The 67,150-nt window shown below is 49.2% G+C and overlaps 1 protein-coding gene across 1 annotated transcript; it reads right to left on the bottom strand.

Annotated features, from left to right (window-relative positions):
* Window positions 1-16,811: 16,811 nt before the first annotated feature.
* Window positions 16,812-61,962, bottom strand: LOC147583825 (complement C3-like). The gene is made up of 41 exons (XM_086699300.1): window positions 61,847-61,962; window positions 61,263-61,455; window positions 60,665-60,827; window positions 60,496-60,566; window positions 58,640-58,734; window positions 58,477-58,559; window positions 58,304-58,394; window positions 57,925-58,027; window positions 57,707-57,833; window positions 55,185-55,300; window positions 54,933-55,079; window positions 54,330-54,539; window positions 54,008-54,214; window positions 53,520-53,675; window positions 53,103-53,232; window positions 52,757-52,828; window positions 52,411-52,593; window positions 40,468-40,576; window positions 40,097-40,182; window positions 34,939-35,081; window positions 34,622-34,834; window positions 32,474-32,540; window positions 32,279-32,365; window positions 31,318-31,521; window positions 30,807-30,882; window positions 30,360-30,519; window positions 29,346-29,444; window positions 26,230-26,386; window positions 24,393-24,565; window positions 22,464-22,622; window positions 22,261-22,320; window positions 22,054-22,144; window positions 21,885-21,936; window positions 20,492-20,579; window positions 20,334-20,411; window positions 18,456-18,561; window positions 18,173-18,256; window positions 17,959-18,042; window positions 17,318-17,401; window positions 17,091-17,226; window positions 16,812-16,994 (listed from the first exon to the last, which is right to left on the bottom strand). The coding sequence occupies exons 1-41, from the start codon at window positions 61,921-61,923 to the stop codon at window positions 16,853-16,855; spliced, it is 4,962 nt and encodes a 1,653-aa protein (XP_086555426.1). The 5' UTR covers window positions 61,924-61,962; the 3' UTR covers window positions 16,812-16,852.
* Window positions 61,963-67,150: the final 5,188 nt, after the last annotated feature.

Below are 67,150 nucleotides of genomic sequence, written 5' to 3'. Positions count from 1 at the left end.
AAATAAAGACATTAAAAAAATTGTCCAAAGGGCATATGATGAGGGAGCATAAAGCAAGCTGAGGGCAAAGGACAAGCTAACTCCACTCCCTCCCCCCAGGTGGGATATGTGTGATATTCCTCGGACACTCCTGGCTGCCCAAGAACAAAGGAAAGGAAAAAATCAAATGGTTGACTGGTAGACCTCATAGTCATGCGGGACAGGAGTCCCCTTCAGTTTATGGATGACTTAGTAAACTGCAAGGAAAAGGCAATCTTATCCATAGCCTCATCTCCAGAAGACTATAGACTCCGTTTTCCTAGAGCTCTAATATCACCCTCTTCAAGATGTAAAGGCATTTAGGTGCTTGTCATGGTGATGTGAGAAACAAAGGGAAATGAAAAATGAAATTTCCTTATTGCTTACATTGACAAGTCCTTGAAACAGGCAGAGTGACCTCCCTCTAGGAGCTCCATTATGACACTTTGCTAGGGGCAAAAGAGAATCTTGGCTTAACCTTATCTTGACCCCCCCACCTGCACCCCAGGATCCTGTGAATCTCCTTAAACACCTAAACATTACTTTGCAAACCTTCTTTATCTTTAACTCTGAAGTATATGCTGGAAATTATACTCCAAACATATGGCCCCTGACATACATCTGAAGGGTCTCATGACTGAGGTTTGACGAAACGGTAATATATGACGTTTCCTAACAGCAGCTAGCACTTCAAGGTCCTGGAAACCTTGCATCCAAAATTCCTTAGAGACTTACACTGTCCCTAACCCCTTTCCAACCTGAAGGTATATAATCAGTCACAATTCACAACCTCAGTGCAGCCCTTTCTACCCATGGCTTCTGACTCCATGCTTTAATATAATCATCTCTTTTGTACCAAAGACGTCTTCAAGAATACTTTCTTGGCCATCAGTTCCAAACCCCCACCACCAATCCACAACATCATCAAACTCAGTGGTAAAGTGCAGCTCTGAAACCAGACTCCTGGCATTTTGAGTCCTGAGTCTCCCATCAGCTGTGTAACATTGGGCAAGTTACTTAGCCTCTCTGTGTCTCACAGGCTTCTTAATAGGAGTCAGGGTCAATGGAAGCCTTCGAAGAGGGTGTGGCGTTCAGCGTTAGCCACAGTTAGACACTTCAGTGCCCACTACTTGTGGGCCTACCAACCAGCAAGTTTTCCTCACCTCCAGCCTCTGTACACGCTGTCCCTCCCCTGGGCCTGCCGTCCTTCCCCTGCTTCTCTGATCACCTTCCCCCAGCTTCCCAGGCTGGGTCAGGGCCCTGTGATGGAAGTGTCTTGTGACTCATCCTTGTCCCTGCCTGCCCTCCACACCCAACTGATCCCCTTGAGGGTTGAGCCTGGGTAGTTCTTGGTCACTGTTCTGTCCTCAGCACCGGGTTCAGGGCCTGACATGTAGCAGTTGCTCGAATGACATTTACTGAATGTGGGGGGCAATGGAGACTGAAACTTCCCCCACCCCCCATGAATACAGGTTTATCAACTGTAAGCACAACCTCTGTGTTAGATCTCAACACCCAGAAAGGCAAGAAACCAGGCTAGCAAAACAGATCGGTCATTATTGTGCAGCTGCAAGTGGGAAATGGCTCCAGGGTGGGGACAGGATTGCCCAATACTTGGGGGGAAGAGGGGGGCTCAAAGGCTCAGGGAGCTGGGTGTGGTACGCACCCCAGGCACCCTCCTCCTCCCCCTACTGGTGCTTTGGGAGCCTGCCAGAGTGAAGAATGTGTGTGTGGAGGGGGTGGGAGCAGGCGGGAATGGAGGACATCCCAGATGCTGGGATGATCACAATAGTTCCCACCCACTGGCTGTTTTGTTGATTTTGGACAGGCCTTTTGGGAACCCAGAATTGGTCATTCTAGAGGCAGATAACAAGGAGCTGACTCAGGAGTTGAGGGGGACTAGGCTCCGGCCCCCCTGGTGCCTATCAAATACATCCCTAGAACTGCCTGACCCCGCCCCAGAGCCCTGGTCCTGCCCACCCTACCTCCAGACCTCCCGCACTTAACACTAACAAAATATTTGCCATTTATCTGCAATTTAAATTGAACTGGGTGTCCGGTGTTTTGTCTGGTTACCCTGGCTGGAGGGAAAGATGAGAAGGGGAAGGAAGTGGGGATGATTTCTGGGTGGGGGGAACCGAGGCACCCCCTCTCCCACCACACACCCTCTTGAGTGTGAGAAGCAAGGGAGATGATTCATTTTCAAAAGTACCAAATAAAAGCTGTGCTGTGTCGTTAACAATAGCTTTACAACATATTGGAAATATGTTCGCACCCCTCCCCCCACCACACACACAATGGAGTCCCAAACCCTTAGACGCTTCACTTCCTGGTTCTTCTCTCCCTCTCCATTTTGTGGGCTTATTTTGGTGGGCGTTGCAATGAGCATGCACCAAAGAACTGATGTTTCTGTGGCACCTCAAAGAATGTTTATTTGTTCCAGTCAGACTACCTTTTGCCTTACATGGGCATAGGCGACATCTGGATAAGACTGTAACATCTGTAGTACTTAGCCAGTGAGGAACCAGGGGAGGGACTTGCATGCTAGGAGATAAATTGCCTGCTGTAACTGCCCCGAGTGTGCCTATCAGACACCTGCTCTTGCAAGAACGTTGATTAGAACCTCGCTTCACTGTGCTCCAAGTCTCTGTGTCCCTCCTCGATTGGATCAGTGAACTTATTGCTCACATTTGGGGGCTCGTCCGGGATTGATCTTGACCTGTGGGGTCCAGGTCCTATGAGATGGGAGACACATCCCACTCCAGTTTGTGTGGCCTTTCCATGGGAGGGCCCCTGCAGGATCTGTTGAGTTTCAGACTTTTTCCTTTGGAGACAGAAGAAGTGACGCTGGGGAAAGAGTAAAAGAGAGGCACCATGGAGACCTGATAACTTTGTGCAAGGACCAAGGTAGGAAAATTGGACTCTAAGTACTGCCTTGGGGATTGGGAAATCCTCAGAACCTGAGTATGTGTGACTAAGACGTATCCTAGACATGAAGCGAATGGGGAGACTTGATCCGTTGTCCTGTTCTCCTGCAAGGAAATAGCTAGAGACAGATGAAGTGGGTTCTGGAGAGTGCAAGAAACCTCCATTAAGGGAGGTTGAGCACCCCAGGGAAACTCAGGAGCAGAAAGTAGCCTGGTCAAGGATGGGAAACAAAAATTCTAGCCCTAGGGGTAAGGGAAGAGACACCTAGAAAGAGGTGGGGTCTCTACAGATTCCCCCAGATAGTCCGTTGGGGCAAATGTTAGGGTACTGGGAGGATGCTCCTTGTACAAGGAATAAGGACAAACATAAAATTATCAAATTCTGTTGTTTTGTTTGTACTAAAGACTCAATTAGAAGGCCATCTGTTTTCTGTCTAAGAGGAAGACTGGGTCTATCAGGCCCTAATTTTTTATGTGGATGACAAAAGTTCTAGTGCACTGGAGGAAAGGGATTATACTCTTTAAGACTGAGGAAACATGAGATCTTCTTCAGTCGCCAAGGACTCCCCCTTGGGATGCCTTTTAACCACTGGAATCAAGTCAGATTGCAAGATCTAAAAACAAAACAAAACCTGATCTGTTTTGTAATACTGGGCTCAATACTCCTTAGGAGATGAGGAAAATGGCTCATTAATGGGACACTAAAGTTTAATACAGAACTCTTCTGTAAGAAACAGGGCAAATGGACTGAGGTACCCTGTGTCCGGGCTTTTCCAGGCTTTCATGGGCCTAAACCAGGCTCTAGAACTGAAGGTCCCTTGCAGAATGTGTTTGCCCAACTGAATTTTGGCTAGTAACCTCCCTCTTGATATATTGGATACGTAAACAGGCCTCTTCAAGATAAACCCAGGTTTCTGGAAAAGCTGTATGTGGGGGCTTCTCCGTCATTCATTTCCTGGATTAATGACTATAATAATTGGCGCCAATTGTCTGTGGTTAGTCTACCTCAGGAGGGAGACTTTAAGGAATATTCCCAAGCAGCTGCCGAAATGTCTTTCTTTTGTTTCAGGGAAATTCCCTGTTTTCTCTGGCCTGACACAGACTTCATATTTCCACTTTGGTGGTGGTGGGAGGGAACAAAGATCAAAACCATGGCGTCTGCTCCTCTCTCTGAGCTGACAAAGTTTAGAACCATGAATCTTCTTTCTCTGCCTTCTGCGAGCACCTTACCTCTTCTGCCTTCTTCTCTCCCTCCTGTTTCTGCACCACGTAGGGCGTGGCCTGCATGACTGATTCCATACCCTCCTCAGTGCCTCCAGCACCATTGGCTCCTCCCCACCACCTTTGATGTCAAGAAGCAAAGAGCACCCACTTGGACGCCCACTTCAGATTCCCCCACTGGTGTCCCAGGTGAAAACTGACAACTGGGAACAAGTGATTCACTTTTAAGTGGACACAGGCGGAACACATTCAATGTTTAAACTTATTTAAGTTTATTGTTTTAATTAAGATAGATATGTATTTAGACTTATCAGCATTAAATATGAAACTTATTCTCCTGGCCAGGGTGTTCAGCCAATTGAACAAAATTTTCCCAATGTAGACCCTGATTAAGACAATAATGATCCTGGTAACAGGGTTAAGATGCAGGATTTAAGAGAGCTAATGATCAAAGCAATCAGGCAATCAGCTCCAAGATATCAGAATGCCAGGAAGGCTTTTGGGATGCAAGAAGAGAAGGAGGAAAACCCCAAGTGCTTTCTTAAGAGACTTAGGGATCAAATGAGGAAATACTCAGGCCTAGATCCAGAAGACCCAATGTGGCAGGGTCTCCTGAAGGTTAATTTTTCACTAGCAGTTGGCCTGGTATTGCCAGAAAGTTACAGAAGGTGGATGGAGGGAATGAGAAGTAGATAGAAGAACTGCACAGGGAGGCACAAAAGATATTTATCTGTAAAGAGGAATGAAGAGAGACAAAAACAGAAAGCAAAGATTATGGTAACTACTGTGGAGAAGATGTTTGAAAGGAAAGGGGGAAACAGAGGACCCCTGGGATGGAAATGATGAGGAATCAAAGGCAAGAGGAATATAGCTTAAATAAATCTCCTTACAGCTTTCAGCCCACTGACAGACACCTGAAACATGCAGGACATGACGTTCCTCCAACTCATGGCTGCCTTAATGCCTTAATGTTTTTGTTTTATTACGTAGGTTTACTGAAGGTCAAATAAGCTTGTGTTATCTCCGTTGCAATTGGTTAGCAAAAATAACACTTAAAATGATGGCTAATTCTGTCTCAAAAGTTTCGTGGGTAGATAATTGTTAAGATAGCTTTCAAAGTCTTTGATAGCCTGAAACCTTAAAGTTTTGCTTGCACAATAAATGGGATTAAATTCATTGGATATCTAATGAGATAAAATGCTAAAGCATTGATTACTAAACATAGGTTTGCTTTTAATTTCTTATTGTAGAGAAACGAAGGCTATTTGGGTTTGTTGGTAACATGCTTTGTACTTAATAAACTCATAAATTTGCCATCTAAAGAATTCTAATGTAACAGTTCACAACTGGTAACTACTTGGTTTTCACTGAAGACAAAGGTTTCTAAGAGATAAAATTCTTCTAAGAGTTAAAATTCTGCTGAATGTCATTAAGATTGATGGAAATAAGGAAAGCAACTCTGTATGTAAAAGTAGATGTGTAAAAAGTATTTAAAAAAAATGGAAATGGGAGTGCCTGGGTCGCTCAGTTGGTTGAGAGTTTGACTCTTGATTTGGGCTCAGGTAATGATCTCACGGTTCATGAGTTCGAGCCCCGCATTGGGCAATGCACTGACAGTGTGGAGCCTTCTTGAGATTCTCTCTCCCCACCCCCCTGCCTCCTCCCTCTTTCGTGTGTTCTCACTCTCTGAAAATAAATAATAAATAAACTTTTATAAATAAATTAAAATTAAAATTAAAAAATTCAAATACACTTTTTTTGGAGGTAAAAGAAAATAATTTGTCCTAAATGAGACTGGTAGTTTGGAGAGGAATGGCTTGGGACAAAGTCTAAATGCAAAGGAATGTTTTAGAACGTTTGTGAAGGGAAATCTTTGGAAAGGAATTTTATGTGTGGTCAGGACGGACTAAGGCTAAAATGAATGGATTTTAAAAGTACACTGGTGAGTCATTTTGCTACACTTAGCCCAGTGGGTGCTGACTTGTACCAATCTAGTGACCTTAAAATGGACACCCCACATGGCTGGAACATATTTGTGTTTGCATTGCTGGAAAAAAAAAAAGGCAGGGGAATAGACCTCAGCTTTGACCCTTTTACCCCCTTCAAGGCTGATTTTATCCTTGGTGGGGGTGGGAAATGGTTTTCACTGGCCTTTTAAGGTTTATTTGTAGGGGCACCTGGGTGGCTCAGTTCGTTCAGCCTCCGGCTCTTGGTGTTGGTTCAGGTCATGATCTCATGGTCTGTGAGCTCGAGCCCCACATTGGGCTTGGGATTCTCTCTCCCCCTCCTTTCTGCCTCTTCCCCTCTTTCTTTCCCTTTCTCCCTCTCTCAAAATAAATAAACTTTTAAAAAATGATAAAATATATTTGTAAAGAGGAACAGTTTTATTATATTCAATACATAAATTACTGTTGGGCCAACATAAAATTAATGCATCCCTTGACAAAAAAAAAAAAAAAAAAAAAAAAAAAAAAGCAGTCTTGGTTGGTGACAGTCAATAACTCCAAAGTCCAGCAGGCAGGAAACGGAGGGGTAGGAGAAACCGGGGAAGACGGCTCAGCTCTCAGCCTGGGTGAGAGCAACTACACCCAGCACCTCACAAGACTGACAGGGCTTTTGGCTGCTGGTCTCATAGCCAGCCAAAACACGGGGCCAAGAGATGTGGCTTCTGCTGGCCAACAATCAGCGTCCAGAGGTAAGGTTTCTCCTGGCCAGCTATAGGAAATTGAGAAGAAGGATGCCTTTCCCTCCTTTTTCCTATAGATGGGCAATTCCCCACACAAGGCTAATATTCCTTTGGGATGCATTCTGAAAAACTGGGATGATTCTGATCCACAAACCACAAAGAAAAAGCGACTCATTTTCTTTTGCACCAAGGCCTGGCCCCAATAGGAATTGGAGGAGGAAACCTGACCGCCAGAGGGAAATACCAATTATAATGCTATCCTACAGTTTGACTTGTTTTGTAAACGTGAGGGGAAACGGGGAGAAATCCCCTGTATTCACTGTTTTGGGGACTTAAGAGAAAATCGAGATATGTGTAAGGTTGATCCTGGCCTATTGGCAACCCTTTCCAAATGTTCACAATGATGAAGGGAGGGAACTAAGAGCCCCTTGCTGTACCCAAAGCAGACCTAGAGAAGGAGGAAGGGGCCTTTAACCTCAACAGCCTCCTCCTTGGGTCCTGGATCTAAATATCCAGACTTAAAAACGTGCAGTTCTGCTCCCCGCTGCCCACCTTATCCAGACCCTCCCCGTAATGCAGCAGATGTGTTTCCCCTACAAGAAGCTAGAGTTCTGGAAAGAGAAACGCAGGGAGGAACCACCATGATAAGACTTCAAGTACCCTTTTCATTGCAAGATTTAAGACAGGTAAAAGAATTAGGTAAATTTAAGACAGGTAAAAGCATAGGTAAATTATCTGGATCATCAGAAAATTTAGAGGCTTTTCAGAATTTTAGGTATGTTTTTGATACAATGCTTTTGTTGAATCAGACTCTTAATGAGACGGAAACCTGGTGTTCTGGCAGTGGCTGAAAGATAGGGGAATGAACAACTCCTTAATTATCATGGGACTGGAGGTCCTATAAGGATCTCCCAGTTCCCTACTGGGATTTGGGCAGTTCCTCCCCAAGATCCTAGTTGGGACTATGATAATCCCATTGGGGAATGGTGTCGCTGCCACTTTCAAGCTTGTGTTTTGGAGAAATGAAGGAGGTATAAGGTTAAGCCCTTAAATTATGCTAAATTAGTCACTATTTGACAGACACAGGATGAGAGCCTGGTGGCCTTCCTGGAAAGGTTAAGGTTAAATCCACGGCTATCTCCCCGGATACTCCCTGAACCTAAGGTGATTCTAAAGGACAAGCTTGTCACTCAATTGGCCCCAGATATTCAAAGGAAGCTGCAAAGATTGGCTGTCAGCCTGGAGGAACCTTGGAGGAGCTCTTATGAGCTGCCAGTTGGGTATATTATGACTGAGATCAAGAGGAAAGTAGGGAACAGGAAAGGAGTCTTTAAAAAAAAATCTAAGGCCTTAGTCACAGCCTTACAATGTCATAACAGACATTCTGCAGGTCCTGGCACCAAGTGCCATTTATGCGGCCGTTCAGGGCACAGAAGATGAGAATGTCCTCAGAGGGGACAACAGAAGTCAAAACCCCATAAGCCATGCCCCTTGTGTGGAGACAGTCACTGGAAAGTCTGAATGCTCTTGGGGACCTCAAAGACTAGTGTCCCTGAAAGGAATGGATGGGACCTGTGGCTCTTCATGTTGTCTCCCCTGAACCAACTGAAAATTGGAAACCCAGAGCCTCAGGTAACTGGAAACAGAAGGAAAATGAGTTGAGTTCCTTCTTGACGCTGGAGCCACCTTTTCTGCCCTCTTCCCACTCCCGGCCAACCATCCAAATGCAGCGTGACAATTACAGGCGTCTCCAGAAAACTTAGGATAAATTTTTCTCTGAGCCAATGGGGTGCATATGGGGAAATTTTTTTTCACGTTCTTTTCTGATGATGCCAGAGAGCCCCACTCCCTTGCTCCTTTAGAAGGAGACGTTATGACTGAATTAGGTATTATAGTGCTATGAGCTCCAGGACAGATTAACAATGACCTAAATTTATAGTAATCTGGATATCCAAGATCAGTTTTTCCTTGAGGTAAAATTAAGAACACCTCATGGAGTTGTTCCTAAGGAAACTGGATGGCCAAAGGAAGATTTGAGGATTGAGAACCACAAGCTAGTTCAAATGTTTAATTCTTCTAACTGACAATAACACAAGATCGAAATAAATTTGGAAGAAGGAGGAAAAACTATAAATTTTAAAAAAATGAGTAGACATGTCAGGGATTTTGGATGGCTACAATGCCTCTTTACTTCCCATGGTGTGACCTCCTTCCTAGGAAGCATTGCATTTGGAATGTGAATGCCTGTTGGTCTAATATTCTGTCTATAGGTCATTTGTAGAAGCTGTCACATATGCCAGAAAAAGAAGACATCCAAGAAAATTTTGCTAGCCCAGATGTTCCAAATACCCTCCCATTGTTTCAGACCTCTGGATCGACCTCTGAACTGCCCTGACTGCCATACCCCATCATTGCCCCCTTTCAACAGGAAGCAGTTAAGATCAGTCATTATTCCAATTCCAAATGGCAGGAGTCACGTGTTCAAAGAGGGGCATGTGATAGGAAAAGACAGGATTCAGTAGGCAGAGAGGGAAAGGTTAGGACCTGAGCTCCCTGGGTGGAAAAAAAAAATCCCACACGTAGTTTGGAACAATGCTGGGAGTGTCTGACCACAGCAAACCTCCTAGGGTGTAAGGTTCCTCTTAAGAAACAAATGTCTGTGTCTTGGGCCAAAAATAACTTATTATTTTTGAAAGATAAATCTGACTGTGAAGATGAGGGCCAACATTTGCTGAATATGTTTGCGAGACCTCAAAAATTAAGGACATATAAATGAAAATGGAATCAGCTTAGAAGAGAAGGGATTGTGAGAAGGGACATGATTCATGTTCAGAAATACTAATAAAAGCTGTGCTATCTAACTAACAGGTTTGCAACCTATTAGAAATAGGTACGCACCTCTCCCCCTCCCCAGTGGAGTCCCAAACCATTAAACACTTCACTTTCTGGATCTTCCCCTCCGTTTTGCGGGCTTATTTTCACAGTCTTTGCAAAGAGCATGTGCCAAAGAACAAAGGAGGGGACTGGAAGTTTCTGCGTCACCACAGGAAATGCACGTTTGTTCCAACAGACTACTTTTTGCCTTACGTGGACATAGGTGACTTCTAGGTAAGGCTGTGACCTCTGCGGTATTCAGCCAATGAGGAATCAGGGGAGGGACTAGCACGCTGGGAGATAAATTGTCTGCTGCACACCTGCTCTTGCAAGAACGTTGGTTAAAACCTCGCCTCACTGTGCTCTGAGTCTCTGTGTGCCTCCTTTGATTGGCTCAGTGGGCTTAGTTCTCACACTGACTGCAGTGATTTCCCTGCTGCACCCCCCACCCTCACCCTTCAGAGTCAGTGTCAGGCCTGGGAACAGCAGGGACTGCCCCTCCCCTCCTGGCCCCCCACTTCCAGGATGGGGTCCTTGCTACACTGCTTTCTGAGATTTTCCCCCCATGACCCACGGCCAGGGCACCTCCCCCACCATGCAGCCCAGGCTTCCCCTTCTCCCCCTACTCATTACTCATTAACTGGAAGGAAAACTTGGCCCTGTTGGGTCTGATCTGCCCCATGGCTCCTTCCCCCACTCCCCTGCACCCCTGACTCAAGCTCAGGAGAGACCTGAGCATCAGGGACTCCCACCCTGGAGGATGCAGGGGCAGACTGGACATTCACAGCCGTGAATGTCCCTCTGAGCATTGGGTGACCAGCCAGTGGCATGGGGCAGGCAGAAGGCTCAGGCTTGTGCCCTGCATGCGGTGAGGCCTCACTGCACATGGACTGTATGTTTATTGTTTCCAACACCTACTCCTTCTCCTCCTTACCTTGTTTTGGGGACTGTCCCACTAGGCCTCCAAGCCAGGGTCCCCCATTTTCTACCTCTCCTGTGCACTCACCATCCCAGTCTGTCTGTTGTCTGAACCCCTGTGGTCTGTGGCCTCCCTGCTGCAGAATCACTTCTTCCAGCCCATGTACACACACAATATCGTATTTCATTCCCTGTGAGGTAGGTACTTGTATTATCACACCCATTTTACAGATGAGGAAACTGAGGTTCAGAGAAGTGAATTGACTTGCAATGGGCTACACTTAATCTGTCTTCTGTCCTGCACACACGTGCACAGAGACATGCACAGTGACACAGGAGACCCACCTGCCACAAGCCATGAGCCCCTACTCACCAGCAGGGGTGTGACCATCTCCCCCAGCAGCCAGCAGCAGCAGCAGGAGGCCCAGGCCCAGCTGGCATGCACTGCAGGGCTGTCTTCACCTGTGGCTGTGCCCCAGCCTCGTGAATGGGATGTCTGTCCATCCTCCATGAACACAGAGGACCGCAAACCATCTCCTCCAGGCCTGAGCAGACAACGTCCTGAGACACTTCAGGGCTGGGTTGCACGCTTGGGTCCCTGAGGGTAGGGAGGAAATCACAATTGCTCAATAGTCCTGGGCTTCACATGCTGCAGACAGGCACCCATGGGTCCTGGGGTTCGCCCCTCTCCTTTCCCCACTGGCCCTCCTCTTCTTCCTGTCCTCTCACCCCCAGGCTGGCTCTATCTCAATCTAAGTCATACAGACTCTCACACATTCCAGGGGCATCTAAAGATGTGACTCAGGTAGGGATGGAGGAGAGAGGCCACAGTTTTTCCCTGTGGCTGCTTCATTCCCTCGTGACCAAATATTTATAGAGCATCTCCTGTGTGCCAGGCATTGTTCGAAGTTTGAGGGCACAACATGAAAAAGAGAGACAAAAGTCCCCGGTCTTAAGGAGCTCCCATTTTGGGGTGAGAGACAATGAGCCTAGTAAAGAAGAAAATACTAGAGTGTTTGAGATGGTGGTTAGGGAAGTGCAAACTACGAGAGTGCTTTTTGTGTGTGTGAGTGTGTCCAGGTGTGTATATTGGGTCCAGTGCATGTGTGCATGTGTATGCTGTGTGTATGTGTGCATGGAGATGAGTGCAGGGGCAGGCATGTGTGTATGTGCACCTATGCACACATGTGGGTGTGTGCAGGTGTGTGTATGCAGGTGTGTGTGTATGTGTGGGGTATATGAGTGTGCATGCATGTGGGTGCATGTAGGTGCATGTGCATGTGTGGTGTGCATGACTATGCATGCACGTGTGTGTGCATGTAGGTGTGTGTGCATTGTGGTGTGCATGAGTGTGCATGCAAGTGGGGGTGTGCATGTAGGTGCATGTGCAAATGTGTGTGCACGTGCATAAGTGTGTGGATGTGTGGTGTGCATGAGTGTGCATGCAAGCAGGGGTGTGCATGTAGGTGCATGTGCATGTGTGGTGTGCATGACTATGCATGCACGTGTGAGTGCATGTAGGTGCGTGTGCATGTGTGGTGTGCATGAGTGTGCATGCAAGTGGGGGTGTGCATGTAGGTGCGTGTGCATGTGGATGTGCATGCAAGCAGGGGTGTGCATGTAGGTGCGTGTGCATGTGAGGTGTGCATGAGTGTACGTGCATGCAAGTGTGTGCAGGTGCAGACACACATACGCCTGCATGTGTGGGTGTGTGTACATGTGCATGAGTGTGCCTGTGAGTGTGTGTGTGCATGCGTGCATGCATGGATGCAAGTTCAAATTGGAACTCACGGACAGGTGGTGTAACCACCAGCCGCTAGGTTAACTAGGCTGAATCCAAGGCCTGGGAGTCGTCCCGGGGGCACCTCGAACTGGCCTGAGTAGCCCTCTTTCTCTTCTCCCCCACATCCCACCTTTTCGCAAGCCCTGGCCCTTCAGTCTCAACGTCTGATGTGAACCCAGCCGCCTGTTTCCAGACCCACCGCTGCTGCCTTTGCTAAGTGCTGTGGGCTGAGTGTATGTGCCCCTCCCCCGTTCATTTGGTGATGTCCTGATCACCTACCTGATGGCCTCTGTAGGTGGGGCCCTGGGGAGGCGGTTAGGTCAGGAGGGTGGAGTCTTCCTGAATGGGATGAGTGCCCCTGACGGGAGACTCTCTCCCTCCCTCTCTGTCTCTGCCATTTGAAGACGTTTGAGGACCCAGTGAGAGGGCCACTGTCTACAAGCCGGGAACAGAGCCCTCACCAGAGCCCGACCAAGCTGGCACCTGTGTCTCAGACTTCCAGCCTCCGGAACCCTGAGAGATGCATGTCTGCCGTTTGAGGCGCCCGGTGTAGGGCATCTTGTTACAGCCGCCAGACTGCACTAACACACTAGGGCATCCGTCATTTCTGGCCTGACCCTTGCAGTGGTTTCCAGCTGGACGTTCTCTCTGCCTCTTGCCACCTCCTAATTCATTCTCTGCCCTCTACAAGTGTGAACTTGTGTATTTGTTTCCTTTAATTTATATGGTTTAATTTAATTTACTATTTTCTTTTATTTTAGAGGTGAAATTCACAAAACGTAAAGCAACCGTTTTAAAGTGAGCAGTTCAGCGGTATTTAGGGCATTTCCACAGTAGGACAACTCTGTCTGGTCCCCAGACGTTTTCAGCGCCTCGGAAGGTAAGCCCATACCCATAAAGCAGTCCCCATCCCCCAGGCCTCCCAGCCCCTGCCAACCACTAGCCAGCTTTCCTGCTCTATGGAGTTACCTGTCCTGAATAGTTCAGGTATTTCAGAAAAGTGGAAATACTCAACCTGTGGTCTTTTGTGTCTGGCTTCCTTCACTGAGTATAATGTTTTCAAGTCCCAGCCAGGTCCTTGCTTGTTAGGGCTGAGGAATGTTCTAGTGCATGGACACATCCCAATTTTCTTGCCCATTCACGCGCTGAGGGATGCTTCAGTCGTTCCACCTTTGGGCTACTGGGCGAAGTGCTGCTATGAGCATGCTCGCGCGTATATTTGTCTGGGTACCAGCTTCCAAGTCTTTGGGCACATAGCTAGGATTGGAATTGCTACCATCAGCTTTCCAAACACATAATTCAGCCTTCATGTCTTCCCTGCTTAAAATATTGCAGTGGCTTCCCACGGAGGCCTCAGGGGCTAGCACATTATGCCTCGTGGCCCAAATCCAGCCATCCCCCTCTGTGTGTACAGGAGTGGCTCACTGTAGTGAGCTGCAGATACCCACCAGGGGCTTCCCTCTCTGCCTGTTCCCCACTCTGCTCCCAGTGCCCACCTCCCTGACTCACAGCCAACATCTCACCATGTCCACGCCCTGTGCTGGTCATACTGACCGCCACCTACATGTTGGAGAATCCTGTGTTGGTAACTACAGGGCACTGAGTGAATGAATCTCATCTTGGGAGTTGGTGACTCAGCAAGTTGCCTTGCCTTTGACAAGCTCATCCAGAAGAGAAAGTAGACCTTGGGATGGAAAGGTTGGCTGGGATCTGGGTATCACTGGATCAGAGAGAAACGGACCTTGGGGTCACCTCCTACTGCTTCCACCTTTCTGGATCTCCAAACTGCTCCCCCTTGGGTGAATCCCTTATCATGGAGAGAACAGCTCTGGCTGCTGGGCATAGAGGATGCCCCCCACCCAGGATGGCCCATCCCAGGTGAAGAAGGCATGGCGGGACACAAGTTTCCTCTCTTGTTTTACAAGTACCTTCATGATCTCCTTGATTTTATCTTGGCCCTCAAACCTTAAGATATTTACTATCTGGCCCTTTATAGAAAAAGCTTGGCCTTCCCCTGAGCATAGAGTAGACACAAAGTGATCTTCACTATCTTGAAGTCCATACCCTGTGCTCACTTGGCCTCAGGCATCTTGAGGACTTTGTACATACTGTTTCCTTCATCTGGAATGTTCTTTTCCAGATTCTCCATGGCTGGCTCCTCCTTGTCATCTCTGTCTTGGCTCAAGAATTCTCTCCTCACAGGAGATATCCCTGTCTTCCCTGACCATCTGCATTAGTCACGGCTCTCCAGAGAAAAAACCAGTAATATCTCTATCTGTCCATCCATCCATCCACCCATCCATCCATCCATTCATCCATTTATCCATCCATCCATCCATCCATCCATCTGTCTGACCATCCATCCATAAATCCACCCATCCATCCATCCATTCATCTGTCCATCCGTCCATTTATCCATCCATCCATCCAACCACCAATTTTGCAATCCACCCACCCATCCATCCATCCATTCATCCATCCATCCATTTGTCTGATCATCCATGCATCCATCCATCTACCTGCCCAACCATAAATTCATCCATCTGTTCATCCTTCCATCCATCCATCCATCCATCCATTCATCCATTTATATATTCATTCATCCCTTCACCAACAAACCATACATCCATTCATCTATTGCCTACTATCTATCATCTATCTATCTCTATCATTTAACTATTTATATGTATTATCTATGTATGTATGTATGCATGTATCTATCTATCAATGATCTGTGTGCACACGCGCATACACACACACACACACACACAATTTATTTTGAGGAATTGGCTCATGTGACTATCAGGTTCAGCAAGTCCAATATTGATGGGACACATCAACTGCATGCTATCTTTAGCATGTGAGTTTCAAAGATCTTGTCTGTGTTGTCACAGTCTGGAACCACAGGTGCTCAAACAAAAAAATATCAATGTATTAAAAACAAAAGGAAGGAAATTAATCCCAGGGCAGAAGAAAGGGAGAAATTGGCATGAAAAACATGACAAGAAGGACATGAAGGCGGGTGGGCGGGCGTCTGGTCAGAGGTCACCTAGTGAGGCTGGGACACCTAGTGAGTGGTGAGAATTGTTGAGTCTCCCCTTGACAGGGGTGCCTGACATGCTGGAAGGAGCAGGGGTGCTGTGAATCTATTTCCCCTATATTCAGGGAATGGGGAGGTGGGGACCACAGGTCCTGGGGTCTTAGGGGAAATGGGCTGAGAAGGGGTGACTGGCAGGCTCAGGGATTTTCCTGTGATGACCTCATCTAGAGTCAGGAACTGGATCCCACCCTCTATAGACCAAGACTTACTAGTGGTGTTATTAATCAGAAGAGGCATCCAGGGGCCCAGTTCCGATCAGCAGACAGTGAAACCATTTGCCTGTGGCTGCTGCCCCCCATGCAGCTCAGGTGATGCTGCGACCACAATATCCCCTGAACCGCCCCCCCCCCCTTCAGCCCTTGATTGCTGACTCATGCCTTCCCCTCCCTGGCTCACTGATCGACAGTGGAAACTCGCCTGTTCTGCCTTGTATCATCACCTCCTGGGCAAAGCCATGTGGAATTCACACAAAGTAGTGAATGGAGTTGTAAGCGAGCTGCAGATGAGGGGCAAGTGGGGAGAAGGTGAGTACAGGTGGGGAGAAAGGTGAGGAGGCAGAGGATCCAGGTGGGAGGAAGGTGAGGAGGCTGAGAACCAGGTGGGGAGGCAGGTGAGGAGACAGGATCCAGGTGGGGATGAAGGTGAGGAGGTGGAGGACGAGGTGGGAAGAAGGTGAGGAGGGGGAAGATCCAGGTGGGAGGAAGGTGAGAGGGCAGAGGATCCATGTGGGAGGAAGGTGAGGAAGCGGAGGATCCAGGTGGGAGGAAGGTGAGGAGGCAGAAGGTCCAGGTGGGAGGAAGATGAGGAGGCGGAGAATCCAGGTGGGAGGAAAGTGAGGAAGGGAAGGATCCAGGTGGGGATGAAGATGAGGAGGGGGAGGATCCAGGTGGGGATGAAGGTGAGGAGGCAGAGGACTGTGGAGCCCTCGTGCATAAGATGCTCGTGAGGGCTGGGGTAAAGCAGGTGAGGATACTGGTACCCACACAGTGGATGAGAGAAGGATGTAGGTGAAGATACTGGTGAGGACCCAGAGGAGGAGGCAGAGGACACACAGGTCACGATGCAGGTGGAAAGAAAGCAAGTAGGTGAGCACTTGGCGCAAACGCAGGCTCACTTCAGACTACGTGCAGGTGCAGTGCAGGTGCATGTGGGCACGGGCTCCCCGGGGGAGGAAGCAAACGTGCAGGTGATCCACAGGGAGGAAGGAGTTGCAGGGGAGGAAGCAGGGGATCACAGCTGCCTCTTCCTCCCTCTCCGAGACCTTCCGACTTTGGGAGACACATGAACTCTCAGAGAAGCTTTATTGTGGGGACTGTGGGCAGGGGTCAGTTGGGACAGCCAAAGACAACCATGTTCTCAGCGAAGTTGGCCAGGTCTTGACACAGCTTCTCATTCTCCTCATCCTGGCATTCATCAGACTCTGGCCACAGCTCCACCCAGGTGTCCTTCCTGATGATGTAGCTGATGCTGCGGGGAGGACGACAGGTCAGGATCAGGGCAGGGAAAGCATGGGAAGGGGCGACTCACTGCGGGGTGTGGGGCATGCACAGGGCTGACACTCACTTGGGTTTCTCTCCCCACAGGTCGGCGGACATGCCCCACATGAGGTAGTGTTTCCCCTCCTGCAGCTTCAGGGCTTCTCTGCACTTGATGTGGCTGATGAACCTGCGCTCCTGTCCAACCCGCACCTTATCAGAGCCTGGAAGGGACAGAGAGGGACGCTGAGTGGGGGAGGGCAGGGAACCAGCAAGAAGGAAGTGGAAAGACAGAACACAGACTGCAGGGCTGACCTGATTTGATGATCTGCTCGATGACCATTACGTAATCATCAAAGTCTTCTGACAGCTCCTTCTTGAGAAGCCTGGTCTTGTACACTGATGGGGGAGGAGGGGAAGGACGGGGGGGTCATGGGCAAGGGGGGCTGCGGGGACCCTCAGCTGCAGGCGCACCTGGGCGTATGGCGTCCCCAAGGAGACACATGCAGGGTCACAGCCACACGTGCAACAGTCCCTGCCCCCCAGTAACACACCTGCCACATGTCTTCCCACAACCACCACGTCACACAGCCACACACGGCCATGTGCACAATTACACTCACCACAGTGGAGTCCTATGCATAACCTCCCATCCACTATCCCCCACAAGCACTGTCTCTCATCTCCATGGCTTGGCACGACTACAATGTCACACACACAACGGGCAGACGACCATATCCGCTCTCACACTGGCTGCACACCCGGCCGACTCATTAGCGTGGCTCCCCATGCACTCATGGCCCCTCATAACACATTTACACCCACACACACATCGGCTGCAACCACAGGCTGACGTATAGCCATATGCAGCCAGGGGCACTCACAGCCAGTCACACACACAGCCATGGCCACACAGTGTCGCGCACCCAGGCACCCACGTGCATGTGCCCACTCACCGTAGCCTACTCCTGGTTCACAGGCCTTGTCCAGACGCTCGTCCAGGGTGATCTTTTCATCCATTGGGTGCATGAAGCAGTTCTCTGTGTGGTGGATGAGTGGGGGACATGGTTGTATTACACGCGATGTCCAGGGCCCCCCGCCCCTGGGTCCGTGTGAGTGTCCACTGGGTGTGGGGCCAACACTTCCTGAAAATTTTGTGTCCACCCTCACCACATCGGCACACGTCTGTGTGACAGTGCTTGCTCCGCAATCCATCTTTTTTGTCTGGGTGGTAGAACCGGATGCAATTCTCATCTGTGGGCAGAGTGGCAGGGAGGTGTCAGAGGGCTAGGGCCTCCAGCCCAGAGACCCAGGGGCTTGGATTCCCAACTCCAGTCCCTCAGACCTGGAGAGGCCAGGTCCCCAACCCTGGGACCCTCAGGCCCCCGCCTCGCACGGATCCCTTGGACCCTCAGGCCCCCCAGGCCCCCCAGACCCTAGGTGGGCTGCTCACCCAGGTTGTAATAGGAGTACACCTTGACCGACCCGGGCTGGATAAGCCCCACGTTGAAGTACTGGTGCACCTTGAAGGTCAGACAGTCCTCCTGGTCATGTGAGATCTGGGGGGAAGGAGGAGGCTGGTCAGTGGGGCAAAGGTCGTGTGAGATCTGGGGGGAGGAAGAGGCTGGTCAGTGGGGCGACAGGTCGTGTGAGATCTGGGGGGAAGGAGGAGGCTGGTCAGTGGGGCCACACGGAACGGAGCCCAGCATAGGGTCCTGTGGGTTGAGACAGTGGTGGAGAAAGTGAGGGAGCAGGAGTCTCCACCAAAAGACTGATGAGCACTTCAACACAGCCATTTTCCACTTATCCAAGGCTTGAAGCTACATTATCCCTGTCAGCTTCCTTTCCTAGTCCAGTGTGGCCATGTGATTGAGTTCTGGCCACCAGACTGCTGTCTCTGCCCATAAAAACATCCACGGTTAATGGTACTGAATGCGATATTTAAAAGTAGTTGTTGGGGTGGCACCAGGAGGGCATAGTCGGTTAAATATCCGACTCTTTATCTCAGGTCAGGTCATGATCTCATGGGTTTGTGACTTTGAGCCCCACATTGGGCTCTGCTCTGACAGCACAGAGCCTTCTTGGGATTCTGTCTTTACTTCTCTCTGCCCCTCCCCTGCTTGTGTTCTCTGTCTCTCTCAAAATAAATAAACATTAGAAAATTGAAAAGAAAAACTTATTGAGAGGGTAGATCTTAAAAGTTCTCATCACACACACACACACACACACACACACACACGCGTGCGCGCGCATGCATTAAAACTATGTGAAGTAATAAATGTGTTAAGTAAACTTATGGTGGTGATCATTTCCCAATATACACATACATCAAATCATTATGTTATGCACCTTAAACTTACACAATTTTATATGTCAATGATACCCCATTCAAGCTGAAAAAATAAAGACAAAGAAAGGGAGAGAGAGAGAAACAGAAATAGATATGCATAGACAGGTGTACTTGGAGGAACAGGCTAGCACTTAATGAAGTTGGGTAGAGAGTATATGGAACTGTGTTTTACTGCTCTGCAATTTCCCTGTAAGGTTGGAATCCTATAAAAATTTAAGTGCACAAAAACTCCAGTACAAGAAAACGTCAACCACTAGCTCATGCACAATCCTCTTTTCTTCCAGGGAGGAGGGGTCCAGCAGAGGACTCTAAGATCCTAGGGATTGCAGAGCCCCAAGAAGGAATGTGAGCAGATCCCTGACTTAGTGTGTGGAGCAGAAAACCCTTCCCTTAGCCTCACAACTGGACTTTACCTGAGTGGGAGGCACAAGACTCTTGTGTTGGGACCCTCATATTCTTGAGAGGCTTATTACAGCAGCTAGTGTTACTTATGCTGACTAATATGGGGTGAGGGGACTTTGGGAATTTTGGAAGTTAGCAGGGGCATGTGAGGATAGGGAAACGGAAAGATGTAAGTAGGGGAGAGGAGGAAGCTCAAGTCAATGTTAGAGAGGAAGGCAGTGACAGAAAGTCAGATGGAAAGCAAACACGGAGAGAGAAAACCCAGGGGGTGCGGAGCAAGCAGGATGCTTTTCAGCACTGAGCACTTTATTTTTTAAACCCAAGTGGCTCCTTTCAAAAGTTGTTTAGGACTATGATGAGAAGAAGTTGGAGGAAGCAAGTGTAAAATGAGGTTGGAATGAGACTGGTCAGAAGGTAAGCTGCTTAGAAAAGATGAGAGGACCTGGGTTGTCCACCTTCTTTTTATGCCCCTTCCGTCCATCACCCAGCAGCACAGACCCCTCACTTTCTAGACTGGGCCTGGTGTGGCCCAGAAGGAGGCCTGCCTGGTAGATGTCAGATCCCCATTGGAAGCCTTACCTTGTCCAGGTAGATGGTGACGGTGTTCTTATTGTTCATGTCACACAAAGAGAGGTATCTTCCAATGATGTTGCTCAACTGGGGAAAGGTAAGATTTGTGAAATCGTCCTCAAACCCCTGCCCACTGATGCCAGCCCCCAAGCCCAAGCCCTTCACACCTGGTGGAGATCACCAGTGTCAGGAGAAAAGCCAGTCATCATGGATACATCCAGGATCGACATGGTAGCATCCTGGTCTCCCAGGTACCTGAATAGGGCAGGGAGAGGGCACTTGGGTCCCAGGGTAGGGTCAGCCCTGGGGCACAGTGTCTGCACAAGGGGGTCTGGTCAGAGACTGGGGTTACTGGTTCCCACACAGCAGCACAGAAGGATATTAGATTGTGGGAAACACTCCCCAAATGGAATAAAGGAAAGGCAGTGTCATGGTCAAGGTGACTAAAAGCTCAGGCTCTGGAGCCCCTTTGCACGGGTTCAAATCCCAGCTCCATATGACATTTGATGAGTCACTTGACCTCTCCATGCCTCAATTCGTCCAGAAAATGCAGACGAGAAAATGTTACCATGGCCTAGCTCAATAACGCCAGGCCCCCAGCACCAGGGTACAGTAGTCGTAATTGCATAAAGTACGAATACAAATCTTGTCTCTGGATCTCGAGTCCACCAATCATTGTGCAAATCACAGACACGCATCACGGTCAGTGACCAATCACGTCATTCCTTTCGAAGTCTGTCTGTGATGGGTCACTGAGTAGTTCATGCACAGACAGCAAGGCCTGTGGTTGTGGTACTTCCTTATCTCCCAGGGATAAACCGCATGACGTTTCACAAAACTGGTCAACTGGCAGAGGGATCTGCCAGCCAAGATGAAAGGCAGCAGAGAAATGAAGACACTGGAGGTAAAATTTGAAAGCACAGAAACGGAGTTAGAGAAGGAACAGCAGACTGTGGGAATGTCACCCTTGCTGCCATTGGAGGGACCGACCGGCTGTCTTGTGACATCGGCTGCTCAAAAGATTAGAGGTGGAAGGTGACCTAACTTAGAAGGGAGCGTGACAGTTCACTATGTCATAGGAAAGATGCCTGCTCAATCCCTACCCCAAGTGACACAACAGAAGGAAGACCCACAGCACTTTTGGTAAGTGTTTTACAAAGGAGAACAAGAATTGCTTGTTATCTCCATGTTCTAATGTTGTAGTTTACAGCATGCTAAACAAATTCTCATGTTACTGTAGTTTCCATTTCTCTGTACCTTCCTAACTGGCAGTTTGAGAGTTCTGAAGCTGTGATAAAATGCTTTAAAGGTCATGCAACAATGGCAACTTCCCCCACTGATTTGTTGACACTGCTTGAATAATTTCAGGTTATGGGGCCATCGCTCGTGTTGGACTGCCAATGCAAAGTGAGGACTGCCTGGGGTACCCACCTCCTGGCAGGTACTTCAGACAATACCAGATGCACAATATGCTCTTAGAAAGGATTAGGCCATGGAAAGGAGAAGTCTTGCTATAGACAGAGGAATGGCCAAGATAACCCCCAGTGACCCATCACTTACCTGGTACAGATGTCAAGGATCATGGTGTCCAGGGCTTCCTGAGGCCTCTTGACTAGAAACACAGACAGAAAAATGGGAGGGCGGTGTCCCTGGGTCCCAACTCAGGAAGGAGGCAGACATTAGAATGAGGGCGGGGGAAGGGTAACAGGTAGGGTCTTAACTCTTTTACCATCTTCAGGAGCTCGTCGTACATCAACCCTGAGGTCAAACTTCTTGCAGGTGTGGTTGCTTTTGAGCTTGGCATGGTACATTGTCACCACCTGGTGAGATCACAGGGCAATGCAGTGTCAGCCCACTTGAGTTGAGAAGAGGGTCCCTTGGGGCCAGAGGGGCTGAGAGAAGGCGGGCCAAGCTGGTGTGTGTTCCTGTTCCTTACCGACAAGGTGCCTTGTCCTTTCCCTTTAGCTGTTACTACGAAATCCTCATTTTTCTTGGTCTGCAGGGAGCAGGGAGAGAAGAGAGAGGATTTGGGAACCAAGCCTTCCCCTGGTTGCTACAGTCATATGCCCTATTTCTTGCCTGTGGCAAACACTGGTTGTTGTGGAGGGGGACGGCAAGGGTTTGGCTAGGCAGTTGTACCTCTGCTGACCGCTGGAGGCTAGCAGATTCCCACAAGATTCTGTACTTGATGACAGAGCTGTGGCTGGGCAGTTGGATGGACACATCCAGATTCAGATCCTTGTGGTCAGGGACATCCTTCTGGAATTGGGCCAAGGCTTGGAACACCATGTAGGTGGCCTAGAACCCATGAGAAAGAAAGAGGGTGAGCCAGGAGACTGAGAAAGTGGTTAGAACCCACTGGGGAAGAAAGAGACTCAGATCAGAGGGAGGGGGCTACTGGGACTATAGCTTAGGACCCCCTGCCCCAGAGAAGGTGAGGATAAGATTAGGGGTTGTTAGACACTGACGACATGTTCTTGATTCTCCAAGGGACAGGGGTTTAGACAAGATCCTGGAAACACTGAGAACAAGTCTAGAATCCACCATAAATTGCAGGCATAAGACTGAAATTGAAACTGAGAGTGTGCCCAGGCCCATCCAGAGGAGAGTCTAAGACAAGGGTTTGGAGTCACTGAGAATGTATATAGAATCTGTTTGTGTCAGAAGAATGAAGTTGGAGCTTGGGAACACTGAACATATGGTCTACAATCCAAAAGGGATACTGAGAATGTGACTGATAGCCCTCCAGAAAGAAAGGGGTTCAAACTGGAGCCGGAAGCCCATATCCTAGAACCCACCTTCCAGATGGAGAGATTGGATGATGTGCTAGAATAGCCAAGAACATGGGCTAGAATCCAGAGTAAGACGAATTAACACTAGGATCCTGGTGGAACTGAAAAAATGGTCTAGAGCCCAAGGAAGATATGAGCTAACACTGGGAGCCAGGTACAACTGAGATCCTTTTCTAGAAGCCACAGGAAGATATGGGCTAACTCTAGGAGTCTGTTGGAACTGAGAACCTGGTCTAGAACCCAGAGGAAGATATGGGCTAACACTGGGAGCATCCTGGATCTGACAACATGATCTTGAACACATAGGAAGATATGAGCTAACACTTGGAGCCAGTTGGAACTGAGAATATGGTCTAGAACCCATGAGCTAATACTGGGAGACTGGTAGACTGGAGAAGCTGGCCTATAACTCACAGGAAGATTGAGCTAACACTGGGAGCCAGATGCAACTGAGAACATGGTCTACAACCCACAGGAAGATGTGCACTAACACTGAGAGCCTGGTAGGACTGAGAAACTGGTCTAGAACACACTGGAATATATGAGCTAACACTTGGAGCCTTGTCGAACTGAGAACATAGTCTAGAACACACAGGAAGATATGAGCTAACACTGGGAGCCAGGTACAACTGAGATCCTTGTCTAGAAGCCACAGGAAGATACGGGCTAACACTGGGAGCATCCTGGATCTGACAACATGATATTGAACACATAGGAAGATATGAGCTAACACTGGGAGCCAGCTGGAACTGAGAATATGGTCTAGAACCCATGAGCTAACACTGGGAGACTGGTAGACTAGAGAAGCTGGTCTATAACTCACAGGAAGATTGAGCTAACACTAGGAGCCAGATGCAACTGAGAACATGGTCTACAACCCACAGGAAGATATGCACTAACACTGAGAGCCTGGTAGGACTGAGAAACTGGTCTAGAACACACAGGAAGATATGGCCTAACACTTGGAGCCTTGTCGAACTGAGAACATAGTCTAGAACACACAGGAAGTTAGGAGGTAACACTGGGAGCCTGGTGGAACTGAGAACATGGTCAGGATATGAGGAGCCTCAGATCACAGCTTGAGCATTCAGAGTGTAGTCTAGAATATGCCAGTGGGATCACAACAAAAAAAGCCTGATCTCTCAAATCCATTCCAGCCACTATGGTTGCGGGACAGAAGGACGGCCCCTCTTGGTCTTAACATCTTCTCTGAGAGGCCAGTGGGAAGCCAGAGGAAGTAGGCATTCAGGTGCATGGGGGATATGAGGTCACTTGCCTGGGTGGAGCCATATCTGTGGAGAATACCTCCGTATTCTCTCTGCTCTTTGAGCCAGTTTGCGACGGGAAGCACAGAGTCAAATTCTTTGAGCACCAGCAGGGCCAAGAGGGCATAGGATGTGGCCTCCATGCTGTAGAGCTTCTTGTCAGGCTCCTCCCACTGTGTCTTCTCTGCAGAGAAACCCCCCAGTCCCCCATGCTCACTGCGCTGTCCAGTCTTGGGATGGCTCAAAGAAAACTCAGAAAAAGACTCACAATAGACTTCTTGGTGTTCAGGTGTCCTGACTGACATCCAAGGCCCTCAATGTGCTGGCTCCTGCCTCACTCTCTTCTTTCATTAACCTTCACTCTTCCATTTCAATTCTCAACTGCAGCCCCACTGATCTACAGGAGATTCCCTAAACTTTCCATGGTCATTCTTACTTGCTGGGCCTTTTCATATTCTGTACCCTCTATGTATTCCTGGTTAATCCCATCCTGCACAATTCAGCTTCAATGGCACCCCAAGAGTTTGTGAGGCCCTCCCTCTGTCTCTTAAAACATCATGTGCTGTCCTGTCCTAGCACTGTGATGCTCTATAGCAATCTATTTACTCATTTGTTTCCTCAACTGGAGTGTGAACCATGTTGGCAGGGGCTGTGCTGTATTCACTGCGATGTCCCAAGTGCCCACGAAAGCACTTGTGGCAGAGATCATCATTAAAAAGCATTCCCTCCTCAGGGACACCTGGGTGGCTCAGTCGGTGGAGCTTCCAACTTTGGTTCAGGTCATGATCTCACGGTTCAGGAGTTCAAGACCCACATCAGGATGTCTGCTGTCAGCACAGAGCCAGCTTTGCACTCTCTGTCTCCCACTGTCTCTGCCTCTCCCCTGCTCATGCCCTCTCTTTCAAAATAAATGAACATTAAAAAAAAAAACAAAAACACTGCTCCCTCCTCCTGGGCACACAGTTGCAATGCATCTCCCATATGTCTTTGCAGGCAGGTGCAGCCACATGACTGAACTCTGGATGATGGAATGGACACTGGCAATGTTAGGGGCCCCTTCCATGCCTGGTCTACCTCCCTTAAACAATCCACCTGACCATTTCCCCTTATGCTTAGATGGAGTGGATCCCAAGCACCCCGTGGTGGCAAAGTCATGAAAAGATAGAGGCCCAGATCTCCACACGACTGTCTGGAAGAGAGCTGTCCACCAACAACAAGCTTCCATTGTGCTAAACCACCTCAGTATATGTACTGACATATGTTACATCAGTGAGTGCAAACCTGATGCAGTATATTACCTGAGCCAATGATTAAGTGCTCACTATGTGCTGGGCACTGTGCTAAATTCCCTATGGCATTATCTTATCTAATCCTAATTACCCTTGAGATAATGATGACAACAACATCGGAATAGAGCTCTCACTGTATGCTAGACCTTCTACCTGCCTTACTCCTTCAATCTTGTCAACCACCTATGATGTAAGTATCTTCTTCAGATGAGGTCCAGGGAGGGTCAGTGACTTTTACAGAGTCGCACAGTGAGAATGTGGCAGAGGGGGATTTGAATTTGGGTCTGTCTGACCTCAGAGCTCACATCTTTTCTCCTGTGTCATAGCAAGTGCTCAACACACACTTGTTGAATGAATGATGCCACGTTCTTGTGTAGCTTACAGTGAGGATTTCTCACACCTCAGACCCATTCAGCCAGCAGGGCTTAGCACCATCCACTCCAGCTCAACCAGAAGCTGCCCGTCGTAGCATAGCTTAGAGCCACACATGCCAGCTCAAGATGACCACCCCCAAACCCTGGCCATGCATGCCTCTTTACCTCACCAGGCTGCCACTCACCTTTGGCTGTGCTCAGAAATTTTTTGAGGAGGTCTTTCTCCAGTCTTCCTAATTGGGCCAAGGCATAGCCTGCAATGGCCACAGAATACGGTCTCCGCAGGTTCCTGTAGTGGGCTTCAAGATAATCTCCTGCTTTATCCATGCTTCGCTCCAGGCTCTATAAGAAACAGGATTGGTGGGGCGCCTGGGTGGCGCAGTCGGTTAAGCGGCCGACTTCAGCCAGGTCATGATCTCGCGGTCCGTGAGTTCGAGCCCCGCGTCGGGCTCTGGGCTGATGGCTCAGAGCCTGGAGCCTGTTTCCGATTCTGTGTCTCCCTCTCTCTCTGCCCCTCCCCCGTTCATGCTCTGTCTCTCTCTGTCCCAAAAATAAATAAACGTTGAAAAAAAAAATTAAAAAATAAAAAAAAAAAAAAGAAACAGGATTGGTTTCCCTGGTAAGGTGGATATTGCTGCCACAAAGAGCTGGTAAGGATCACACAAATGTCAATTTCTGGGTGCGAAGATGGTTTCTGTCCCTGGTACATATTTGTTTAGGATGTTTTTTTTTTTCTTTTTTGGGGGGGGGGCAGGTTTCCAGACATTTTAGTATGCATGAACTGCCTTGTTTCTGAGTAACTCTGATGTGCCTGGGACAGTTTATATATCCAGTGGTGTTTTGGTAACAGTTAAGCACCAGCTCTCCGGAGTGTGTATGGGGGCCAGGGGTCTGTTTTATCGCCTGCCAATTACTGTGGTGTAAATGCTCCCACTGTGGGCAATTTCAAGCTACGAACGTAATGGCCCTGAACATAAAGGGGAGAATATGTATGCAGATAGACACTCATGACCTAGCATGACCCAGCTTCAGCACCCCACTGGGAAACCTCTTCTCTAATCATCAGCTTCACAGCTAACACTTACTGTATGGCAGTCACACAGGCAATCGCTGAACTTCAGGATCCTATGGGGTTGGCATTATTTTCATCATCATCTCTACTGCACGAATGACAAGATTGAGACCCAGAGAGATGATGGAAGGAGGAAGACATGATGTGCAGCGTCCGTGAACTTTCTTGGTGTAAATATTACCGTGGCCAATTTCAAACTATGTGGAGTCAGTGAATGCAGAGTTGGGGGGAGGGGGGCAGTAGCACAGAAGTAGATAGCATTTCCACCTTATAGGTACATAACCTCGAGATGGATAGATTTGTCATAGATAATGAGGGAAAGTAATAAAACAATCAGGAAGTGATGAGTTTTGAGTGTTTCTTACCTTTGCTTTTAATGCTTAGTGTTTAGTCTAAAGTCAGTTTACATAATTTGCTTGAAAAGAATGATTGTGTTTAACAACTAGCTTGTGAAAGTCCTGGAAGTTTAACGGTTGGCTTTCACAGACTGATCCCAGCACACTTTTTTTTTTAATGTTTATTGGTATTTGAGAGAGAGAGAGAGGACAGCAGCAGATAGACAGAGACAGAATAGAAGCAGGCTCCAGGCTCCAAGCTGCAAGATGTCAGCGCAGAGCCCAATACCAGGCTGGAACTCCCTAACAGGGAGATCATGACCTGAGCTGACATCAGAGGCTCAACCGACCAAGCCACCCAAGGCACCCTAGTTCCAGCACACTCCTGATCTGCACCCCAGCAATCTGCTTCTATAGCCTATGCTATGCTCAGTTATACTGTTGTGGTAGGGCCCCTCCCTAAGGAAAATAAGCAAAACAAAAACAAAACCTCAGGCAACCTGGCTATAAAGAGTACTTGACATCCCTCATGACCCTGTAACATGAGATCCCTTGATCAGACTGCATGTTTGTGTGTTACCATATATGGGAGACAAAGGAGTAAAAGATATGTAAAACACTATGCCACCTGGAGTTAGGGGCTCAGCTCTTAGGGTATAAACCCAACTGAGCCTGCTGGCACGAATAAAGTTGCTTCCTGGAAAATAAGCCTCTATGTCACGACTCTCTCTGCAAGAATCCTGCTACAGTGTTGCCATTTTGTAGAAGAAAATGTTGGTGCCTTGCAGCAGAAACTAATCCTTTCCCAGCTGCCCAGCTTCCCTGCCCAGCTGCCTGTTCTCCATCTACTCTTGACTTTTGCAGAAACTTCGGTCTTTCATTCACTCGGCCACAGTGGAAGCAGCCATATTTGCTCAGTAAGACCTACTTCCTGCCCTCAGCTGATTGGACCAGGTATGACCACCTGACCCGGGGTGGGCCAATCAGAATTTCCCCTATGGGTATCTGAAAGCTCTAGGTTTGGTCTGGCTATTTCCCCAAGGAAGGCAGCCGAGTTCTGCCGGGCAGGCTGGATGGCAGGGAGAGAGGAATTATTGGGCCCAGAACGGCCTGGGTCCCTCTGAGCCCCTCAAGTCAACAGCCCTGTCCCCTCTATCTTGAGTCCGATGAAGGGAGGGGCAGCTGCCTGAGGTAAAATCCTGGGCTCTCCACCTTGTCAAGCTAAGGTCAAACAAACCACTCTCAAACCCCAGGACAAAGCAGAGGGAGTAATTGCAGAGACTCTCGGGAGTCCACCTTTCTAAGCTTCTATGCTTCAGAACCAAAACCAGAGGAAAAAGAGACAGCCGTGAGCCAATATTTGTAATCACTTCCTTTTTGGGGTCATGGGCCCCTTGGAAAATTTCCTAAAAGATCTCCTGAACTAAGAGAGTAGCCTTGATGTGTGCTTGGGTCTGGGTTGTGCCTTTTCTTCAGGGAAGCAGCAAGGTATGCTGCACTGATCATGTAGCAGGGATGGGGAAAGCAGGCTGAGGGGACTTTTGTTGAAATTGGCTGACACTCTCTGGACAGGGTAAAGCAGGCAGAAAGGACCCATTCTTTGATCTCTTTCTGTCTTAGTTTTCTCCTCTGTAACCTGGGGATAAGAAGAGTAGCCTACGTCTCGGACTCTTAGAAGGATTACAGGACTTAGCATGTGCAGCACTTAGATGAGCATCTTAGTTAGCTGCTCAAAAATGCTGGGAATTATTATGGTTTTATGGGCATTATGGCTGCTGTGGTGGCTGCTATTGCACTGGGAGGATCGGGAATCACCCTAATGCAACACCTCACCCTCCAAGGTGGATGTGCCATGGGTAGGGAGGCGAGAAGGAGAAGGTGGGTGGACACTTACATTGAACTGATCATTGCAAATATCTTTAGCCTCTTCCAATGCAATGAGAACAAAGGCTGTGAGGGACACATCCTTCTCCTTATTCTCCTGGTAGCCACCCTAGAATGGGAAGCAGGAAATAAGGATAGTATCACCACTATGTCCCCACATGCTGACCAAACCTCTTGTAGGGTCAGCAGGTCAAGGCAGGGGTGAGAATCTCCTCAGTGTCTCTCCCTAGGTGGGCCACACTCTTCAATATTCACTCATTCAGCAATTGTTGCTCATGCTGTGGAAAAGATGGTGGGTAAGAACCCAACACCAGTCCCACCCCCACAGTGCTCCCCATCTAGTAGGGGAGACAGACATGAACCAATTGGCTCACCAGTAGACATATCGTAACAAATTGGTGAGTGCAGTGCAGGAGGAGAAGTGGATGTGGCAGTGAGATTGGAAAGTGGGAGTGTGACTCAGTTGGGGAGATCAGGAAAGATTTCCTTACAGGATGACCAGGGTTGGCATGCCAGACAGTGAGAACAGCATGTGCAAAGGCCCCGTGGCTGGGTAGAGCAAGGCTCCTTTCAGTGCAGATGGCATGTGGATGGGGGTAGGGGGACGGTGTGAGACTGGAAGTCTGAAAAGTCAGGCTAAGGCAGTGATTCTCCACCTTATGCATGCATCAGCATCATATGGCGGGGGGTGGGGGGCTTGTAGCAACTGATTCCTAGGCCCTCCTCCTGAAGTGTCTGATTCCTGAATCTCGAGTCCAGCTTTGAGAAAATACATTTCTAACTAATTAGAAGGTGATGCTGATACTGCTGCCCTGGAGACCACATTTAGAGACCCACAGCTGTGAGTTGTTCTATATTTTCTGAATGAAGGGGGAGGGACTTCTGTTTTGCACTAGATTCTGAAGGCCTCTAGTCTTTCAGATGGAATAGTGACACTCTCATCCAAAGGGCTAGCCTTTCTCCTGTCTATCCTGTGACTACAGCCACCCCTCCCCCCAGCCTGCCCTAAACCCTTGCCTCTTACAGTCATTTCTTGGTCAATTACGGGCGAATCTTCCTGGAAGACCCCGTCGGGTTTCTGCCTCTGCAGGATCAGCCATCTGACAGCTCCGCAGATGACATCGGCCTGAATGACAATGAGATTGGCTGCCAGAGAGAAGACCTTGACCACGTAGGCTGTCAGCCTGTGGGCGGCACAAAGCGTCAGCCAATCGCCTCCGGGACCCAGAGACTGCCATTCCAGGAAACCAATGAGCAGAGAGGGGCGGGGCCTACAGGCTGGCCCAGCTTCCCCACCCAAGGCAGGGGCCAGCCTAGCCACAGGGGGCGCTTGATGTCCACAGGCCACGTGGCACCTCAAGGTGGGCGGCTCATTGGTGTGGGCTGAGGGTCCATAGCATAGGGCCCTTGGGGCGAGACCTGGTGGGACCACCCAAGGCCGCCTTGCTCAGTGGGGTGCCAGACCACTCACCAGGTGCTGGCTTTCCGGTTCTGGAAGGCCGCAAAAGCCGAGTTGTCTTGTCTGAAGGCCAGCTGCTGGGAGTACCCTGCAGGGAAGCCAGAAGTGTCTCCAGAGGAGCAGGGGCTGAGTGGAGGGGCTCAGGGGACAAGGATTCTCTGAGGGGTTAGACAGGGGTTCAGGGAGGAATGAGGGGGCTCAGGGCTGAGCAGGGAAGTCTGCTAGAAGAGCGGAAGGGGCTTCTAAAAGGGGAAGGAGTTCTCAGAGGAGAGGGGTTCAGAGAGGCGAAGGATCTCAAGGGGGTTCAGGGCAAGGGGGCCTCAGGGAGAGAGGGAGTTCTAGAGGGCTCAGAGGGGCCCAGGGTCTCAGAGAGGGCAAAGGTCAAGGGAGGTCTTTGAAAAGAAGGGATCCTGAAAGGGGAGGAGCTTAGGGGAAGGGCATGGCCTGGAAAGGGGCCTGGGTCTCAGGGAGGACCCTGCTCTGGAAGTAGCTGGAGCAGAGAGGGTCTCCCAGGCAGACCCACCCTTTTTGATGAGCTGTAAAGCTTCCTTTCGCTTTGTGGGTCCCAACTTGTCCCACTGCTCCGTTTGGTCCAGGTAATGGACGGCAATGACCGTGGGCGTCATGCTTTTCATGTTCTGCTCCCCGGAGCCCGTGGGGGTCACGATGAGGTTTTTCAGTCGCTCCGCGTCAATGGCATCCTCAGTCAACTGAGCCACCGGGGTCCCTGCAACCGGGCGGGAGGACAGGGCTCAAGCAACTCACCCACCATGGGGTGGGGTGAGAAGGGTCAGGGCTGTCCCCAGCGATCCCAGGCTCCAGGCAGCCAGTGCCAAAGAGGTCAGGGGCAGTTGGGGGCTGAGGGGACGTGATGGTAGGAGGTAGGAGGCGGGGGTAGGGGAGTGGGGAGGGTGTCTACATTTGTAGGGAAGGGGGTCTTATGCTTCACAGAAATCTGCTCCCTGAGCCTCTCGTTACAAGTGGCAAATTAATTCCAGAGCAATCGTCACCAATACTTAGATCATGCTTCATGCTGTTGCCAGGCGCTGTTCTAGAGAAACATCATACAGTATCTCATTTAATCCTCTCAACAAGCCTTTGATATAGGTACTATTATTCACCCCATCACAGATGAGAAAACCAAGGGTCTCTCCCCAAAACCTTACAGCTTACAGGTTACAAGGTGCTTTTCCAGGAACTTCTTTTCCCTTCTGGCTCCAGTCGTCCAACTCAGGCAATTAGTTCCAGAATTTCCTGCTCTTGAACTATACTGTTGCTCATTTAAGCTTCTCTATCATCAAAGGCTATTTGCTGAACTAAATACTGCCTGGAACCCTGTATAAAACAGATCAGGGAGGTGGCCTGCTGTTCTAGCTGTAGTGGAGGCAGGGGATGCACGGTAGCATATACACCCAGAATTCGGAGAAATTAGGCCCCCTTCTCCAGAGCTGTGCCTTCCTGGGCGAGGGTCAGTGGCAGCTCACCTTGCAGGAGGATCCTGGTCTCTGAATCTGTGTCTGGTACCTGGTCACGGAGGTTTGTGGCGTGGATCTCTGCTCGCTGCACTCCGTCTGCCAGTGGATTGGAAGGACCCGTGGCTTCACCCTCTCCCACAAGGCCCTGCCTCACCCCCTACCCCACACCCCCAGGTCTCAACCCTTCTGCTGTGGCTGACTCACTTCTGCCCCGGTTTTCTGGATCCAGTGTGTGAACGGCCACAATTTTTTTGACTTTGATTCCTTCAGGCTGAACAGTGTTGGGATGGGATGGGGGAGGGGGAAGTCAGGTGAATAAAAGAACAGACACAGCTGATCAGCAGGGCATGGGCACGATGGCATCACCCATCCTAGTTCTGTGACTGGGAGTCAGTTTACCCCACTGCCTCTCAAATGTCCTTAAAATAAAAGAATGTCATAAAGTGCTGAGTATAATGCCTGGCACTTAGTAGCGCTCAGTTAAACTAGGGGCTATCTTATTATCAATGTCCCAAGTGAAGCTCTCCTTCCATGCTGGACTGCTGCTGTTTGTGCCCTTCCATCACACATTCTCCTTGAAGCTGGTACTAATGCACACATTTTCCTTTGGAGACCCAGTCTCCTCCATGGCATGCTGGTAAACATTTGATAGCCACCTCTCCAGGAAGAAAAGATCCTGATTTGTGGCACTGGCAGTTTCCATCCTGCGAATATCCCTGCCACGGTAGATTTCAAGCTACCAGCATCAGAGGGTGCAGAGTTGGGAGTTGTGGACACACTGGCTCTGGGGAGCCTTGTGCAGGCTCCAGCGCCCTCTTGGGTTTCTTCCCATGTTGCCACACTGGGACCCCTGTTAAAGGGATAATTAAGATTGTGCTCCTGGGGGTGCCTGTGCGGCTCGGTGGAAAAGCATGGGACTCTTGATCTTGGGGTTGTAAGTTCAAGTCCCACATCGGGCGTGGAGATTACTTAAAAATAAAATCTTGGGTCGCCTGGGTGGCTTAGTTAAGCGTCTGATTTCAGCTGAGGTTATGATCTCACAGTTCATGAGTTTGAGCCTCATGTTGGGCTCTGTGATGACAGCTCAGAGCTTAGAGCCTGGAGCCTGCTTCAGATTCTCTGTCTCCTTCTCTCTTAGCCCCTTCCCTGCTTGCACTCTGTTGTCTCTTTCAAAATATGTAAATATTTTTTAAAATAGAAAAAAATAGGGGTGCCTGTGTGGCTCAGTCGGTTGAGCATCCGACTTTGGTTCAGGTCATGATCTTGCAGTTCGTGGGTTCAAGCCCCGCATCAGGTTCTGTGCTGACAGCTTGGAGCCTGGAGCCTGCTTCCGATTCTGTGTCCCTCTCTCTGCCCCTTCCCTGCTCATGCTCTGTGTCTCTCTCTGTCTCTCAAAGATGAATAATCGTTAAAAAAAAATTAAAAATAAATAAAATCTGTTTAAAAAATTCGAGTTTGGTTCTATTAAAGTCAGAAAAGAAATATTATGGTAAATTCTGGTATGAGTATAAATAAGACATTTCACTGTAAAATAACACTGTGAGTTTTAAAGCATTTGCTTTTCAATGTTTCAATATTTTTTCAATTACTTTAAGGTTTCGGGGGAAAATTAACCACCAAACAATTTCAACCATTAAAAAAAAGACACGTGGATGGGAGCCTTCATTTTTCCATTAGCTTCAGGCTCCGATTATGGTTTGACTTGGCACTGTCTGTATTTAAAATTTGATCTTTTGTTCATCACAGGTTTTTTGGCATTAATTTTGATTCCTTACAATATTGCGTTAAAAGATTGTTACCCTCATGACCTCACGTTTTGCTTGAAAATATTAATAAAGATGATAGGAGGCTTTTATTTTTTATTTTTTTAAAAAAATTTTTGATGTTTATTTTTGAGAGAGAAAGAGACAGAGTGTGAGTGGGGGCAGGGGAGGGGCACAGAGAGAGGGAGACACAGAACCCAAAGCAGGCTCTGCGCTCCCCACTCAGTGCAGAGCCCAACACAGGGCTCAAACTCATGAGCTGTGAGACCATGACCTGAAGTCAGATGCTTAACTGACTGAGCCACCCAGGCACCCCAGTCACCTGCAGGCTTTATTTTTATTTATGACTTGATCTAGTATTATTTTTGAGAATGTTCATCACTAAGAAAGTGTAGAAATGTAACTGTTCCTCACTTACTCACCCTAATCCTGGCCTTGCTTCCAATCTTGCAGGACTCTCAAACATCCTAAGCTGGACACTGGACACTCTTGGTGTCTCAGAGTCAGTGTCTCCAACCTGGGTTGACAGCATGGGGAGACAGGAGCCTCTCCCAAAGGACAAGGCACTGCAGGTGCCCCAAGGACTCACCACGACCTTCAAGAGTTTCTTGACACCATCCATGAGGAAACGATTGTCGACAGCAGCCTTGACCTCCACGTTATGTAGGCCGACCTTCAGAGGCACGATGAGAAAAGGCACAGCTATTGAAGACTTGGCTGGGATGTTCAGAATCTGCTGATATGGTTTCTTGGCGGTGGCCAGGCTGCAGAAGGCTGGGTTGTAGAGCAGGGTCACCCTCGCCTGCCAGGGAAAGAGTATCAGTCAAGGGGCATGTGCCATGGTTCCCCCCCACACCTGCCATCTTCCAAGCTCTCCACCATACCTCTGCCCCCGCGGGAACCCACCTTGAGCTCCCCAACATCCTGGTAATTGTAGAGCACGGCCTGGATCTCCACTTGCTCGTTGCGCACGACGGAGTAGGGTAGCCGCAGGTCGATGAAGAAGTCTTGCATCACCGTGACCTCATAGGGGTCAGCCACGCAGATCCCTGCCCAGGAGTGGAGTGTCAAGGGAAGGAGGTGGACAGGCTCTCAGTGCTTACCCCTCACTGCGGGAGCTGTGTCAAGCTCAGCCTGTGTTTGTGCAAGCCCAGGGGCTAAACAATTGCACAGGTGACACATTAGCGATAGTGGTGGCAGCTGGGAGTCACTGTCATGTACGGTTTCCATTTTCTTCTTGTAGTTTTACTCATAGGTAGGTGTGCAGGGGGAAGGGCTCGAGCACACCCGAAGGGTCCATACCTGGGCCCTCCAAAATGGTAGCCTGAGCCCTCTCTGGTCCCTGGTCACTTGGAATGTGGCTAGCTCAGAAAACTCTTTAACACATGTTTGGAACAATTTGCATACGCCAACCTACCTTTTCAGCTGTACATTTTGCAAATCCTACAATACAGATCAAAGTATTTCCAATGAAAGGCTAGGGGCGCCTTTCCACTGACTGGCTCAGTCAGTGGTGGGTGTGATGCTTGATCTGGGGCCATGAGTTCAAGCTCACGTGGGGTGTGGAGATGACTTACAAATAAAATTAAAATCTTAAAAAAGAAAAATCGTAGCACCCTCATTGAAACGTTCTGCAAGTATAAAATATATGATACATCAGAGGCTTAGATGATCAAGTAAATGCATCTTTCATAATTTTGAGGTATTAATAGGTTATTCTCAAATATGAACAGATGGTTATAACATTATTATGAGTCTGATGATGCTTTTTTCAACATATTTTTCAACATATTTTTTAACATATTTACCACATGTTGAAAGAATAATGTTTTGGAGACATCTGGTTAAAAAAATGTACAATAAAATTGATGTCACCGCCTCTTTTTTTATGGGGCTACCAGAAGATTTAAAATTACATGCATCATATTTCTGGTGGACAGTGCTGATCTACAGGAGTAAAAATGACTGCAAAAGCGATGGTTAATTTGTGATTCAACAGCTACTAGGTTATATTCAAGCAAAGGGTTGATGCAAACAGAATTTGCAAAAGCATTATCATATTGAAATGTTACACTAAAAAAATAAATAAAAATAATGTTGCACCAAAGGTGTATTAAAATTTGGGGCGCCTGGGTGGCTCAGTCGGTTAAACGTCCGACTTCAGCTCAGGTCACGATCTCGCGGTCCGTGAGTTCGAGCCCCGCGTCGGGCTCTGTGCTGACAGCTCAGAGCCTGGAGCCCATTTCAGATTCTGTGTCTCCCTCTCTCTCTGCCCCTCCCCCGTTCATGCTCTGTCTCTCTCTGTCTCAAACATAAATAAACGTTAAAAAAAATGTTACACTAAAAAAATAAATAAAAATAGTGTTGCACCAAGAAGTGTATTAAAATTTGGAGCACCTGGGGGCGCCTGGGTGGCTCAGTCGGTTGAGCGTCCGACTTCAGCTCAGGTCACGATCTCGCGGTCGGTGAGTTCGAGCCCCGCATCAGGCTCTGGGCTGATGGCTCAGAGCCTGGAGCCTGTTTCCGATTCTGTGTCTCCCTCTCTCTCTGCTCCTCCCCCGTTCATGCTCTGTCTCTCTCTGTCCCCAAAATAAATAAACGTTGAAAAAAAAATTAAAAAAAAAAAAATTTGGAGCACCTGGTTGGCTCAGGTGGTTAAGCATCTGACTCCTGATTTCAGCTCAGGTCATGATCTCCAGGTTCCTGAGTCGGAGCCTGGCCTCAGGCTCTGAGGTGATGGTGTGGAGACTGCTTTGGATTCTCTTTCTCCCTCTCTCTCTGCCCCCCCCCCCACTCTCTCTCAGTCTCTCAAAAATAAGTAAATATTTTTAAAATGCAGTTAAAAAAGAAATATATTATAATTTAATAAGTTTTGTGTGTCTATTCTTCAGTGTTGAAAAAAATAGAGACTTGAACAAAATCCTTATTTGCTAACCTACAGTCATTATTCATCATTCTCGGGGGGTCTGTTATAGTCATGGGACGTAGTTATCATTTCTTATCTACTATTCATTTTTACATTTTTTTAATGTTTATTTATTTTTGAGAGGCAGAGCTGGAACGGGGGAGGGGCAGAGAGAGGGGGACACAGAATCTGAAGCAGGCTCCAGGGTCTAAGCTGTCAGCACAGAGCCCGATGCAGGGCTCGAACCCATGGACCATGAGATCATGACCTGAGCTGAAGTCAAATGCTCAACCGACTGAGCCACCCAGGCGCCCCATGTTTTCACATTCTTAAAGCCAGATTTAATTTACTCTGGTGGGTGAAAAACCAGCTTTTGCACCACAAACAGGAGGCTACCTCCAGGGAAACAAAACAGTTTTGTTTTGTTAAATACTGGCCAGCTCACGTTGTGCCTGCAGAAAGCAGACCTGCTCTCTCCTTGCTAATCCAACTCAGTCAAGACCTACAGAGGAGATGAGGACATCCTTGCACCAGACTTCGCTTTTCCCTTGAACAAGCTGGAAGGAGCGAGAGAGAACCACACACAGAGTGACTTCTGACACACCATCCGTGTTATGTTTGAGGCAGAGAAACGCCTACTCTCCGTGACCCTGGAAGGACAGCTACATGTCACCGCATGTTGGTCCAAACCCATGGAAGGTACATCACTGAAAGGGAACCCTAGCTTTTGACTACAGTTGATGATAATGTATCAGTGTTGTCCCAGGGATTTTGGCAAAGGTACCACCTAATGCAAAAAAGGGGTAGAGATGGGAATTGGGGGGGAATTGAGGAGTGAGTGGTAATTCTCAGTTGTTTCTGTAGACCTAAATTGTTTAAGAAAACCCATTAATTAGGGGCCCCTGGGTGGCTCAGTCGGTTGGGCGTCCAACTTCGGCTCAGGTCATGATCTCACAGTTCATGAGTTTGAGTCCCGCGTCAGGCTCTGTGCTGACAGCTTGGAGCCTGGAGCCTGCTTCAGATTCTGTGTCTCCCTCTCCCTGCCTCTCCCCACTCATGCTCTGTCTCTGTCTCCCTCAAAAATAAATAAACATTAAAAAAATTTTTAAGAAAACCCATTAATTAAAAAAAAAATCAACCAGGGTGCCTGGGTGGTTCAGTCAGTTAAGCGTCCAACTTCAGCTCATGTCTGATCTTATGTTTTGTGAGTTCGAGCCCCACATCTGGCTCTGTGCTGACAGCTCAGAGCCTGGAGCTTGCTTCAGGTTCTGTGTTTCCCTCTCTCTGCCCCTCACCTGCTCGAGATCTCTCTCTCTCTCAAAAAAAAAATTTACAAAAATAAAATATGTTTGGCTTCAATAATGACTCACACTCATCGAACATCTGTAATGTGCCAGGCACCATTTTAAGGGCTCCACACTTATTAACTCAAAAAACTCTCCGCACAACACTTTGAGTGGCTACTATTTGTATTATGCCTGTTTTATGGATGCACACAGAGAGGGTGAGTAACTTGACTCAGGCCACACAGCTGCCTAGCGGACGACCTGGGATTTGAATCCAGGCATTTAAGCTTGAGAAGCTCCCTGCTTGTAACTCTGCTGACTCTTTGCATTCATGGTATCTCAGGAGTCTAAAATTTCCAAGTTCCACTGGTAACCATCCTAAAATATAAATTCTGAACCTCTAAGATGGCGTTCCTTAAAGGTTCATCCCCTGGTGATCTTGGGCAAGTGACCTGCCTTCCCTAGCTTCAGTATCCTCATTTGTCGGAGAATAAATGTACCAACCTCAGAGGGTTCTTGTGAGCACTGAATGAGATAATGTGTTGGGAGTCAAAAATGGTACCAGGTAAAGGGCGTCTGGGTGGCTCAGTCAATAAGCATCTGACTCTTAGTTTCGGCTCAGGTCATGATCTCGGGGTCTCGTGAGTTCGAGCCCTGCATTGGCCGGTAGCTCAGAGCCTACTTGGGATTCTCTCTCTCTCCCCGTCTCTCTGCCCCTTCCCTATTCACGCTGTATCTCTCTCTTAAAATAAATAAATAAACTTAAAAAAAAAATTGTACCTGGTAAAACACAGCGTCCAACATGAGGCTCAAACTCATGAACCGTGAGATCATGATTGGAGCCTAGTTCAGACACTTAACAGACAGAGCAACCCCAGCCCCCTAACATACCTCCCTTTTAATGTTTCAATATTTTTTCACCTACTTTAATGCTCAGCGAAAAAATTAACCTTTAAAATGTACCTAAATCAGGCATGGGGGGGGGAGGGGCACACACATTTTCCGTCTTGCCTCAAACTCCGTGATGGCTCAGCTCAGTGCTGGCTTCTATTTACAATGGAGATATTTTGTTCATCATGGTTTTTTTTTTTTTTTTTTTTTTTTGCATTCACGTTGATTTTTTCAAAATGATCACATGAAAGTATCACACATCTGCCTTAAAATTAGTGCCTCCCTCTCCTCACCCTGCTCCAAGGCCTGCCTGAGACCACCCCCATTAGGCCAGGGCTCCCCAGCTCCCTGTGGTGGGCCTCCTACCCCCTGGTTACCTTTTTTTTTTTTTTGCCAAGTTTCACAATCTGGCCGCCAATGTGCCAATCATACATTTCATCCTGCTACCTCCTTCATATTTTAATGGATTCACCCATCACCCTGTCAACACCACCCCTTAAGCGTGTTTGTTGTTGCAAATTATTCTGTATGATAGTACAATGGTAGACATATGTCCTTATATCTGTGTCCAAACCTGTAGATCGTACAACACTGAGAGTGAACGCTCATGTCAATGATGAACTTGGGGTGACGATAGGCGTGTCAGTGTCACGAATACGCCATGCTGGTGAGGGATGCTGATAGTGCATGTCTGCGCGAGGGAGACTGTGTGCGTCGGGGGTGGGTAGACTGGATGTATGTGGGAACTCTCTGTACCTTCCCCTCAATTTTGCTGTCAACCTAAAACTGCTCTCGAAAGAAAATCTATTTACAAAAGGTGCTGACTCGTCACCCACAGAGCAGGATCTGACACCCCCACTTGTCACCTGGGAGCAGTGTGTCAGCCACCAAGAAACAGGGGATCTCTCTGGATGGGATGAGAAAATGCCCAATGGCCCTGGGATCCCTGACTCGTGAGCATGGGGCCACCACCTTCTCTCACCTTTCTTGTTCGACAAGCTCACCGCCAGAATCTCCCAGGTGGTGATGGAGTCTTTCAAAAATATATTCATGATCTTTGTGGAGATTCTGGATGGAGGAGAAGTGGGGATATTAAAAAGAGGCAGGTGTCAGGGGCCTGGGGGGAGAGCTGGTGTGGAGGGGCCCCAAGGGGCAGGTTGGAGGGAGGAGTGGGGGCTGGGCACACAGAGGGAGCCTGACTCTTGATTTTTTTTCTAGGCTGGGTTGTGGGGTTGCCCAGTGATTCCAGAAAAGAGAGGCATGGGGTGCATGCAAACGAAGTGGTCCAGATGGGGCCGCTATAGCAGCTGGCCTGGGGGGGGGGGTTAAGGTGAGGGGGTGTCTCAGCCTTACCCATCTTTCTCAGGTTCACTGAGTTCCTCTATGCGCCACAGCCAGCTCTCAGGGAACTGGCTTCGGGAAATGATTTCCTCTTCCAGGATTATATCCTCATCCAAGTCACCTGGGAGGCACGGGTGAGGAGGAGACAAATCTGGGTTGAGGACAGACCCATTTCTCCACTGTCCCCAGAGATACTTATCTCTAAATGGCTGAAGAGGTTCCTACCAGAAAAACACACCCATAGTTCCATGATGGCCTGGGGAGGGGGGCAGTCATGTTTGTCTTTATTGCTCCTTTCTCCCCAAAAATACCATTAAAAATGACATTTTACAACTGTGTCGGTATAGGGGCAGAAATAGTCCAGGCTAGGACTATTTCCCCCTGCTCTGATTTTCATAGAAATGAAGCATTTGTGTGAGCATCTAAGTAAGCATAGTGTCTCCCAGGCTCCACTCCTGCTACATCTGATGGTTATGGCCCCCAAGCAAACAGGTGGCTCGAGAGACTCCCCAGACCTGTTGGTGACCCCGGGCAATGGGGTGGCCTTTTGAGCAAGCCTGACGCCATCAGCAAGTAGACCAAATGGGGCCAGAATATGGTTCAACCCTGTCTGGGCTTTGCTCAAAACATGAGGGGCAGGTTGTAACATGGCTTTCGGTCTGCCTAATAACAAAGTAGGTGAAATCGACTGATGCCTAAATCCACCCATATTCTGGAATAATCCAACAAAGTGCATGTCAGATACAAACATGCAAGCAACTCTCTGTCTCACCCCCAATCGGCTAAAGAAATTACACAATTTGGGGCACCTGGGTGGCTCAGTCAGTTGAGTGTGCGACTTCTGCTCTGGTCATGATCTCATGGTTGGTGAGTTTGAGACTTTCACCAGGCTTGCTGCTGTCACTATGAGCCTGCTTGGGATCCTCTGTCCCCCTGTCTCTGCCCCTTCCCTGCTTGCATGCACACACACTTTCTCTCTCTCTCAAAAAAACACATTAAAACAGAAAAGACTGGAGTCAAGATGGCAGAGAAGTAGTGGGACAAGGATTTTCCTGGTCCCTCAAACACAGCTGTATTGAGGTCAGAACACTTGGAACACCCAGGAAATAGGTCTGGGGAGTGATAGAAACATCTCCACAGGTGGAAGGAGACAGCTTGGCAGGACTGAGGTGCATGTATGTGGATTGGGAGAGATAAAACGGGCAGCATAGGCATGGAGGGGAGGGGACCCCTTCTGTGGAGACACAAAAGGGAGAGAAAGAGGCTGTAAGAGTATGGCATTGTGTTCGGACGAGAGAAAAACATCTCTGGACCATGGAGGGGGAATGAGAAATATGGAGAGTGCCAGTTTGTACTTTGCAAAGTCTCAGGAGTTGAAGATTAGAGTTTTCAGGGGTGCAAGACTTTCTCTTGCAGCTTGCAGTGTGCACATGCCTCGTGGAGAGGGAGCCAGCCCCGGGGCCCAGTAGCGATCTCAGGGGTGACTGGGAGAGAGCAGTCCCCACCCTGGAGTACTGTGGGAAGAGGGTTTAGTGCCACCCCAAGGAAAAAAGACCCTGCAGGCATCAGCCGTGTAGGCTGGGCAGAATGGTGCTACCCCAGAACCGAGTCTGTGAGGTATGGGATTCTTTAAGGCATCTTGTTTTGAATCCCATCTGAGCATCTAGGAGGTGCAGGAGACTGTGGAACAGGACAAGCTGGCCCCCACTCTCCCTGCACTCCTCTATGAGGACAGTCTGAACAGCATGGTTTGAGACACTTTTCTCCCCATCACCAACATGGTGGGGCTTCAGGGAACAGGACAGCAGCCCCCAGTGGAGGCAGGACCGGTTTACAACAAACCCCGCCCCTCCATGCCTGGTAACAGCTTAAATACTGGAGCAGGACTGACCCTGACCAGGCCAGACAGCCTCTCCTCCAGACCAGCACAGCCAGCGGTCCTGAGCACCAACAGGCAGCTGTCCTGCAGTTTTCTATGTTAGTCCATTTTGTTTTGTTTTTCTTTTTCTCTTTTCTTTTCTTTCATTTTTTCTCTTTTCCCTTCTTTTTACCTTCCTCTTTTTATTTCCTTTGGAATCACGATCATATTTTCTGATTTGACTTTTGGTCAAGTCTCTCTCTCTCTCTCTCTCTCTCTCTATATATATATATATATATACACCCCACCTAGTTTCATTCTCCATTCTGTTTGTTTGTTTGTTTGTTTGTTTAGTCAGGCATTTTTCTCTATTGTTTTTACACCTTTTCTGTATCTCTTTATTAATTTCCCCCCTCTCTCTCTGGGTTAAGCCATATAGTTTCTTTGATTCTCTGCCTGGTCTTTTTTTTCTGACCCTTTCATTTTTTTATTTGTATGGGAATCAGGCTTCCCTCACCTTTCCTTTTTCCAGGGCTCCTTCAGTGAACAAATCAAAACACCCCTGGTGGAAGGTCCAAACCATCACCACTATGAGCAGTGGGACAGAACAGCCAAATATGCAACAGAGTGCATGATCACACTCCACAAACACTTCTGGAAGTCCCAGGACCTATTCTTAATATAGTACGACTTGCAGGTGCAGGACACATAACAAGCTATTAAAACGTGCAAAAATCAGAAACCTAGCCAAAATGATGAAATGGAAGACCTCTCCTCATGAGAAATTCCAGGAATAAATGACAGGCAGATAACTGCTCAAAAAAGATATAAACAATATATCTGAACAAGAATTTAGAATAACAGTCATGAGACTGATAGCTGGGCTTGAAAAAAGCATAGGAGACACCAGGGAATCTATTGTTGCAGAGATCAAAGACCTATGAAATAATCAAGAAGAATTAAGAAATGTTGTAAATGAGATGCAAAATAACCCAGCTGCAGTGACAGCAAGGATGGAAGAAGTCGAAGAGAGAATAAGTGAAATAGAAGACAAAATTAATGGAAAATGATGAAGCTGAAAAAAGGAGGGCAAGGAAATTACTAGACCATGAGGGGAGATTTAGAGACCTAAGTGATTCTGTGAAATGAAATAATAACTGTATCATAGGAGTTCTGGAAGAAGAAGAGAGAAGGAAAGGGGCAGAAGGTTTATGTGAACAAATTATAGCTGAGAACTTCCCTCATCTGGGGAAGGAAACAGGCATCCAAGTGCTAGAGGCACAGAGAACTCCCTTCAAAATCAACAAAAAATGACATATCATAGTGAAACTGCAAAATACAAAAATAAAGAGAGAATTATGAAAGCAGCTAGGGGAAAACGGGCCTTAACCTACAAGGGTAGACACATAAGGGTAGTGGCAGACCTGTCCACTGAAACTTGGCAGGCCAGAAGCGAGTGGCAGGAAACATTCAATGTGCTGAAGAGCAAAACTAGGCAACCAAGAATCCTTCATCCAGGAAGGCTGCCATTCAGAATAGAAGGAGAGATAAAGGCTTTCCCAGACAAACAAAAACTGAAGGAGTTTGTGACCACTAAACCAGCCCTGCAGGAGAGCGTAAGGGGGACTCTGTGAGTGGAAAGCAGCAATGACTACAAGGGACCAGAGACATCACCATAAGCACAAAACCTGCAGATAACACAATGGCAGTAAATCCATACCTTTCAATAATCACTCTCAATGTAAATGGACTAAATGCCCCAATCAAAAGACACAGGGTATCAGAATGGATAAAAAAAAAAATAAGATCCATCTATATGTTGCCTACAAGAAACTCATTTTAGACCTGAGAACACCTGCAGATTGAGAGTGAGGGGATGGAGAACCATCTATCATGCCATTGGACATCAAAAGATAGCTGGAGTAGCCATACTTATACCAGACGAACTAGATTTTAACACAAAGACTGTAACAAGAGATGAAGAAAGCCATTATATCATAACTGAGGGGTCCATCATCAAGAAGAGCTAACAATTGTAAATATTTATGCCCCCAACATGAGAGCACCCAAATATATAAATCAACTAATCACAAATATAAATAAATGTATAGATAATAATACCGTGATTGCAGGGGACTTTAATACTCCACTTGCTGCAATGGACAGACCATCTAGTCAGAAAATCAATAAGGACACAATGGCTCTGAATGACACATTGGACCAGATGGACTTAACGTATATTCAGAAGTTTTCATCCAAAACAGCAGAATACACATTCTTCTCGAGGGCATATGGAACATTCTTGAAAATAGATCACATACTGGGTCACAAAACAGCCCTCAACAAGTATAAAAGGATTGAGATCATACCATGCCTATTTTCAGATCACAACACTATGAAACTTGGTATCAACCACAAGAAAAAATTTGGAAATCCCCTTAATACATGCATATTAAAGAACATCCTACTAAAGCATGAATGGGTCAACCATGAAATTAAAGAAGAAATCAAAACATGTATGGAAGCAAATGAAAATGAACACACAGCAGTCCAAAGCCTTTGGGATTCAGCAAAGGCAGTTCTAAAAGGACAATACATTGCAATTCAGGCCTGTCTCAAGAAGCAAGAAAGGTCCCCAATATATAACCTAACCTCACATCTAAAGGAACTAGAAGGGCAGCAGCAAAGAAAGCCCAAGGTCAGGGGCGCCTGGGTGGCGCAGTCGGTTGAGCGTCCGACTTCAGCCAGGTCACGATCTCGTGGTCCGGGAGTTCGAGCCCCGTGTCAGGCTCTGGGCTGATGGCTCAGAGCCTGGAGCCTGTTTCCGATTCTGTGTCTCCCTCTCTCTCTGCCCCTCGCCCGTTCATGCTCTGTCTCTCTCTGTCCCAAAAATAAATAAACGTTGAAAAAAAATTAAAAAAAAAAAAAAGAAAGCCCAAGGTCAGCAGCAGAATAGAAATAATAAAGATTAGAGCAGAAATAAACAATAAAGAATTTTAAAAACCCAGAAGAATCTGAGAGATGGTTTTTGGAAAGAATAAAGAATGTTGATAACCCCTAACCAGACTTCTCAAAAAGAAAATAGAGAGAGGACCAAAATAGATAAAATCACAAATGAAAGAGGAGAGATCAAAACAAACACCACAGAAATACATACAATTTTTTGAGACTATGATGAAAAATTATGTGCAAACAAACTGGACACCCTGGAAGAACTGGACAAATTCCTAGACACACACACACTACCAAAATTCAAAAGGGAAGAAATAGAAAATTTGAACGGACCCATAACCAATGAAGAAATTGAATCCGTTATCAAAAATCTCTCAACAAGTAAGAGTCCTGGGCCAGATGCCTTCCCAGGGGAATTCTACCAGACATTTAAAGTAGCATTCATACCTATTCTTCTCAGGATGTTCCAAAAAATATAAACAGAAGGAAAGTTTCCAGACTCGTTCTATGAAGCCAAAATTACCTTGATTACAAAACCAGACAAAGACCCCACTAAAAAAGAGAATTACAGGCAACCATCCTTGATGAACATGGATGCAAAAATTCTCAACCAGATACTAACAAATCGAATTCAATAGTATATTAATAGAATTCTTCACCATGATCAAGTGGAATTCATTCCTGGGCTGCAGGGCTGGCTCAATATTTGCAAATCAATCAATGTGATATATCACATTAATAGAAGAAAGGATAAGAACCATAGGATCCTGTCAATAGGTGCAGAAAAAAACATTTGACAAAATACAACATCCTTTCTTAATAAAAACCCTCAAGAAAGTCGGGATATTAGGAATATACCTTAACATCATAAAAGCCATAAATGAAAAGCCCACAGCTAATGTCATTCTCAATGGGGAAAAACAGAACTTTCCCTCTGAGATCGGGAACATGACAGGGCTGTCCACTCTCACACTGTTATTTTTTTTTTAATTTTTTTTTTCAACGTTTATTTTTATTTTTGGGACAGAGAGAGACAGAGCATGAACGGAGGAGGGGCAGAGAGAGAGGGAGACACAGAATCGGAAACAGGCTCCAGGCTCTGAGCCATCAGCCCAGAGCCTGACGCGGGGCTCGAACTCACGGACCGCGAGATCGTGACCTGGCTGAAGTCGGACGCTTAACCGACTGCGCCACCCAGGCGCCCCTCACACTGTTATTTAACATAGTGTTGGAAGTCCGAGCCTCAGCAATCAGGCAACAAAACGAAGTAAAAAGTATCCAAATTGACAAGAAGAAGTCAAACTTTCACTCTTCACAAATGACAAGAAACTCTACCGAAGAGTCCACCTAAAACTGCTGGAACTGATACATGAATTCAGGAAAGTCACAGGATACAAAATCAACGTATAGAAATTGGTTGCATTTCTATACACAAATAATGAAGTAACAGAAAGAAGAATCAAGGAATATATTCCATTTACAATTGCACCAAGAATTATAAAATACATAGAAACAAACCTAACCAAAGATGTAAAAGATCTGCACACTGAAAACCATAGAAATCTTATGAAAGAACTAGAAAAAGACACAAAGAAATGGAAAAACATTCCATGCTCATGGATTGGAAGAGTAAGTATTGTTAAAACGTCGATACTACCCAAAGTAATCTACACATTCACTGCAATCCCAATGAAAATAGCACCAGCATTCTTCACAGAGCTAGAACAAACAATCCTAAAATTTAAAAAAAAATTTTCTTTTAACGTTTATTTATGAGACAGAGAGAGACAGAGCATGAACAAGGGAGGGGCAGAGAGAGAGGGAGACACAGAATCTGAAACAGGCTCCAGGCTCTAAGCTGTCAGCACAGAGCCCGATGCGGGGCTCGAACTCACGGACTGTGAGATCATGACCTGAGCCGAAGTTGGACGCTTAACCGACCAAGCCACCCAGGCGCCCCTAAAATTTTTATGAAACCACAAAAGAACCCAAATACTAAAGCAATGTTGAAAAAGAGAACCAAAGCTGGAGGCATCACCATCCTGGATTTTAGCCTATATTACAAAGTTGTAATCATCAAGACAGTATGGTATTGGCACAAAAACACATAGACCAATGGAACAGAATAGAGAGCCCAGAAATGCACCCACAAGTATATAGCCAACTAATATTTGACAACAGGAAAGAGTATCCAATGGAAAAAAGACAGTCTCTTTAGCAAATGGTGCTGGGAGAACTGGACAGCAACATGCAGAAGAATGAACCTGGACCACTTTCTTACACCATACACAAAAATAAATTGAAAATGGATGAAAGACCTAAGTGTGAGACAGGAAACCAGCAAGATCCTACAGGAGAAAACAGGCAACAACCTCTTTGTCTTCACCTGCAGGAACTTCTTACTTAACATGTCTCCAAAGGCAAGGGAAATAAAGGAAAAATGAACTGTTTGGGACCTCATCAGGATAAAAAGCTCCTGCATAGCATAGGAAACAATCGACAAAACTAAAAGGCAACTGATGGACTGGGAGAAGATATTTGCAAATGACATAACGGATGAAGGGTTAGTTAGTATACAAAATCTATAAACAACTTACCAAACTCAACACCCAGAAAACAAATAATCCAGTGAAGAAATGGGCAGAAAACATGCATAGACACTTTTCCAAAGAAGACATCCAGATGGTAAACAGACACATGACAAGATGCTCGACATCACTCATCATCAGGGAAATACAAACCAAAAACACATTGAGATACCCCCTCACACTGGTCAGAGTGGCTAAAAGTAACAACTCAGGAAACAACAGATGTTGGTGAGGATGTGGAGAAAGGGGAACCCTCTTGCACTGTTGGTGGGAATACAAACTGGTGTAGCCACTCTGGAAAACAGTGTGGAGGTCCCTCAAAAAATCAAAATTAGATTTTGTGTGTTTTTTGGGGGGTGATGGTGGAGGGCGTGCTAGCCTTCCAGCTAAAAGAATTCAGAAATATGTGTCCCCTTTGGCGATGTCTGCCTTTAATAGGTGACTGCACATTTCTAAGCAAAAAATAAATAAATTAATTAAATTAAATTAAATTAAATTAAATTAAATTAATAAAATAAAAATAAAAATATGAGTGTACATGAAAAGTATGTGTTACCATATAAGGATCCATACCTGCTGTCATACAGGCTACATAAAAATTGATTTGGAGGAAATTTTCCCTTGGCTTTAATTTTGCCCTGATCTGATAGCAGAAAGAGGTTTAGAAATGGACTATCCAGGACTAAGGAGGAACTTTACAGTGGAGAGACCCAGCAGACAGCGCCTTAATCACGTGATCAAGACTCACAGCACCAACAATGGGACAAATCGATGTCTTTGGGCTCCCGACATGATGCACTGAGAATCCATAGTGTCTCTCCTGTGACAGTGCTGCCCCCAAATGCAAAACCTGGATGTCATTACGAGGAAGCATGGAGCCAACCCAAACCGTGGGACAGCCCCCCAAATAGCCGGACGTGAAAGTCACTCAAGACGGCTGTGCTGCCAGGGGTTGAGCAGATCCAAGGACACTAAGGAGACCCCACCAGTAAATACGACGTCTGTTCCTGCACAGATCCTTTTCCTATAAAGGATCCAAGCCAAACCAGACCAGACCAAACCAAAGGGAAACCACTGGCCAGCCTGAACGGGGCTGGAGGTTTTGGTGGTGGTAACAAGTCAACATTAACGTCCTAATATTGATGCCTGTGCTGTGGTTTTGTGGGAGAATATCTTTGCTTCTAGAAATTCCACACGGAGCTAATTAGGGGCCTCAATGGTGCGGCCTCAAATGATTCAGAGGGATAAAAGGTTTTTATGCCCATTTCTCCTTTTTCTGCTTGAGTCTAAAGATTTTTTAAAAAAATGATTATGTTTGCTTGGATCGGGCAGACTGCCGCTTATGGCATTTCCCCATCTTCCTTAGTTTTTAAGCAAAGGGGTTCTGTTTTGTGACTTTTCATCCTGTGATTGATAAGATAACTTCCCTCGGTTTCAAGAGCCACTCACACTGGCCTTTGTTCTCAGAACCCAATTTGGACAACACAATTTCTGGTCCCCCATGAAAACGATGGGATGTGCAAAAGAAGCGTTCAAATGGCCAGTGAGAAGGGTCAGTGCAGCAACCACCACTCTGCACACAGTGGTTAAAAAGAGCAATGAAGTGACAGAAAGAGAAATCAGGGAATCAATCCCATTTACAGTTGCACAAAAAACCATAAAATACCTAGGAATAAATCTAACCAAAGAGGTGAAAAATCTATACACTGAAAACTATAGAAAACTTATGAAAGAAATTGAAGAAGACACAAAAAAAATGGAAAAAAGATTCCATGCTCCTGGATAGAAAGAATAAATATTGTTAAAATGTCAATACTACCCAAAGCAATCTTCATATTGAATGCAGTCCCTATCAAAATAACACCAGCATTTTTCACAGAGCTAGAACAAATAATCCTAAAATTTGTATGGAACCAGAAAAGACCCCGAATAGCCAAAGCGATCTTGAAAAAGAAAACCAAAGCAGGAGGCATCACAATCCCAGACTTCAAGCTATACTACAAAGCTGTAATCATTAAGACAGTATGGTACTGGCACAAGAACAGACACTCAGATCAATGGAACAGAATAGAGAACCCAGAAATGGACCCACAAATGTATGGCCAACTAATCTTTGACAAAGCAGGAAAGAATATCCAGTGGAATAAAGACAGTTTCTTCAGCAAGTGGTGCTGGGAAGACTGGACAGCAACAACCAGAAAAATGAACCTCGACCACTTTCTTACACCACACACAAAAATAAACTCAAAATGGGTGAAAGACCTAAATAAGACAGGAAGGCATCAAATCCTAGAGGAGAAAGCAGGCAAAAACCTCTTTGACCTCAGCTGCAGCAACTTCTTACTCAACACGTCTCTAGAGGCAAGGGAAACAAAAGCAAAAATGAACTACTATTATAAAAAGCTTCTGCACAGCGAAGGAAACAATCAGCAAAACTAAAAGGCAACCAACAGAATGGGAGAAGATATTTGCAAATGACATATCAGATAAAGGGTTAGTATCCAAAATCTACAAAGAACTTCTCAAACTCAATATCCAAAAAACAAATAATCCAGTGAAGAAATGGGCAAAAGACATGAATAGACACTTCTCCAAAGAAGACAGATGGCCAACCCACCCATGAAAAGATGCTCAACATCACTCATCATCAGGGAAATACAAATCAAAAACCACAATGAGATATCATCTTACACCTGTCAGAACGGCTAACATTAACAACTCTGGCAACAACAGATGTTGGCAAGGATGCGGAGAAAGAGGATCTCTTTTGCATTGTTGGTGGGATTGCAAGCTGGTGCAGCCACTCTGGAAAACAGTATGGAGGTTCCTCAAAAAACTAAAAACAGAACTACCCTACAACCCAGCAATTGCATTACTAGGCATTTATCCAAGGGATAGAGGTGTGCTGTTTCGAAGGGACACATGCATCCCAATGTTTATAGCAGCACTATCAACAATAGCCAGAATATGGAAACAGCCCAAATGTCCATCGATGGATGAATGGATAAAGAAAACGTGGTATGCATGTATATACATATATATGTATATATATATGTATATGTATATATATGTATATATATGAGTGTATATATGTATATATATGTATATGTATGTGTATATATATATATATATATATATATATATATATAATGGAGTATTACTCGGCAATCAAAAATATGAAATCTTGCCATTTGCAACTATGTGGAGGGAACTAAAGGGTATTATGCTAAGCGAAGTTAGAGAAAAACAAATATCACTTCACGCACATGAAGACTTTAAGACACAGAACAGATGAACATAAGGGAAGGGAAGAAAAATAATATAAAACCAGGGAGGGGGACAAACCATAGAGACTCTTAAATATGGAGAACAAACTGAGAGTTACTGGAGGGGTTGTGGGAGGGAGGATGGGCTAAATGGGTAAGAGGCATTAAGGAATCTACTCCTGAAATCATTGTTGCACTATATGCTAACTAATTTGGATGTAAATTAAAAAAAAAATAAAAGAAAAAGAAAGAAAGAAAGAGCAATCTGGACAGGGCGGGCCGAGAGGGAATCTGCCAGGGGGACCCTCACGACAGGGGCCATGCTGCCCGTGGTGCGGGGGGGGGCTCTCTGTGGGCTTGGTTTCCACTGCACCCATCCTAGCAGAAAGGCCTTTCTCTACATAAGACACATCAAAAAGCATTTTTAAAAAGCAGACATCAGGCCTCACTGGGCTCAAAGGCTCTGAGCAAATGGCAGGTAGGATTCCCACCAGTTCTGTCAGGGCCGCCTTGTGGTGGGGACCACTCTGGTTCTGCTTTCAATGGGCTTCTTGGAAGAGAAATTTCTCTTGGCTTAAGATTTATTTGGCCCGAGATGTAAAGTTTCAAGTGTGCACATGTTTTGTCTTATCCAGAACTGAATGAATGAATGAATGAATGAATGAATGAATGAATTAGTGAATGAATGAATGAATGAGGGAGGGAGGGAATGAATGAATGAAAACAAATCAACAGATGTTGTTAGGCATTGAGTTAGGCACCTCTTTGGAAAGCAACGTAAATGAGTTTTCTTTGGTAAAGGCAGGCTAAAAACTCATCTCAGACAGAAACAACTTCCCCCCTCAGACAGGCCCTCCTTCCTCCACAGAAGGGTACACATGCCCCTCTCAGACAGGTGGACCCTCTCCCCTTAGATAGGCCCTCCCCTTCAGACAGGCCCTCCTCCCCCCTCAGACACAAGCATCCTTCCACCCAAACAGGCCCCTTCCCCCCTCAGATAGGTTCTCCTCCCTCAAACAGGCCCTCCTCCTTCTCACTGAGCCTCAACACTCTGACCTGGGCCTCCTCCCTCAGACCAGGCCCTCTCCCCTTTAAGGGAGCCTCCCCACTCAGACCATCCCCTCACCCCTCAAGCCTGATCGAGGCTTGATTGAGCCTCCCCATTCTGGCCAGCCTCCCTGCTCAGACCATGCCCTCCTCCCTCGGAGCAAGCCCTCTCCCATCAGACCAGGCCCTCCTCGCTCTGACCGAGCTTCCCCCCTCTGGCTGGCCCACAGGCAGGTGGACTCACTCTGGGTCAGGCCCAGGGGGGCACTGTCGGTACTGCCGATGCGGTTGCAACAGTCCAGGAAGGCCTTCACGCACGAGGCCTCGTGCTGGACGAACCCGGCCCTGCGCTCGCACGAGAACTTCGTGGGGTTCTCCCGCATGCCATGTTCACAGCACTTGCGCAGCTGCTTTGGGTACTGACCCGCTGTGTGGACACGACACCGGTCAGGGCCTCAGCCGGGACCTCAAAGCAGGAGGAGCTCAGGGCGGACCAAGGGTAGGACGTCCCCAGGGCCCGGCCCTGCCCTCCTCCCTCCTGGGCCGGATCCCAGATGGGCAGGGTTTGGAGGAAGGGTGGGGGCCCCCACCTTTGTCCATCCTCTTCTCTGTGAGCATCACCGAGCGGCGGCGCCAGGCATCAGGTTTGGGGCACTCGGGATCTGAGGGGAGGGCACACGCGAACAAGGTGGGTTAAGCGTCAACTGAGGGTCCCCGATGTACTCCTCTCAGTAGCCGTGAAGGAGGGGTGTTGCTGCTCCCATTTGACAGATGAGGAAACTGAGGCTCAGCGGGCAGTGATTCACTAGGTGGGGGCTGGGGCAGGACTTGAACCCAGGGCCCCCACCTGCTCTCAGCATCTGAGGACCTCAGAACAGTGCCCTCCATCTGCTCTCAGCATCGGGGGTGGAGGCCCCACCCCTCCCCGGCCCTCACCTGTCCTATCCGGGGTCTGCAGGTTTTTGTTGGTCTGGAAGGCCAGCCCTGCGTCCGTGAAGACGCCGGCATAGTCCTTCCCGCTACCTGGAGTGCAGCCGATGTCAGCCTTCTCTACCACGTTCCAGATCTGCGGGAGGGCAGGGGTCACCAGGCTGACATGTCCGACAGCCCCTCCGTTCTGGTCCCAGACCCCTCTCAGAGCTGTGTGCACAGCCCCCGCCAACCACCCCCAGCGCGGACTCCTCCATCTACGCTCCCACCCGCGGCCTTCACTTCCGCGCCACGTCTGTGTCCCTCCCAGCCTCTGTCCCGCCCACGCCTAGCCCCACTTCCGGTTCCCTTCTGAGCGCCACCTGAGCCTCAGCCCCACGCCACCCCTTTGCTTCCGCCACACCCCAGCGGTACGGGGCGCACCTTGCTCTGAGTTAACCTATTCCTGTTCATCACGAACGCGCCCTTGTCCACTGCCACGAGCCCCACTCGGGACCCCCGGTCACCCTCGATCTTGATGGTCAAAAGCTGCCCAGGTGGGTACACCTTCTCTTCCTTCTTGCCACCTTTCACCACCAGCTGTTGGCGGGGATGGGGGACACACAGAGGTAGGAGTGAGGGGTCAGCCCTGCCAGGCTGGGTCTCCATCAGCAGTCAGCCCAGGGCAGTGTCCGTGCTGTGCTGGTCAGGAAGGGGCAACGGTGGAGACAGACAGACTGAAGGTGGAAAGGCCAGCAGGGAGGGAGATACTGAGGCTGAAACAGAGGTGGGGAGAGAAGGAGCTGGAAAAGGAGAAGATGGGTCTCGGTTGGGGAACCCACCCAGAAGGCTGGAGAGAGGCAGAGACGGAGCGAGCACTGGCCAGGCGGGGAGTGCCAAGATGGGTGCAGAGGAAGGCTCCGGAAGCTTACCTTGCCCACACAGGAGTCCTTGACATCCACCCACACGGAATCGGCCACCACCTCCCTCTGGCCATTGTTGTTAATGAAGGTGTAATAAGCCACCAGGCGGAAGGAAGGAATGAAGTCCTCAGTGATGGTCAGGGGCATCGCGTACATGTCCTGGCCGGGCTCCCGCGTCTGACGCTCCGCCTTCAACAGCTTCCCTTTGTTCATGATCTGGGGGAGACAGGTTGGCATAAGGAAGAATCAGCAAGGTGGAGGGGGGTGGCCCTGGACTGGGGGTGCTGCAGAAGTAAGGAGGAGGGGTCTGGGATCCTAGGAGGGCACGGACCAGGTAGGTGAAGTAGCGGATGTTGTTCTCCTGGGTGGTGGTGGGGTCAATTCGCAGGTGGAAGTTGACGTTGAGATCTTCCCCTGGCTTGAGCTCCACGCGAGGCACAGAGATGTGCAGGTAGTTATTACTCATGGTGCTGTAGGGTTGGGCGTTCATAGTCCTGTTGGTCTGTCGTGACTCTGGGATACCATCCTTCCTAGTGCTTACCTGGGTGAGGAAAGGGGGATGAATTCTGGCCCCCCAAAGATGTCCACATCCTAATCCCTGGGACCTGGGAATACGGTACCTTCCCTGGCCGAGGGAGTTTGCAAATGGGATTAAGGGTCTGAGGATGGGGAGTCTGTTTTGGATTATCCAGGTGGGTCAAATGTAATCACCGGATCTTTATAATATACCTATGCAGATGGCCAGACTGCTGGTGCAGATAAGATCCCCTCTATACAGATGAAAACCCTCTATGTGAATGGCAGGAAGCCCTGATACAATAAAAGGACCCCACTCCTCACGTGGCAGGATGACCGTGGCAGAGGACAGAGTTCCTCCATGCAAATACAGTCCCCTATCTCCCAGAAGTGGGGCGAGAGGAGGGTGAGGACTCACGGTGATGGGCAGGGACCTAAAGGTTTTGTGTGTGTTGATGATCAGCTTGGCCACGCCGTCTTCCTGGGTGAAGGAGGACCCTTTGGAGTACTGGGTCACCACGGGGACGTTGGGGGCTGGGGAGCCGTCGGGGTTCGTCACGAACACCTGCGGGTGCAGTGCAGGGGCAGGTGGAGGGCGTTCAGGTCGACCCAGAGGCGTGGCTGATGCTCAGGGGAAGGGTGGGGGAGGCAGCCCCACCCCGGGTCTCACCATGAGGTCAAAGGGCATGCCTGGTTTGAAGAACTTGGAAGTCTTAGTGAAGTGGATCTGGTAGGGGGAGGTCACAATGGGGATCCCGCTGCGCTCCGCCTCCACCATGTCGCTGCCTGAGGGGGCCAGCCGTGAGGGCAGGCTCCTGGGCCACCCCTCCAGGTTGGACCACACCTTACACTGGGCCTCCCTCAGACTGGGCCTCCTGCATCAGACTGGCTGGAACCTTCATTCTGTTCCTCCCCCATCAGACTGGCTAGAACCTTCATTCTGTTCCTCCCCCATCACTGGGACTCCTCTGTCAGACTGGATCCCACCTTCATGCTGGGCCTCCCTCCTCAGACTGGACATCATCCATCAGACAGGATCCAATCTTCATACTGGCCTCCTGTGATCAGACTTCCTCTGTCAGACTGTTGCCCACCTTCATTCTGGCCTCCCCACTAGGATGGGACCTCCTCTGTCAGACTGGCCCCCAACCTCACTGGGCCTGTTTTCAGACTGGGTCCATTCTGTAAGACTGGATCCCAATTTCATTTTGGGCCGCCCTCCTGAGACTGGGCCTCCTCTATCAGACTGGATCTCACTTTTATTCTGGACCTCCCCCCTCAGACCAGGCCTCCTCTGTCAGACAACTTCCCACCTTCATAGTGGGCCTCCCTCAGACCAGGCCTCCTCTGAGAAACTGGCAGGCACCTTCATTCCTCAGACTATGGCTACCCTGTCACTGGCTGCCACCTTCAGACTTGGCCTCTTTTGTCAGACTGGATCACGCATTCATACTGGGCCTCCCCCCTCAGACTGGGCCTCCTGTGTCAGACTGGATCCCACCTTCATTCTGGCCTCCCCCCGGCAGACTGGGCCTCCTCTATCAGACTGGCTCCCACCTTCATACTGGGCCTCCTATATCAGACTGGATCCCCCCTTCATTCTGGAGCTCCCCCCCCTCAGAATGGGCCTCCTCTATCAGACTGGTTCCCATATTCATACTGGGCCTCCCCTCTCAGACTTGGCCTCACCTGACAGACTACATCCCAATTTTATTCTGGGCCTCCCCCCTCAGACTCAGCCACCTCTATCAGACTGCATCCCACCTTCATTCTGGCCTCCCCCCTTCAGACTGGGCCTCCTCTATCAGACTGGATTTCACCTTCATTCTGAGCTCCCCCCTCACTGGGCCTCCTCTGTTGGACAAAATAACACCTTCATTCTGGCCTCCCCTCTCAGACTGGGCTTCTCTATCAGACTGGATCCCACTTTCATACTGGGCCTCCCCACTCAGACTGGCCCTTGTCTATCAGACTGGATCCCACCTTCATAGTGGGCATCCCCACTCAGACTGGGCTTCCTCTATCAGACTGGATCCCACCTTCATACTGGGCCTCTGCCCTCAGACTGGGTCTCCTCTGTCAGACTGGATCCCACCTTCATTCTGGCCTGCACCCTCACTGGGCCTCCTGTATCAGACTGGTTCCCACCTTGATTCTGGCGTCCCCCCATGAGATTGGGCCTCCTCTATCAGACTGGATCCCACATTCATACTGGGCCTCGCCCCCTCAGACTGGGCCTCCTGTATCAGACTGGATCCCACCTTCATTCTGGGCTCCCCCTCACTGGGGCTCTTCTGTCAAACTGGATCCCACCTTAATACTGGCCTCCCCTATCAGACTGGGCTTCACTATCAGACTGGATCCCACCTTCATTCTGGCCTCCCCCCCATCAGATTGGGCCTCCGCTCGGACTGGATCCCACATTCATACTCGACCTCCCCCCTCAGACTGGGCCTCCTCTATCAGACTGGATCCCACATTCATTTGGGCCTTCCCCCTCAGACTGGGCCTGCCCTGTCAGACTGGATCCCACCTTCATTCTGGCCTCCCCCCCATCAGATTGGGCCTCCGCTCGGACTGGATCCCACATTCATACTCGACCTCCCCCCTCAGACTGGGCCTCCTCTATCAGACTGGATCCCACATTCATTTGGGCCTTCCCCCACAGACTGGGCCTGCCCTGTCAGACTGGATCCCACCTTCATTCTGGCCTCCCCCTCAGACTGGACCTCCTCTATCAGACTGGATCACACCTTCATACTGAACCTACCCCCTCAGACTGGGCCTCCTCTACAGACTGGATCTCATTTTCCTTCTGGACCTCCCCTACTCAGAATGGGCCACCTCTATCAGACTGGATCCCACATTCATTCTGGGGCTCCTTCCGCCCTCAGACTGGGCCTCCCATGTCAGACTGGATCCCACATTCATTCTGGGGCTCCCTCCCCCCTCAGACTGGGCCTCCTCTATCAGACTGGATCCCACTTTCATTCTGGGGCTCCCCCCACCCTCAGATGGGCCTCCTTTGTCTCACTGGGTATCACTTTCCTCTGGATATCCTCTCTTACACTTGGCCTTTGCCCTCAGACTGGTTCTCCCCTGTCACACTGCATTCCACATCCATTCTGGGCCTCTGCCCTCACACTGGGCCTCCCCCCTCATTTGGGTCCCTTTCCTCAGACCAGGCCTCACCTGAGTGCAGGATAACGGTGACAGACACGTACAACGACTTCCCCACCAGGGCATCTGCTCCGGAGGGTTCCACCCCGCTCAGCAGGACCTTTCGTTCCAGCCTGGCCTCCCCACTGCCATCATCGATCTGGGGGAGGAAGGAAGGCTCAGAGACGGGGAGGGGCGCAGGTGAGGGAGGGGGAAGTCCAAAGTGGAGGAGGCTCAGAGGGGCAGAGCACCTGAACACGGGTGAGGGACTGGGGCAGCGAAATCCTCTGTTCACCATCCTGGACCCCAAAGATGACGAAGGCTATTCCATCCACATTCTTCCCATACAAGAACCTGAGAGGCAAGAGGGTCTCAGATGCTCCTCTCCTGAAGGGTGAGGCTGCCTGCAAACTTCCACGGACCCCTGGTCCCGCGCCTGGTGCTTACCTGGCCAGTATCTGGTTCTTCACTCAGCGCCCACCTGGTCCCACACCTGGCCACACTGCACCCGGGTTCCCTTACCCGGCCCCTACCTGGCTCCACCCCTAGCTGCCAACCTGGCCCGTCATCTAGCCCTCACCTGGCCCCCCTCCCCTCCCCTCCCGCCTGGCCCCATTCCTAGCCCCTCACCTGGCCGTGATGGTGACCTCCAGGCCCTGTGGGTCATCAATGTAGTAGAATTTCTCTGTAGGCTCCACTTGGACCTCAAAACTGGGCAGCACTGGGGTCGAGACGGCACCAGTAGGCTGTCAGCACTGGGCCTGGCACCTGGGGCCCCCACCCTGACTCCTTCCTCCTCTTACCGTACTCCTTCACCTCGAACTCAGCAGAGAATACCTGCTGTGGGGCATCTTCATAGTGGGCTTCTATCTTCCACTGCCCTGTACTGTGGGGAAGGCAGGTGAGTGAGCCAGCCAGACGCCCTCCCTTGGCATAGGGAACCCCCTCTAGGAGGGCCTGACATACTTGACCTGCTCCGGGATGTTCCAAGACAGGGACGAGATGCCAAACAGCCTCCCAGAAGACAAGAAGTCCCTCTTGATGGGAACACCGTCGGGGGTCTGACAGGGAGGGTGTGTCTCTTCAGAGACCTGGCTTAGCCCCTAGGCTCTCTTCCTCCTCTCTGTGTCTGGACACTCTCTGTGTGTCATGACTACTGGGGCAGTGGTTATGAACATGGACTTGAGTCAGTCAGCCTGGGTTCAAATGCCCACTCTCCCATTTACGTGCTGTGTCACCTTGGGCAAATTACTTGATGTCTCTGTGCTCAATGTGCCCAGCTAGAAGAAGGAGAGGAACATAGCCCCTCCCTCACTGGCTTGGCACATGATTCATGTAAGCTGGAGCTCACTCTCGTCGGCAGCTGTCTGAATACTGATAGTAATTAGCATTTATCACCTACTTTGTGCGGGACCCTGTGGTAAGCATCCTATGGGCGCTAAGTCACACAGCATTGCCTACCTTCGACTCTTTGACCTACAAGAATACAAAGTCGTGTGGTTCAACCTAACACACAGTATGTCATTCGTTGCAAATAACTAAACACCAGGAGACATCATGAAAAATCTGGCTTTCTGGCTTCTCTTGGAAATTGGGATAACCATGGATACGGGTTCCTGTTGGCACATAGCGACATTTGACTGGAACTGGGCAGAGGCTCTACCGTTAGAGGTGTGTGTTCTCCGTTCCCCACAAATCCCACCAATCCCCACAGTCACCTTGTGGCTGTCAGGACCTGGTCCCTGTTAACTTTGCATGATTGCAAGAAGTACTCATGATGATCCTCTGAGAACCACCTACCTCTTCCCTCTGTCCTTCACTTCCTCCTTCCATTCCCCCTCCCCCCCCACCCCTTTCCTGCCTTAGCCCAGTAAATTGTAAAGAAATTACTGTATGCCAAGCACCCATCCTGTCTGGAATTTAGGTTCTTTGGAGGTCTAGGGAACGGGCAATTAGCAAATGAATACATTCAATTTATAGGGTGCCTAAAGGAGATGACAGGAAGGGAGACCAGTGGAGTGTGTGTGTGTGTGTGTGTGTGTGTGTGTGTGCGTGGGTGTATGAGTTGGGAGAGGGTGTCTGCAATTTTACAGGTCCTCAGGCTTCTCTGTAAAATTGTGCCATCGGTGACATTTGAGCAGAGACTTGAATGACGTGATGGGGCAAGCTATGTGGGTATTTGGAGGAAGAGCGTTTTGTGAGTAGTGGGGGAACAGCCTGTGCAAAGGTCCTAGGGCTGGCTCTTTATGGCAGTTGGAGGGACAGCAATAAGGCCCATGTGGCTGGAGCAGAGTGAGTGAGGGGAAGAGGGGGAGGAGAGGAGGAGAGGAGGACAGGTAGGGGACAGGGCAAGTCTTGCAGGGCCTTGGGGAGTGCTGGGAGGACTTAGGCTTTTACCCCAAGGAGGTGGGAGCTCCTGGAGGGCTCTGGGTGGAGGAGGGTGGGACAGGAGTTGGGTGCTCGAGGCTGCCCCCTGGCAGCAGGAGGCGGATTGGGCTACAGAGAGTTTTTATCTGTCATCTCAATCTTCAGCTGAGAAAACCAAGGCCCAGGAGGGTGAAGTGACCTGTCCAGAGTGACACGGTCCCCAGAGGTTTGTCTGGAGCCGGAATCCACGGGCAGAAGCATCACTGTGCCTGGTATCCCTGGATCTCTGCCCTGTGTCCAGGGCTCTTTCTGTGTTCGTGGCTCTACAGGTCTCTTTGCCTTTAGGCCTCTGCAGTCCTGCCTTTTCCAGAATCTCTTCTCTGTCTCTATCTCTTTGTCTCTCCCCGAGTCTCTGCCCAGGGGGAGTCATTGTCTGGGTACCCCGCTGCTGGTACCTGGATGCTGAAAATAATGATCCGGCCCACGGGCAGTAGGTCGTTGTCCACGGTAAAGATCCGATAGAGGACTGGGAGATGATGTTAGAGAAAGGGGGCGGTGAGTGAGGCCCTGCCCCTCCCCACAGTCCCCCCCAGCCCTCTCTCCAGCCACCGCCCAGCCCCTTACCCGTGGAGCCTGGGGTATAGATGGGCTTGTCCGTCTGGATGAAGAGGTACCCACTCTGAAAGCTGACCAGCACCACCTTCTCCACCACAGTGCCCCCGAAGTCCGCCTGGACAGTCACGAATTTTTTCCCCTTCCCTGATGTTAATTCCCGGTTGGCTGGGATCTAGGCATAGCCAGAGAATCATTGAGATGCTGCCTCCCGGCCCCTTGCCCGCATTCAGCTCCAGGCTTTCAGAGGGGTCCACACCTGTCTGCCCTTCCTGCCAATAGCACCTGTCCACCACTCCGGATCTCCCTGGTGTGCCCAGGTTGGGAGCAGAGGGGTAGTGGGGGGGGGGGAGTAAGGGTCTAAGATGGGTAGGGATCAGAAAGGGGGATGAGTAGGGGGAATCAGACAAGGGGCTCAGAGGACCTCTCTTAGGAGAGGGGCTCAAAGCTAGGGGCTCAGGATAGGAGAAGCTAATTGAAAGAGGAGTCTCAGAGAGGGGAGGGGCTTCCAAGTGGCACCTGGTCATAATGGGGAGGGGCTTCCAAGTAGGATGGGTTCAAAACATGGAGGAGACTCAGAGCGGGGAGGGGCGCCAGCAGGTGCACGCACCTTGATGTTGACTGTGCTTATGTGGTCATTATCCTTGGTCAGATAAGTGTTTCCTCTGGACAAACTTATCTTCCTGTCTGGAAAGTCGTTGACGCTGACTGTGACAGCAATGTTGCCTCCATAGTCATGGGCCTCCAGCAGCACCTTCTCCTCATTCTCCAGCCGCAGGATGTTGGGGGTGATCATGGAGAACCTGCAGGTCGGGTGGAACACGGGATGGAGCTGCCGTTGTAGGGACCACGGTTCCAACCCTCACCGACATATCACGAAGCCCCCAAATCCTGTGAAGTCAGATCTCGAGGCCTCCAAGTGATTCTGCAGCCACGGAATCACTGAACACACCACAGGCACCCAAACCCGCAGACCCCTGCTTCTAGAAACATCCGCCTCCCATTGTAACCCGAGTGCCATGAACCCCCAGCTCATGAAATCATGAGCTCCCAGGCAGCCCAAGTCCATTCACATCCCAACCCGCTGACCCCTGCCTCCACAGACACCCACGTGCGCCCTGGATTCTACTAGGACCTGAACCCCACCCCCACCTCACAAGTAGCCCGGTTTGGAGAAGGGTCATGACCACTCACATGGGGTCCCCCGGTGCCAGGGGCAGGATGGGAAGCAGCAGCAGCAGCAGCAGGCTGGGGCCCGAGGCAGGCCCCATGGTGCAGGGACGGTGGAGGGACAGAGGGACGGAGGAAACGGACTGGGAGGGAATGAGCAGAGGCTGCTGGAGGCTGCCTTTTATCTGGCTCCCGCCTCCCCCTGCAACCTCAGCCCAGCCCGTAGCTCCCGTAGCTCCCGTGGCTTCCCCCTTCCTGGAGCTGCCCCAGATTGCTCAATACCGTTTCCTAAGTTTTTCAATCCCTGGGGCCAGTGTGTCCTGGGGTAAGTAACCCAAGGGCATGTCCTCCAGCAACATGGACACACCTTCCCCCTGCCAAGGTCTCCCTCAGGGTCAAGGTCAGTTGGCAAACAGGGACCTTTCCCTGTTGCACCTACTTAGCGGCGGAGGAACACTGAGGGCCAGAGAGCTCCTCACCCCAGGTATCGGGGCCTGGCGCCCAGTCAGTTTCTGGCCATGCGTTTGTTAACCAATGCCTTCCTATGGGTTCATCTCTATGCCCATTGTGCCCGGAAGTGTGGGAGAGGGATGGCAGGCAAGATAAGCCAGCAGGGGAGAGAGAGGAGGAGGCCTGGCGGATGGGATTCCCGTTAGCTGGCGTGCCCTGCCCAACATTCCAGGTCGGACAGCCGGAGGGCCAGGCTGCCTGGGTTGAGGCTAAGTGGGGTCTCTGGAAGGCACTTAACCCCAACACAGTATTGGCTGCGTGTCCCCGATTCCAGTTGAACTGGTGTCCTGAGTTTCGTCTGGCACCCCAGCTGGAGGAAGGAGAAGAAGGGGAAGGAAGGGGGAGGATTTCTGGGCGGGGGGAGCCCGGGCACCCCTCTCCCCCCCACCCCCTTGAGTGCAGTGATTTCCCTGCTGCACCCCCCACCCTCACCCTTGAGTCGGTGCCAGGCCTGGGAACAGCGGGGACTGCCCCTCCCCTCCTGGCCCCCCACTTCCAGGATGGGGTCCTTGCTACACTGCTTTCTGAGATTTTCCCCCCAGGACCCACGGCCAGGGCACCTCCCCCACCATGCAGCCCAGGCCTCCCCTTCTCCCCCTACTCATTACTCATTAACTGGAAGGTAAACTTGGCCCGGCTGGATCTGATCTGCCCCATGGCTGCTTCCCCCGCTCCCCCGCACCCCTGACTCAAGCTCAGGAGGGGCCTGAGCATCAGGGACCCCCACCCTGGAGGGTGCAGGGGCAGGCTGGACATTCACAGCCATGAATGTCCCTCTGAGCATTGGGTGACAAGCCAGTGGCATGGGGCAGGCAGAGGCTCAGCCTGGTGCCCCGCACGTGGTGAGACCCCACTGCACGTGGACTGTATGTTTACTGTTTCCAACACCTGCTTCTCTTCCTCACCTTGTTTCGTTGACAGCCCTGCCCATCCTCCAAGCCGTCCCCCATCGTCCTCCCTCTCCCCTGCACTCACTGTCCCAGTCCATCTGTCTGTTGTCTGCACCCCTGTGGTCTGTGGCCTCACGGCTGCAGAATCACTTCTTCCAGCTCATGTACACACACAGTATCGTATTTCATTCCCTGTGAGGTAGGTACTTGTATTATCACACCCATTTTACAGATGAGGAAACTGAGGTTCAGAGAAGTGAATTGACTTGCAATGGGCTACACTTAATCTGTCTCCTGTCCTGCACACACGTGCACAGAGACATGCACAGTGACATAGGACACCCACCTGCCACAAGCCCTGAGTCCCTACTCACCAGCAGGGGTGTGGCCATCTCCCCCAGCAGCCAGCAGCAGCAGCAGGAGGCCCAGGCTCAGCTGGCACGCACTGCAGGGCTGTCTTCACCTGTGGCTGTGCCCCAGCCTCGTGAATGGGATGTCTGTCTGTCCATCCACCATATATACTGAGGGCCATAGAACTGTCTCCCTATGCCTGAGCAGATGAGGTCCTGAGTCACCTCAGGGCAGGGCTAGCATGGCTGGGTCCCTGAGGGCAGGGAAGAAACCACAATTGCCCAATGGTCCTGGGCTTCACGCGCTGCAGACAGGCGCCTATGGGTACCTGGGTTCAGCCTTTGGTCACTCCTCGATCAAATATTCCTGGATACGTGTGTGCCAGGCACTGTTCTAGGTTTGAGGCCACAGCTGTGAACAAGACAGACATAAGTCCCTGGTGTTAAGGAGCTCCCATTGTTGGGGTGAGAGACAATGAGCCTCGTAAAGAAGAAAATACTATATAGTGTTTGAGATGGTGGTTAAGGAAGTGCAAAATACAAGAGTGGTTTGTGTGTGTGTGCGCGCGTGTGTGCGTGTGTATGCTGTGTGTATGTGTGCATGGAGATGAGTGCAGGTGCAGGCATGCATGTTGGTGCATCTATGCACACATGCGGGTGTGTGTAGGTGTGTGCATGTAGGTGCGTGTGCGTGTCCGATGTGCATGAGTGTTCACGTGCACGGGTGTGTGCAGGAGCAGACACACATACGCCTGCATGTGTGGGTGTGCGTACATGTGCATGAGTGTGCCTGTGAGTGTGTGTGTGCATGCGTGCATGCATGGATGCAAGTTCAAATTGGAACTCACGGACAGGTGGTGTAACCACCAGCCGCTAGGTTAACTAGGCTGAATCCAAGGCCTGGGAGTCGTCCCGGGGGCACCTCGAACTGGCCTGAGTAGCCCTCTTTCTCTTCTCCCCCACATCCCACCTTTTCGCAAGCCCTGGCCCTTCAGTCTCAACGTCTGATGTGAACCCAGCCACCTGTTTCCAGACCCACCGCTGCTGCCTTTGCTAAGTGCTGTGGGCTGAGTGTCTGTGCCCCTCCCCCGTTCATTTGGTGATGTCCTGATCACCTACCTGATGGCCTCTGTAGGTGGGGCCCTGGGGAGGCGGTTAGGTCAGGAGGGTGGAGTCTTCCTGAATGGGATGAGTGCCCCTGACGGGAGACTCTCTCCCTCCCTCTCTGTCTCTGCCATTTGAAGACGTTTGAGGACCCAGTGAGAGGGCCACTGTCTACAAGCCAGGAACAGAGCCCTCACCAGAGCCCGACCAAGCTGGCACCTGTGTCTCAGACTTCCAGCCTCCGGAACCCTGAGAGATGCATGTCTGCCGTTTGAGGCGCCCGGTGTAGGGCATCTTGTTACAGCCGCCAGACTGCACTAACACACTAGGGCATCGTCATTTCTGGCCTGACCCTTGCAGTGGTTTCCAGCTGGACGTTCTCTCTGCCTCTTGCCACCTCCTAATTCATTCTCTGCCCTCTACAAGTGTGAACTTGTGTATTTGTTTCCTTTAATTTATATGGTTAAATTTAATTTACTATTTTCTTTTATTTTAGAGGTGAAATTCACAAAACGTAAAGCAACCATTTTAAAGTGAGCAGTTCAGCGGTATTTAGGGCATTTCCACAGTCGGACAACTCTGTCTGGTCCCCAGACGTTTTCAGCGCCTCGGAAGGTAAGCCCATACCCATAAAGCAGTCCCCATCCCCCAGGCCTCCCAGCCCCTGCCAACCACTAGCCAGCTTTCCTGCTCTATGGAGTTACCTGTCCTGAATAGTTCAGGTATTTCAGAAAAGTGGAAATACTCAACCTGTGGTCTTTTGTGTCTGGCTTCCTTCACTGAGTATAATGTTTTCAAGTCTCAGCCAGGTCCTTGCTTGTTAGGGCTGAGGAATGTTCTAGTGCATGGACACATCCCCATTTTCTTGCCCATTCACGCACTGAGGGATGCTTCAGTCGTTCCACCTTTGGGCTACTGGGCGAAGTGCTGCTATGAGCATGCTCGCACGTATATTTGTCTGGGTACCAGCTTCCAAGTCTTTGGGCACATAGCTAGGATTGGAATTGCTACCATCAGCTTTCCAAACACATAAGTCAGCCTTCATGTCTTCCCTGCTTAAAATATTGCAGTGGCTTCCCACGGAGGCCTCAGGGGCTAGCACATTATGCCTCGTGGCCCAAATCCAGCCATCCCCCTCTGTGTGTACGGAAAGGCTCACTGTAGTGAGCTGCAGATACCCACCAGGGGCTTCCCTCTCTGCCTGTTCCCCACTCTGCTCCCAGTGCCCACCTCCCTGACTCACAGCCAACATCTCACCACGTACACGCCCTGTGCTGGTCATACTGGCCGCCACCTACATGTTGGAGAATCCTGTGTTGGTAACTACAGGGCACTGAGTGAATGAATCTCATCTTGGGAGTTGGTGGCTCAGCAAGTTGCCTTGCCTTTGACAAGCTCATCCAGAAGAGAAAGTAGACCTTGGGATGGAAAGGTTGGCTGGGATCTGGGTATCACTGGATCAGAGAGAAACGGACCTTGGGGTCACCTCCTACTGCTTCCACCTTTCTGGATCTCCAAACTGCTCCCCCTTGGGTGAATCCCTTATCATGGAGAGAACAGCTCTGGTTGCTGGGCATAGAGGATGCCCCCCACCCAGGATGGCCCATCCCAGGTGAAGAAGGCATGGCGGGACACAAGTTTCCTCTCTTGTTTTACAAGTACCTTCATGATCTCCTTGATTTTATCTTGGCCCTCAAACCTTAAGATATTTACTATCTGGCCCTTTATAGAAAAAGCTTGGCCTTCCCCTGAGCTTAGAATAGACACAAAGTGATCTTCACTATCTTGAAGTCCATACCCTGTGCTCACTTGGCCTCAGGCATCTTGAGGACTTTGTACATACTGTTTCCATCATCTGGAATGTTCTTTTCCAGATTCTCCATGCCTGGCTCCTCCTTGTCATCTGTGTGTTGGCTCAAGAATTCCCTCCTGACAGAAGCTATCCCTGTCTTCCCTGACCATCTACATTAGTCAGGGCTCTCCAGAGAAAGAACCAGTAATATCTCTATCTGTCCATCCACCCACCCACCCATCCATCCATCCATCTGTCCCTCCGTCCATTTATCCATCCATCTGTCCAACCACCCATTTTGCAATACACCCATCCATCCATCCATTCATCTATTCATCCATTTGTCTGTTCATCCATGCATCCATCCATCTACCCGCCCAACCATAAATCCATCCATCGGTTCATCCTTCCATCCATCCATCCATCCATCCATCCATCCAACCATCCATTTTTCCATCCATCAATCAATCCATCCATCCATCTGTCCATTCGCCCATTTGTCCATCCATCCATCCATCCATCCATCCATCCATCCATCCATTTGACCATGCATTCATCCATCCATCCATCCATCCATCCATCCATTTATATATTCATTCATCTCTTCATCTACCCATCCATACATCCATTCATCTATTGCCTACTATCTATCATCTATCTATGTTATCTATCTATCCACCAC

Source organism: Puma concolor, chromosome A2, assembly GCF_028749965.1.
Source record: "Puma concolor isolate L17-30 chromosome A2, mPumCon1.1.hap2, whole genome shotgun sequence".
In the NCBI taxonomy this organism is placed as follows: domain Eukaryota; kingdom Metazoa; phylum Chordata; class Mammalia; order Carnivora; family Felidae; genus Puma; species Puma concolor.
The sequence above is the reverse complement of the archived record's forward strand: the minus strand, read 5'-3'. Positions and strand labels throughout refer to the sequence as shown.

What these genes read in the sequence shown, in the direction of transcription:
- LOC147583825 (XM_086699300.1), bottom strand. Translation starts at nt 61,923, where the DNA reads ATGGGGCCTGCCTCGGGCCCCAGCCTGCTGCTGCTGCTGCTGCTTCCC. An exon ending in CCCCCTGGGCCTGACCCAGA is followed by an intron (nt 40,577 to 52,410) that starts GTGAGTCCACCT and finishes CGTGCCTCCCAG; the next exon opens with GTGACTTGGATGAGGATATA. An exon ending in AACCGGAAAGCCAGCACCTG is followed by an intron (nt 30,520 to 30,806) that starts GTGAGTGGTCTG and finishes TGCCGCCCACAG; the next exon opens with GCTGACAGCCTACGTGGTCA.